The 72,089-nt window shown below is 42.5% G+C and overlaps 1 protein-coding gene and 2 long non-coding RNA genes across 3 annotated transcripts; 2 read left to right on the plus strand and 1 right to left on the minus strand.

The window, feature by feature from the left end:
- The first annotated feature begins 2,031 nt into the window (after positions 1 to 2,031).
- On the plus strand, positions 2,032 to 11,571 carry LOC119850688. The gene is made up of 5 exons (XR_006279442.1): positions 2,032 to 2,062; positions 5,352 to 5,430; positions 6,842 to 6,996; positions 7,864 to 8,024; positions 11,377 to 11,571. It is a non-coding gene; the product is annotated as an uncharacterized LOC119850688 (long non-coding RNA).
- A 1,070-nt stretch (positions 11,572 to 12,641) lies between these two features.
- On the plus strand, positions 12,642 to 18,694 carry LOC122455411. The gene is made up of 2 exons (XR_006279443.1): positions 12,642 to 12,823; positions 13,107 to 18,694. It is a non-coding gene; the product is annotated as an uncharacterized LOC122455411 (long non-coding RNA).
- Positions 18,695 to 26,785: 8,091 nt separating this feature from the next.
- PTCHD3 (patched domain containing 3) lies at positions 26,786 to 29,151 on the minus strand (the record flags this gene model as incomplete). The annotated part of the gene is given in 4 exon segments (XM_038389112.2): positions 26,786 to 27,571; positions 27,573 to 27,676; positions 27,679 to 28,383; positions 29,022 to 29,151. Coding segments are annotated over 4 exon segments (1,446 nt in total), but the record flags the coding sequence as incomplete, so codon positions are not given.
- Between the last annotated feature and the right edge of the window lie 42,938 nt (positions 29,152 to 72,089).

The raw sequence follows: 72,089 nt of genomic DNA on the forward strand, positions 1-72,089 counted from the left end.
AGTGCTTTCAAAATAAAGTTCAGACATGGACACAATCATTGTGTGGTAGAGAAATTAAATACAGTGCCTGAAAAATGCTATATATATGTATATATACATATATATTTTTTCATTTTGAATTTCTTCTCTGTGTCAACAATTGAATGATTTAGATTAGTTGCAGAAACAATCTCTTATGGTTAAATCTTATACCACTGAAGTCCTGTGAGAGCAGGATCAGGCCCTTAGTTGTTATTACTGTAGATTTCATCTGTCTGGTTTAAATGTCCTACTATCTGGAATATTTATTAGCCATTAATCATTATCACTTTTAGTATTCATACACAGATAAGACCATGATAAGCACTGTAAAAATTTAGCCCAAAACAAATATAATCATAGCACACGGATAGCACTGTAAATAGATATCACCATCAGTTTATGCCTAGTTTATGTTACAGTAGTGTTCACAGCCAGGTCAATCCTGTGTTCAATGAATTAAATGACAAAGCTCCCATGGATTTCACTGTAGCATTAATTACTTGTAAATGGTAATTTGCAAGACTATTTAAACTAGTAGCCCCAAATTCTGATCAGTTACATGTTATAAGTCTGTAATAATTCCACTGTTCAGTACAGTGAAGTTACTTAGATTCACACCAGTGTAACTGAGAACAGAATTTTGCTATAGTTTTGTAGGTTTTCAGTGGTAACATGAATTGTTTCTTCAAATATTTGCAGTATTTTTACAATTTTCTCTTCTTGGAGATGGTCTTATTATAAGATCAGGGCCTAAATTAATAATTTCTACAGTTAACAGTATATACATCCAACAACATATTTCCACTTCACATCAAAACAAGGGGCAAAGGTAGGTTTTGGTGGGTGGTATAAAATCAGCTGAGGAAGTGATGAAGAATTATATAGCAGAGAGGAACTGACTGGATCCCTTCATCATTTGCGTCTGGACTTTCCAATACTTGTTGTTTTTCTTTAAAGGTATAGAATTTTTGTAAAGAAATCGTGGTACTGTATTTGGGTGCTAACTGGGCTCTCTTAAAACTTGTCCACTTTTTACTCTTTTAACAAAGTTTTGTATTTGCGTATTTAAAAACAACTGGAATGTAAAGAATAGCAACCTCAAAATCAAACATGAAATATGTCAGTTGATATAGGATTTTTTCTTTAGACATCACAAAATGCTGTGCATATGATAAGTTACGGTATCTTTAAATAATATCTGAGAGTTATAGAGATAATGGGTGGACAGCCTTAATCCATTTACTTTAAAGACAGATGCATTTAATTGATTTCTTAAGTTTAGAGCACATCATGGGTTAGTTTAATGTGACGATAATATCTCCTATTTTAGGACAATGATCACTGCAAAAGAACTATTTGACAGTATATGGACTTTATTTTGCACTCCAGCAATCTGACACTTTAACTAATGTAAAATATACTCAATATTCACACTTCAGCAATATACCACATATAAAAAATAGTTTGAACTTCCATCAGGATCAGTGACTAAGCCAGTCATTCATCTGATTTCTCTTCCTTAAAGGATGTTAACATTTGTTCACCCCATTTTATTGAAGTTAATTGAATTTCATAGAAATGTAGGGATGGAAGGCACCTTGAAAGGTCATCTAGTCCAGTCTTCCATGGTGAAGAAGTGGTGAGACTACCAAGACCATCCCTGACATGAGTTCGTCTAACATAGTCTTAAAAAAACCATCTGGTGATGTGGATTCCATAACCTGCCTTGGTAACCTATTCCAGTGCTTAACTATGCTTATAGTTAGTAAGTTTTTCCTAATAAACATCCTGAATCTGCCTTGTGCAGCCCTAGAGGATATAAAGAACAATGGATCACTGTCCTCTTTGTAGCAGGCTTTAACATAATTGAAGATTGTTATCAGATTCCCGTCAGTCTTTTTTCCCTTCAAGACTAAATGTGCCCAATTCTTTCAACCTTTCCTCATAGGTCATGTCTGAGGAATTTGAAACTCCTCAGAAGACTATATAATAGCTTTAAACAAAATCAGTATTTAGCACCATTCAGGAGGAATGAAACAAGGTAAGAACAACATATCTCCTTAAAGAGAGAAATATGCTATAGTTAGAAATATGTTATTGTTGATTGTAAGGCTGTTATTTTTCCATCACAATTGTTTATACTACTTAGGTTTTAGTTTAACAACAATAATCCATTTTAATGTCTTTTTGCTAGTGTATATACCTGGCTATTTCCAGCTTTAGCTTAAAAATGGTATCACTCAACTGGATCAAAAATTTGAGGCCTGATTTTTATATAATATTCTGTAAGCCAAAACTTTTATTGCTTTGTGATTGTCAAGCTTCCAGGCTTTGTGGGAGTGCATTTCCAGGCTTCATGGAGGCAGGGATGGCAATTTTTCTAAGAATTTGAAGAAAACAATTTTTTAAAGACACAAATAAAAACAGACTTTTACTTCTAGCAGGCCAGATTCTGATCACCTTCCTCAAGTTTGGGTAGCATCTTTATACCACTGTAGTCAATGGATCTATATGTGGAGTAAGATACTACTCAGCATGAGTTAGTATATCAGACTATGACCCCCAAATGAGCAATAGTTTGCGAAAAATCAACTTTGAAATTTGGAGAAAATAATCACTGGAAACTGTAACTGTAAATCACCTAGAAGGATCTAAAACAGTAAAGTCCAGAGTCTGAGCTCAGTTACACGAGTATCAGTTTGGACTAACTCCACTGCAGTCAGTTAAGTTAATCTGGATCTGACCCCAGGAGTTTGAATGTCATCATTACTTAATATTTTTACTAAAAATCCAATGTGAACAGTTAAAACAAATTTACTTTTCTGGATAGATTTTTAAAATCTGCTCCCAGCAGCTCTCATTGAAAATATGACCACTAATGTAAGGACTAAAATGGGTAAGTTTTCTACAGAATACGTTCTACTTTCTGGTGGTGCTTACACTGAACTGGAATAAAGACAACATCAATATTTGCCAGTGCATTATGGGGCATGGACCAGTGGATGCTTCTGAAGGGATGTGTTGCATTCTCATTCTTTCCTGTTTCCCTGGGCATGTCCACTTCTTAGCAAGCACCACCTACTTTTGCAGGAGTAATGGCCCTTTATTGCCTCTACCTGCCTCCTCCAGCATGAATAGAGTTACCACCTGTTATGGTGCATGCTCACCATCCAAGCACCCCTTCACATCAGGGTGCAATGTTGCTGGGAGCAATATTACTGCACTGTTGCTGCTGGTGTATGCCTGGTGAAGACGCTCTATGCTGACAGGAGGGCACTTTCCCATTAGCATCATTATTCCACCTCTGTGAGAGGTATGGCAGCTATGTTGGCGTCATCTCCTGCTGACATAGCACTGGTGAGCAGCACTTAGGTCACTGTAACTTGCGTTGCTCAGGGGGGTGACCTTTTCAAACCCCTGAGTGACATGAATTAGATCGACTTAAGTGATAGTATAGATCTGCCCTCAGTAGCAACCAATTAACATTGATCTCAGGCAAGATAGTAAAGTGGCTGATATGGGACTTGCTCAATAAAGAATTATAGGAAGATAATATAATTAATGCCAATCAACATAGGTTTATGGGGAAAAAAATCCTGTCAGACTAGCTTGATATCTTTTTGATGAGACTACACTTTTGGTTGATAGATAACGGTGTTGCTGTAATATACTTAGACTTCTGTAATGTTTTTGACCCGGAACCACATGACATTTTGATTAAAAAACTAGAACGATATAAAATTAACACAGAACACATCAAACAATGTGACAGGTCTCAAAATATAATTGTAAATGGGGACTCATCATTAAGCAGGTGTGTTTCTAGTAGCATCCTACGGGGGTCAGTTTTTGGCCCTATGCAATTTAATATTTTCATCAATGACCTGGAAGAAAACATAAAATCATCACTGATAAAGTTTGCAGATGACACAAAAATTGGGGGAGTGGTAAATAATGATGTGGAGAGGTCACTGATAAAAAGGATTCTGGATTTAGCACAGCTAAATGTATATGTATTCATATAAGAATGAAGTATATATGCCATACTTAGAAGATTGGGGACTCTATCCTGGGAAGCAGTGACTCTGAAAAAGATTTGTGGGGGGGAGTGGATAATCATCTGAACTTGAGCTCCCAGTGCCTAAACTATGGCAAAAAGGGCTGATGTGATCTATAGATACATAAATAGGGGAATCTTGAGTAGGAGTAGAGAGGCTATTTTACCTCTGTATTTGCCATTGGTGCAACCACTGCTGGAATTCTGCATCCAGTTCTGGTGTCCACAATTCAAGAAGGTTGTGGATAAATTGGAGAAGATTCAGAGAAGACCTGTGAGAATGATTAAAGAATTGGAAAACGTGCCTTATAGTGCTAGACTTAGGGAGCTCAATCTATTGATCTTAATAAACAGAAGGTTAAGGGACGACATGATCACAGGCTAAAGGTACCTAAATGGGGAACAAATATTTGATAATGGATTTTCAGTCTAGCAGAGAAAGCCATAACATGATCCAATGGCTGGAAGTTGAAGCTAGACAAATTCAGACTGGCAATAAATCATACATTTTAAATAGTGAGGGTAATTAACCAGTGGAACAATTAACTAAGGATCGTGTTGGTCATTGGTAAGTTTAAAGTCAAGATTGGAAGTTTTTCTAAATTATATGCTTTAGGAATTATTTTGGGGAAGTTCTGTGGCCTGTGTTACACAAAAGGTCAGACTAGACAATCACAGTGGTCCCTTTTGGCCTCTGAATCTATTAATTACGGCACAAATGCCATAGATGTAACTAATTGGCTATTAATACCTTTCTATCCTGTGATAGGGTTTCACTATGTCACATGACCTCTTTGTAATTTGTCACAACATGATTGGGTTGCTAACACTTTGGAGGACAGGATTAGAATTCAAAGTCATCTTGACAATTTGGGGAATTGGTTTGAAATCAACAAGATGAACATTCAAAAAAGATAACTGCAAAGTATTACACTTGGGAAGAAAAAAATTAAATGCACAACTACAAAATGGGGAATGACTGGCTAGGCAGTAGTACCGCTGAAAAGGATCTGGGGGTTATAATGGCTCACTCACTGAATATGAGTCAACAATGTGATGCCGTTTAAAAAAGGCTAATATCAAAAAGGCTGAGATAGTAGCAATCTGGTCACCATTTAGAAGTGTTAATCTCCCACAATTTACATAGAGTGCTCGAGATTAACTCTGTCTGGATGTGTGTGCTTGTGGGAAGTTCACCTTCTGTAAGAATTTTTTTAATTAGACATATATACTTTCATTTGAATTATGTGACATCTAAAAGTGTATTTTGCAGCTCAAGAAAAAATTTGAAAAAATGACAGTGACTGGGGATGAAATTGCCATAGTGGGAGTAGGATGCAATTTTCCCGGAGGTAAATTGTGGATAAATACAAATCACAATACTGACAGAGTATCAAAGAGTGCTGTCATTCAATCATTTGTTTTACTATGTGATAAGAGATCTATAGGAAGTTTGCGCTAGTGTGCAATATGTAGTAATGTTATAGGGAAGGGACTGCATCATTAGCTCTTTCATTTATGGGTTCAGATTACAAAATCAGAATCAGGCTTAAAAATCTGGTTTTGGGAAACAAAAAGCACTGGGCCAAATTTTACCATGATTGAGGTTGCACATTGGTATAAATCAGGAAAAAAATGTGTCCATTTTATTAGAGTTATGCAAATAAAAAGCATGTTATAAATGACAACTCCAGGTAGATAGCTTTTCCTCCTCCTCCACCACCATCAGATTATTTTCCAATATCTTGTCTTTCACATTCACATATCATCCTGCTGCCTGATCCATCTGCCACTGGAGTCCCATTGACTTCAGTGGGAGCTGAATAGGGCTTTGATGAGTAGGAAGCTTTCTTTCCAACCTCTCCAAGATACAACTCCAATGCATTAATGCTTCCCCCAAAATTGAACAAACGTTCTGAACATTAATATTTATTATTTTATTATTTGTATTGTGGTAGCACCTAGAGGCTCAAGCCCTACTGGAGCCCCTTTGCACTAGCACCCTACATGCATACAGTGACTTGAGGGTCCCTTCCCCAAAGAGTTTACAATCTAAGGACTTGTCTACGCAGCAAGTTACTGTGCAGCTACACTCCAGAAGTTTCACTGCATTCTAGCAGTGTCCACATCAGACATTACCACATGGCAACTGGTGCGCTGTCGATTCATATTCTGGCTTGCATTGCAGTATCTTGCCATATAGACAAACCCTAAGTGAATTCTTTGTATCTCTATTTCCTCTCTTGATTTTATACATATATTAGGGCTGTCAAGCAATTAAAAATTAATCACAATTAATCGCACAATTAAATAAATTAATCATGATGAATTGCATGATTAATCACGCTGTTAAACAATAATAGAATACCATTAATTTAAATTTTCTGGATGTTTTCTAAATTTTCAAATATATTAATTTCATTTGTAGCACAGAATACAAAGTGTACAGTGCTCACTTTATATTTATTTTTTATTACAAATATTTCACTGTAAAAAACAAAAGAAATAGTATTTTTCAATTCCCCCATTACAAGTACTATAGTGCAATCTTTTTATCATGAAAGTGCAACTTACAAATGTAGAATTATGTACAAAAATAACTGCATTCAAAACCAAAACTAATGTAAAACTTTAGAGCCTACAAATGCACTCAGTCCTACTTCTTGTTCAGCCTATCGCTCAGACACACAAGTGTGTTCAATTTCAGTATGTGCTGTTAAAAAAACCCCATTTAATCTGTTTTAAAAAAAATTCATGCAACAGGTGAAGGAGTCGACAATTTCTGGCAAGTACTGGTGGAGGGCAGAAACTGTACCATAGAAATAACCCCAGAAAGATTCAATACCAGAGAATGGTATGATCCAGATGATAACAAACCAGGAAAAAATATGCACGACGCGAGCTGCTCTTATTGATGGGTAAGCCTGTTTCTGTGTTCCAAAACCACTAGCCAAATTTTCTTAAATTATATGTTAAAGCTTAATCCTGTTCCCACTGAAGTAAATAGCTTTGGCTTCACTGGAGCCATCACAATTTACAACATCTGAGAATCTGCCCCTTTTCTCATAAGCAGAGCTGGTCGAAACACAGAATTTCCATTCCACAGGAAATTTCAACATTCAAAATATCTGAAATTTCAAATTTTTTTTGTTTCAGAAAAATCAAACTGTTTCCATTTGCTTTTTTCTAAACAAAACAAGGCAGTTGGCTGCCCCTGATTCCGTGGGGCACACTGGGAATACTCTGCCTGGGTTCCATCAGAACTCTATCGATCTCAGACTGTCTCAGTGAAACATTTTTGATTTTCACAAATCAGCAAATTCCAATTAGAAAAGTATCATTGGCATTTTTTCCAATCAGCTCTACTGTAAAACCTAACAATGCTATATATATATATATATATATATATATCATAGAATTCTATGATTCTATGATATATATAATTTATCTGGGTTACTGGTACAGTATAACTTTAAAAAATACTTTTAATATCTTTTTTTCTTTTCATTCTTTATTTCATTTCTTTATATAGTTGTGTTTTATGAACTCCTCTGTGGCTATTTGGTACCTGTACTCCTGTGAAGATAAATATTTTTGGAGGTGGTGTTTAGAATAGGGAGAAGAGCAAAATTTGTACCTTTACTGGCATGCTGCTTTTTAATAGAGATTTTGGGGAAAGATACAGATGTTTGGCTTATCATGTAATAATAACTGAATATACAAAAAAATCTCTAGTAGTGTATGCTGTATATATATAATATTATTTCCTGGTTTGTATGTCTTAGATTTAACACATTTGACAACAAGCTGTTCAGAATTAATGATCTGGAAGCTGAGCGCATGGATCCTCAATAAAAGTTACTCCTGGAATGCACGTACAGAGCGCTGGAGGATGCAGGAGTCACAATGGAAAATACCAGTGGCACCAAAACAGGGGTTTTTGTTGGTAAGCTCGTAATCTAATGACAAACTATTTCATACATTTAACATCTTGGAAAACAGTACACATTTCCATATACTATAGAAAGTTATCTAACTTTATCTAATGATAGAAAATCTAAAGCTAACATACTAGGAACATACTGTAGGATGTTAGGATGCTGCATACTGTATGTTATAAACAGCTCACATTATCTAATTAGGTTATGGTATTATTCATTGCTACGTAAATGATACTCTAAGGCAGTGGTCTCCAAACTTTTTGGATTGCGCACCCCCCGGGCCAGCTCTAGGGAAGCAAAAAAAAAAAAAAAAAGAGCTGCCACCGGCATGCTGCTGAAGACGGAGCGGGGAGAACCGAGCTGCCACCAGCATGCTGCCGAAGATGGAGTGGGGAGAGCTGAGCTGCTGCCGGTGTGCCACCGAAGACGGAGTGGGGAGAGCCGAGCTGCCGCCGGCATGCCGCCGTAGATGGAGCGGGGAGAGCCGAGCTGTTGCCAGCGTGCTGCCAAAGAATCAAAAGTCCGGGAGTGCCGCTGCCACTGTGGCAGTGGCGCTTCTTCTGTGGCACTCCTCCTGCCGCGTACCTCCAGGAATGGTCTTGCACACCCCCTGGGGTGTGCACACCCCACTTCGGAGACCACTGTTCTAAGGCAGTGGTTTTCAAACTGCAGGTTGTGAGCCGCAGGGTTGCGGAATGTAAGGCTATCAAGGTTCCTTCCCCACTCTGAACTGTAGGGTACAGAGGTGGGGACCTGCATGAAAACCTCCTAAGCTTACTTTTACCAGCTTAGGTTAAAACTTCCCCAAGGTACAAACCATTTTACCCTTTGCCCTTGGACTTCCACTGCCACCACCAAACGTTTGACTGGTTACTGGGAAGAATGTTTGGAAACGTCTTTCCTCCCAAAATCCTCACCAAAACCTTGCACCCCGTTGTCTGGGGAAGGCTTGATAAATATCCTCACCAGTTTGCATAGGTGACCACAGACTCAAACCCTTGGATCTTAAGAACAATGAAAAAACATTCAATTTCTTACAAGAAGAATTTTAATATAAGAAAAGGTAAAAAGAATCACCTCTGTAAAATCAGGATGGTAAATACCTTACAGGGTAATTAAATTTAAAACATAGAGAATCCCTCTAGGCAAAACCTTAAGTTTTTGACAAGAAAGACACAAAGACAAGAATATTCATTCTATTCAGCACAGTCTAATTTCTCAGCCATTTAAAGAAATCATAATCTAATGCATATCTAGCTAGATTACTTACTAAGTTCTAAGATTCCATTCCTGTTCTGTCCCGGCAAAAGCATCACACAGACAACCAAACCTTTTGTTTCTCCCTCTCTCCAGCTTTGAAAGTATCTTGTCTCCTCATTGGTCATTGTGGTCAGGTGCCAGCAAGGTTATCCTGGCTTCTTAACCCTTTACAGATGAAAGGGTTTTTCCTCTGGCCAGGAGGGATTTTAAAGGTGTTTACCCTTCCCTTTATATTTCTGACAAAGGAACTGGGTCGCGGCAGCTCTGGTCCGCACCACCGACCGGGCCTGGTAAAGCAGGCTAGTCCCTACCTGTTCTAACACTGCGCTGTGCCCACGAACTGCCCAGCAGCAGGTCTGGCTCCTAGGCGGGGGGGCCACAGGGCTCCATGCGCTGTCCCCACCCCGAGCATTGGCTCCGCACTCCCATTGGTCAATTCCTGGCCAATGGGAGCTGGGAGGGCAGTGCCCGCGGGCGAGAGCTGTGTGGAGCTGCTTGCATTCCTCTGCCGAGGAGCCAGACCTGCTGCTAGTCGCTGACCGGGAGCTGCCTGAGGTAAGGTAGGGAAGGTAGCAGCCTGAGGTAAGGTGGGAAGCCTGCATGAGCACCCCTGCTGCGCCACTGACCAGGAGCCGCCTGAGGTAAGCCCGCGTCCCAATCCCCTGCCTCAGCCCTGAGCCCCTCCCACACCCCAAACCCCTCATCCCCAGCTCTGTTGGGTCGCGGGCATCAGCAGTTTTCTTCAACTGGGTCACCAGAAAAAAAGTTTGAAAACCACTGCTCTAAGGTTAAGTCTACACTAGAGAGCTTACAGCAGTACAATTGTACTGATGTATCTGCACAGCTGTAAGATCTCTAGTGTAGCCGCTTTAAGACGATGAGAAAGACCGCTCCTGTCGACATAATTAATCCATCCCCACGAGCGGTGGTTGCTACGTTGGTGGGAGAACTTCACGCCCACACCGGCACTTATGTCGTTGTAACTTATGTCGCTCAGGGGCTGGAATATTCAGAGCCTGAGCGACATAAGTTTTGCTGACATAAGTGGTAGTGTAGACATAGCCTAAGTCTAAATCACAAACAGCACTGCCTGGCTAAGGAGTGGGGTGGACACTGTGCTCTCCGGATGGAGGTAGCACTGTGGATGCTTCCCTTGCACTCCTGATGACTCTGGGAGCCTTTGTACCTCCAGCTCCCGGTGCTCCAGCTGGACCGGTCCAGCTCTGCCCTCCTCCCACTGCAGGGCTGCATGCCCACAGATTCAGTAACATGGCCCCTTTCCTGTCACCTGTCTGCTCACAGGGAATCATAGAATCATAGAATATTAGGGTTGGAAGAGACCTCAGAAGGTTATCTAGTCCAACCCCCTGCTGAAAGCAGGATCAACACCTACTAAATCATCCCAGCCAGGGCTTTGTCAAGCCAGGCTTTAAAAACCTCGAAGGACAGAGATTCCACCACCTCCCTAGGCAACCCATTTCAGTCCAGGGAGACTATTGGGAGTGCAGCTCCTGCTCTTGCCTCACCAAACCCAATATCTCATAAGCACACTAAGCCCTGCATGGCCACATGGGATGTTTCTTATACGGCCTTACTGCCCTGCCAGCTGCATAGGGCTGTGTCAATATCGAGCACTAAGCCATGGGCTACACAAGAAAGTTGTGTTGGTTTCACTAAAGGTGTGATTTTAAACCCAGCCCATTAACCAGAGCAAAAGGCTCCGTAGACTCTCTTATTTCCATTTAAACCAGGCTCATTTTGGTTTAGTTTAAGTTACTTAGGAATCCATTTAAGTTAAATCAAAATAGGGGTTTGTCCCAGTGTCACTGAATCAGTTTAGAATCGCACCTTTAGTAAGACTAGTGCAACTTTCTCTTGCAGACAAGCCTTTCATGTCATTTAATACCTTCAGACAGATTTCAAGTCTCAAATATATAGATCAGGAGTGAAATCCAATACAGCCAGGATTTCACCTTAGGTGCTGACATAAAACAGCATAGGATAAAACTAGGAGAGCAAAGAACACCACTAGGTTTAGATCTGATCACCTGTTTTAATCTCTCTTGCTAACATGAAACATGTCTGCTGTTTTTACAGGTCTTATGAATTGAGACTATGAGATCATCGCAAACAGAGCAGTAACTGAAATAAATCATTACGATGGGACTGGGACAGCAATGAGCATAGCTGCTAACAGGATTTCATACACTTTTAATTTGACTGGACCATCACTTGCCATTGATACTGCATGCTCATCATTTCTTTTTGCTTTGCATTACGCAGTTAAACAAGATATTGGGACTAAAAGTAAATAAGCAAATAAATTAGCATTGCTACAGCAATTAAACTGCTAAGGTATATATGTGCAGTACTAGAATTTGACTAATATCACAGCTGGTAAGGACTAAAAGCATTTGCATTTTACCATTACCAAAATGAACAAAATGAAACTTTTGCACTTGCAGTTCCTGTGACAGGCAACAGCAATTGCCAGTCACTTTCACTGATTATCAGCAACCATGAAAGATTTGAGTATGATGTTCTACGGTGCAATCCAGACCAGTGAGGGGTTGTGTCATCTCTTGCCCCATAACCTGGGATGCCTCACAATGCTTTGCTGCTGCAGCTCCCAACCTGGACCCCTCACAAACAGCAAAATAGCATGCAAGTCACACCCTGTGGTAACCCTATCTCTGCCTCTTACTACTTACCTGTAAAGTGAGGTAAACACACATTCCTGTGTTTAAGATTGACTTACCTAATCTGGGCAATGTGTGCTTGAACATGTGCCACCACCAATATTCTTGGGGAATTCATAACTTTACATATAATGTTGCTACCTAAATTTCACCATGATATTGACCCGTGAGTTATTAGTTTTCAAATGATACCTCATATTTTGCACAAAGATTATTACAATAGTGTGTAGGGTGTGAATATAGGGGTGCATTTGGTCACAACAAGCTTTCCATTTTTAGGAACTTGAGAAATTGTTAGTGTCTTCCATTCTGCCCTATCACACTATCATGATACATGACGGGTTGGGTGCTTTTTTTACTTTTATTTTTTTTAGATGAAGAGTATTTACTACCTCAGTGACTTCTAATAATATGTTGCTATCTACTCAGGCCCATTCCAAACACTGAGAATTTTACCATCTATTGGGTTTCAGGGCCTGAAAGTCTGAATATGTCTATGAACTTTCAGTGGGTCAGTTCTGTTTTTATAGTCTCTCTGCAAATTCTTTCATTTTATCAGCAGTGGGCAATGCTGTCAATTCAGTATATTACTACAGTGTATTAATGTAAATCTGTAGAGATGCACAGAAGATGGAAAACAGTCAGACATTTATTTTACTACAGGAGATTGTGAAGCAGCTCTATGTGGAGGAGTGAACTGCATTATAGATCCCCGCACCTTCGTATCTGTGAGTAAAGCAAAAATGATCTCTCCTGAGGGGATGAGAAAGCCCTTTTCTAAAAAGGCAAATGGTTATGGAAGGGGAGAAGGCTGTGGTGTTCTTTTACTGAAGCCACTAAAAAAGGTAGGTTTATTTTTATAGAGCTTCCAAAAATAAGATTTCCAGATAACCAGGACTGTGTAATTCCCATTCTAATATGTCATCCTATAGGACAGCTTTAGATGCAACTCTTCTACTGTGAAGTTAATATCCAGGGCTAAAATATTTAGGCACTTATCCTAGTGTAAGAAAGAAGAGTACACTGAAAAATTAAACAAAATGTTCTGTCTGCTCTTGCTTTTGTGGTCTTCCTTATATTGTAAAAATTCCAAATGATCCCATACATTAATTCCGTCTTCTGAAACAGGCACTAGAAGACCACAACAGAATATGTGGAGTTATAAACATCAGTGCAGTAAATCAGAATGGCAGATCTGTGACTCCAATCACAAGACCATCTCAGACAGCACAGAAAAAGTTACTACGCAGCATTAATCTGACTCATATTGACCCATCAGTTGTGCAGTATGTTGAAGCACATGGCACAGGAACTCCTGCTGGAGATCCTACAGAAGCAGAGAGCCTCGGTAGCATCATTGGTAATAACAGATCTCCTAAAATGCCTGTTTTAAAGATTGGTTCTGTTAAAGGGAATGTTGGCCATGCTGAATCAGCTTCTGGGGCAGCTGCGTTAATTGAAGTTCTTTTAATGATGCACCATGAAACAATTGTTCCATCTTTGCACTACAGAGAGGATATTAGTAGCATAAATACAGAGAAATTAAATCTATCAATTCCAACGAAGAGTTGAGAGAATTTGGAAGAGTAGCTGGTGTCAACTGTTTTGGATTTGGGGAAACCAATGCCCACGTTGTTGTCAGACAGTTCAAGCAAACACAGGTTCTTCCCTCTTTTAAACGACCGATTGAATTATTTGTACTCTCTGTGGCTTCAAGCAAATCCCTCAACTTGACAATGGAAGACACAGCTGAGCAGTTAAACATAAGCAACTCAGTAACTCTCCCAAATTTGGCCTATACATCTGCCTGTAGAAGAAGCCATGTAAATTACAAGTACAGAAAAGCATTTGTTACAAACTCTCTTCGACATTTACAGCAACAAGTTGCATTAGCAGCTAAAACAGAAATAATGCCGTCAAAGACTACTCCACAACTAGTTTTTGTGTTCTGTGCTAATGGAGTAAATTTCAAAGGGATCTGCAAGACGTTATTGAGTTCAGAGGCAGTATTCAGAGACAAATGTAAAGAAATAGAAATGTTATTGCAGCAATATGTACCCATCAGCCTCCTGGAATTAACAGAAAGTGAATGTGAGGATTTCTCAAGGCCAGAAATTGCTCAACCGTTGCTTTTTACTCTCCAAGTTGCCTTAACTTCTCTTCTGAAACACTGGGGAATTAAGCCGATGGCTGCTGTTGGCCATTCAGTTGGAGAAGTTGCTGCTGCCCATTGTGGAGGGTTTCTTTCCCTTGAAGATGCTGTCAAAGTACTTTATCACAGGAGTAGGTTACAGGCGAAGGTTACCGGAGGCAGAATGTTGGTAGCTGGTAACATCCCTGTTCAAGAAGTACCAGAAGCCCTCGGCCCGTATTCTGGGAAGGTGTGCATTGCAGCTTTTAACAGCCCTTCTTCCTGTACTTTGTCTGGAGATGCAGACTCTGTGAGTGCCCTTCAGAAAAAACTAGCTCAACTGTTCAGCAAGAGAGACATATTTTTTCATGTTTTACATGTCCCAGCTGCATACCAGAGCCACATGATGGATCCAATAGTAAAGGAGATGGTGGGTGGAGCATTTACAGTATTTGGAAAAACAGAAACCGGAAATTGAAATGATTTCAAAACTGACTGGGAAGGCTGCTTCCGCAGATGATTTCACTACAAGCAAGTTCTGGGCCCGACATGCTTGAGATCCTGTTGCTTTCACACAGGCCATAGTGACTTCAGCTAGATAAAAAGAAAATATTGTGTTTGTTGAAATAGGCCCTGAAAGAGCATTACAGAGGTTTATAATGGAAATGCTAGGCAAACAAATTAGAGTTTTGTCCTCCTTGCAAACTGATAAAGAATATCAGACGCTTCTTACTCTTGCAGGAAATCTGTTTGAACTGGGATATAATCCTGACTGGCATCACATTTATGAAGGGTATCAAAGTATTCCAGCAGCCTTTCCCAGGTATCAGTTTGATCGTAAGAAGCTAATGACCTATTTGGACATCCATCAACAAGCAAATCGAAGAGCTGTAAACTCAAATTATCCTTTGATTTACAGTTTGAACAAAGACAACACCGAATTCAATTGCCCAGAGTCCCAGGCATTAGCACCCTATTTATATGAGCACAAGAACAATGGTGTTGCTTTAGTTCCAGGTGCATTTTTTATAGAGCTCGCTTTGGCGTCTGTGATGAATAGCTCGAGGCCGAAAGTGCCTTTAAGTACTTGTCAGATTAGTATCAATTTTTTGGCACCATGTGTTTTAATCCAGAAGTCCCATGTTTTAAAGATAGAATTGGCATCACAAAAAACAGTGACAATTTCAAAATACTGTCATCCTCAGCTGCAGTTTATGCATCAGGACAAATTACAAAGAAGAGTGAAGCTGCAGTGGAAGAAAACAGCATCTCCTGTCAAGACATCTTTCAATCAGTAGTTACAGCAGATAAGGTTTATGAAACACTGTCTCAGGTTGGATTTCAATACGGTTCTATGTTCAGACAGTTAAGGGATGTATTTTACTGTGAAGAGCTAAAGGAAGCTATAACCAGCATAAAGGTTAACAAAGCGACCAGAGAAGAGATGTCTGACTATTGTGTCCATCCAGAGCTGTTAGACTGTTTTCTACAGATGACCGCTGTCATGACGACAATAACTTTCCAAACCAGAGCAGGCTTTCCTTCTGGCATAGGCAGCCTTGTAGTTTTCAGACCTTTGGAGGAGGAAATGGTGATATATTTGAAAACAAGCAAATCGACTAGGAACTATTTAGAGGTCTGTGGATGCTTTACAGATAAACGTGGCTCTGTTTTGGCAGAACTGAAACGTGTTGGGATCACTTTTATGAAGCCAACATCCCCCAGAGACAATGACTTGCTGTTTGAAAATAAGTGGAAAGAAATTTTCCGCCCTCGGACCATAGGAAGTTTAGGGGAAGCACCCAGAGTCGTCATGTTTGCTGACAAACTTGGAATAGCTCAGCAACTCAAAAAATACTTACACAATGAGTCACGATACATTATGTATGAAGATTGGGAGACGTTGCTGGAAGCCAAGAGTTCAGAAATGACTACACAACATCAAATGAAAAGGGAGCTTGAAGACTACCAGGAAGTTTTGTTCATGTGGGGAATTCAAAGAAGTTAAATGATGAGTTCCCAAGCAAAGTGGTGGCACATTTAGCTAAGTGTTGTGAGACTTATCGCCAAATTATTGTGGCATTAAGAGAGAAAAAATCCAGTTGTTCAGTTAGAGTAATCACGTATAGAACAACAGATAGAAATGTAGATCATCTTAACCCGGGGTTTGCTTTGTGTGACATGATGAGAACCTGCATAATAGAAGTTTCAGGAATCACATTTCAGATGATTGACATCAGCTCTTCGAGTACACTGGACATCTCAGCCTTAGCGGATGTTATTGTAAAATATAAAGGACAGGATCATCCAGAAATTTGGATCAATCAAGGAAGAATTTACGCTTCAGAAATCAGACGCACACCATTTAAGAATGTGGATTACAGTCAACCTTCAAAGTCTCCTCAGAACTCAGAGATATTCACTTTATACACTACAGATCCTTACCAAGAGAAAGATTTATCTGTTGAAATAGCCAGTAATATCATTACTCAGCTTGAAAATCACAGTGTTGAAGTTCAAATGGATAAAATATGCATCCATTCAGAAGACTATTTTCCTGTTAGAGTTTCAAGCTGTAACTTTGGGAATACGTTGTATTGGAATTCATGTACAATAGACAAACATAAGCTTTTAGCTCTGGACTTCAGTGGCAAAATAACTGCAATAGGCTGTGAATGACAAAAGTTAAGGTGGGAGATCAAGTTGTTTCATGTTATCCTGTTGTTGCATCATCAAGAGTCATGGTTCCAGGGACAGTTTGTTTCAACAGGAAGAAGTTTCCATGCTTTAGAAATGTTCCTTGTGTGTCATACTTTATGGTAGCATGGGAAATTGTAAATCAAACATTACCAAAGGTGAAACACAGTGGACTTTAGGTATTATTTCTACTGAACCAGAATCAGTTTTGTGCAAAGTGCTTACTCTGACAGCACAGGAAACGGGCTGGAGAAAAGTACTTGCAACACCTACATCTGATCAGTGACAACGTGTAAATCAGTGCAATGCCCTTGTTTATCTGCCTCCAGTAGATGGAATGTCTAAGGAATTTCTAGTCCATCTTTCCCACCTCCGAGACCTTGTGATAGTACATGGTAATCAACAGTCTGAATGTTTTCGATACCTACGTGGAAGTGATCAAGGAAATATCTGTGTTCATGTACTGAAACTTATCAGTATCTTTCAGAAAGCATCTCTAAAACAATGGCTAAGGGCTGTCCATGGATGGATCAAATCAATGCAAATGAAACAATTAAAAAACCTGTCATATTCTGTTTTTCAGCAGAATGAGAACTTTGAAAGTACAAACACTGCAGTGACCTCCTATTTTACCTGCAAATCTATCCCACTTGCTGTGCTGAAAGGGGATGTGGAGACCAACAGGATTTCAGACATACCAGTATATGAAGCACAGAAGAAAATGTTTAAGCAGAATGCAGTTTACATAGTGGCAGGGGGACTTACTGGGCTTGGATTTGAAACTGTGAAATTTATAGCCCAGAATGGAGGGGGCTCTATTGCGATACTTTCAAGGAGCAATCCAAGCAGTGAGAAGCAAGAAGAAATCAAGGCTTTGCAAAATCAGTATGAAGGGAGCAGAATAGTCAGTTTGCAATGTAATGTTATTTCTCACTTACAGGTTGAGAAAGCTATCAGTTCAATTGACACAATCTTTCCAAAGAGTCCAATCAAAGGTGTATTCCATAGTGCCGTGGTTTTGATGATGGATGTCTTGAAGCTCTGAACCTGTCTCACTTTGAGAAAGTGTTAAGTCCCAAAGTTGCAGGGGCAATAAATCTCCACCGGGCTACCATAGGGCAGGAACTTGACTATTTTGTGTGTTACTCCTCTGTTACTTCATTTATTGGAAACTCGACACAAGCAAACTATGCTGCTGCTAATTCTTTTCTGGATGTTTTCTGCCACTACAGGAGGAACTGTGGACTTTCAGGACAATCCATTAATTGGGGTGCCTTGAATCTTGGATTATTGCTAAATCAAAATCACATTCAAAATATTGTGGAATTCAAAGGCATAGATATTCTGCAGATACATGAAATGTCTGAATATCTTAAAAAAAGCTTAATTCTGAATAATCCTCAGCAAGATGTAGTAAAATTAAATTTTGGAACTCTAAGCAGTCATGTTCTTTCTCGAATAGTATCACTCAAAAGTCGCTTCTATACACTAATTTCAGAAGAACTGGGCAGTGAGCTTGACCTAGCTGAACAAAGTACATCTCAGAATATATATCACCTCACTGGTGAGTTATCTCAGTAATACAAACTTGAGTGATCTTACAATGAACACATCACTTGCATCACTGGGCATGGACGCTATGTTAGCCATGACACTACAGAATCATATCTTTCATCAGAGAAGGGTGAAATCCCCCTTGTGAAACTACTTGATCCTCACACAACTATGTCGAGTTTAGTACTATTTTTAGAGGAAAGTTCCAAAGAAAGTGGGATACTTGAGAAAACAACTCATGTAGCAGAAAATATCTATTATGGAAACTGATGATAGAAACCGATTCATGTAGCAATTTGGTAATTCTGAAGTTACTTGGACCCTAGTGATATTTTGAAAAGAATCATCATAGATTTGTGATTAGAGTAAAGCTTTCAGTAATAATAAGTTAGCTCTTTTGGCCATTAAATCATCTTAGTTTTGATACTACATTAGCTTTGTTACTCTTTGTTTTATAGGCTGTATCATACCTTGTATATGTAGCACATATTTTTTGTAACTGTGTATTACCAAAAATACAAGTAAATTAATGTATATATTTATTTTGCAGATTTGTATATGAGATAAAATGTAAGGTAAATTGTATATTTTTACAACCATTTTTGGTATTAATCAAGAATAGATTGATTTGACCACATCTTAATTTATGAACATACTAAAATAAAACACAATACTTTAGCCATTATTTTTATTGTTATTTTTATTACTTGTTTATCACATATCTTATTTATGAATAGATATGTCTATTTAAGACATAGATATATCTTTTTGTTCAAGTAAAGAAATGCCTTGCATGACTCTACTGTGTATTGTAAATTAAAAAGTTGTCTCAAAGGCTACACATTTACATTTTTCCTAATGTTTTATTTATAATTTTCACATGTCCACGAAGAATGTCAAAATGAATCAGCATAAAAGCAGGCAATATAACAAGTTGATCTCACTTCTCTATATCCAAATATTATCTATGCTACTAAAGAGCAAACAAATAAGAACAGTAGAAAAGAAAAATCTAGTAAATGTTTCCTTTTTTCTTTATCTTATTTTAATTCTTTTCTTCTCTTTCCCTGTTTTTTCTCCTTCAACCTTTGAAAAAACACAACCTTATTTCACTTAGGTAAAAAAGATAATACATTCTGCAAATCCAGGAGGAGGTAGAAAGCACGATGGAAATGGGGATAATCACTAAGTCACAAAGACCCTGGGTCTCTCCTATTGTAATGGTACCTAAAAATGACAAAATGATGAGATTTTGTGTGGACTACAGAAAACTAAATGCCATCACCCAGCCTGATAGGCATGCTGGATTTGAGTGGGTGGTACTGGCAAATTCCCCTAGATACTGATACCCAGGACAAAAATCTGCTTTTATAGTGGAATCTGGATTATATGAATTTAAGGTTATGACTTTTGGATTAGTAAATTCTGGGGCTACTTTTCAGCAGCTTTTCAATGAGGTGCTGCAGGCATTACCAACATTTGCCAGAGCCGAAATAGCTGACTTCGCTATTTTCAGTAAGACCACCTGGCAAGACCACTTAAATCATATGGGAATTGTGTTACAAAGGCTGAGAGAAGCCAGCCTCACTGTCAAGGTCTCCAAATGCAAAATGAGGGCTGCAGAGATATCCTACCTAGGACACAGAGTGGGCAGTGGGTTGATTCACCCCGATCCTTCGAAGGTAGAAGCCATTTGGAGCTGGCCTGCCCCTCAAACCAAGAAGCAGATCCAATCCTTTACTGGCCTGGCCAACTATTACTGAAGGTTTGTAAAAAGGTCTAGTGGCATTGTGGCCCCCATAACAGACTTTACAAAAATGGGGAAACCAGACCAGGTGGTATGGACAGAGGAGTGTGAACAAGGCTTCCAGAACTTAACAGAAGCTGTGTCTAAAGAGCCAGTTTTGGTCAGCCCTGATTTCAGCAAAACATTTGTGCTGTGTACTGATGCTTCTAACATTAGGTTGGGTGCAGTACTCATGCAAGATGGCATCCTATTGCCTACTTAAGCAAAAAACGCACACCCTTGCATTGAACAAAAATATGGTGTAATCAAGAAAGAATGCCCTGCCATTGTCTGGGCTGTTAAGGAACTTAAATCTTATTTATTTAATAAAAAATGTCCTGTTTTAAGAGATCATGCGCCTTTGACATGGCTGCACCGAGCCAAGGGAACCAATTCTAGATTACTTTGCTGGAATCTAGCCTTACAGGAATTTGACATGGAAATAATTCATATTACAGGAATGGAGAATGTAGTGGCTGATGCCTTATCAAGAATGGGGGAACCCTAAGGTGCATTTAGGAATGTCAGTGACAGCCCTTCATACATCAGTTTTGTATTGAAAATAAAATAGTTTTATTTTCCCCATGTTATTTCTCCCCCCCCCACCCCACCCCCCACTGTTCCTCAGATATTCTTGTTAACTGCTGGAATTAGCCTACCTTGCTTGTCACCATGAAAGGTTTTCCTCCTCCCCCCCCCCCCCCCGCTGCTGGTGATGGCTTATCTTAAGTGATCACTCTCCTTACAGTGTGTATGATAAACCCATTGTTTCATGTTCTCTGTGTGTGTATATAAATCTCCCCTCTGTTTTTTCCACCAAATGCATCCGATGAAGTGAGCTGTAGCTCACGAAAGCTTATGCTCTAATAAATTTGTTAGTCTCTAAGGTGCCACAAGTACTCCTTTTCTTTTTGCGAATACAGACTAACACGGCTGCTACTATGAAATCTTTATGTTTTCAGTAATCCTCATCATATTTGACTTGGCTGTCCGGGTGGGAGCCCAAGGCTGGGTTGCTTTAAGAAAACTGAGTTTTGGATCTGGGTAACCAGTGAGGTATTGTAGAAGCTGTTTTATTGCTGGCTTGGTGAATCTAAGTATTAGAATAACCACCAGTTTGGGGAATTGTCTGCCCTATTCTTTTCCATTTGCCCCAATTGAGCAATCTCAGTGTGGCTCCCTTGGGACCTCATCACAAGGACTTTATCAGAAAAAGTGCTAATTCCAAAGCAAATGGCAAATGTGTGTGATGACTGGAGTTCGGAGACTCAAAGTGCATTCCTCACTCACTGTCATCAAAGGAAAAGCCCACATGGGTAGAGACACTGTCAGCGTGTCTTCTGTCAGAAGAAGGATTCAAGGAAAGAGCCTTCGTCTCTGGTCTGTTTGGACTCTTACAGAGAAGATGTACTAGATGCAAAGTGGATATCCCTAGAGACAATCTGGGTGCCCTGAAAAGACTTTTCTAGGAAACTGTCAGTTTATTATCTCACTGCCACCATTTGGAATTACAAACTGTCATTCACCTGTACATATGTTTTACCTGCTTTAACCTCTCAATCACTCTCATGCCCTTTTCTCAGCTAATAAATATTTAGATAGTTTACTATAGAATTGGCTGCTAACATTGTCTTTGGTGTAAGATCTGGAGTACCAATTAATCTGGGGTAAGTGACTGGTTTCTTGGGACTGGGAGCAATCTGATATAGTGTGATTTTTGCTTTGTGACCTATTATCACAAAGTCTAGTTTATCTGGGTGGCAAGATAGACTGGAGAGTTTAAGGGGACTGTCTGTGAATCCATGGTAAGACTGATATAGAGATCCATGAGTTCACATTTGTTACTGGCTTTGTGAAATCTAATTATAGAACATACCACCAGTCTGGATTGTCTGCCCTGTTTTCTGACAGTTGGCTCTGAGGTAGCACTCACAGTTGTGAGCCATTCCAGACAGTGTGACAAAATAGACTTTAAGTGAGTACAGGTAATGAGGCATAAAAGTCATAAATGGTTACAAGAAAAATACTGATAAAATGCAACTGATGCCTAATTTAACAAACTATGTTAAATTCAAAGCAAAGTTTTCTCACCACATGCTTTCAGCAGTCTTACCGACCAAACTTCTTAGGTTAGTATCCCTTCTTCAGTCCAACAAGTGCTTACTTTTTCCCTTGAGGTGCAGTGAATCAATGGGCAGAGAGTGAAAGTATTTAGATCAGCAATTTTCTCACCCCATTGAATGTTACAGTTCATAATACACCAATTTCCCTCTTAAACCTGGACCAGTCTCCTCAGGTAAAGTTGTCATCTTGTCAGTGGTTGGGAGTGGGAGGGGGGTGGGTGAAAGAGGAGAAAGGCAAAGGCAAGATGCTACTGTTCCTTATTCCATATAACCCTCAGTCCATGTGCTTGGGAAGACACTTGCCCAGACATCTCCCGGTGGGGTTTGTTGAGTCACAGTGACTGAGAAAACCACCATTGTGTGGACTTTGCATCTGAGCTATAGAGTTGATTAATGGTTGGTTAATACCCACCTGGTGTAGAGATTCTCAAATTTACGACATATTTCAGTACCAATCATGCAGGAAAATCTCATACCTTCACATACAATGATAGCACATACTCTCCAAAAGGATATTAGTGTTCGATAGATCAAGACTTTCAAAATGATACATCGCAAGGCATACTTTGTACAAAACATACCATAATTATATGACAGTGGTGAATAAGGGGGTTCCAGGGTGCTGCTTTGAGGTAGAGATTGCCACATCCTTTTTTATACCAGGTTTCTTCCCTTCTGTTTGTGGCTTGTACTCATTGGATGCTCTGGCTTGTATATAGGAATCAGACAGAATTGCTGTTTCCTGTACAGAACCCAGGGATTTATCCCAAATAACTTCTTTAATTTTCTCAGAGCATATGCTGAGGAAACGTTCTTGTGGAAAGAGGTCAAATAACTGATCATAATTCTCAGCCCCTTTCTCCTTTGCACATTTTTTTCATCAAATGACACATCTTTATATATATATATATGCTCCGTGACATTTTATAACCTTTTTTGAGGTTTCTGAATCTTAACATACATACGTTAGGAGTGTCATGGAGTCAGAGGGTCTGGTCTATGCTTCAGCCTCTCACCAGTCTCTGGGGAGCCCTGCAGTGGGCCGGGCACTAAGGATTCAGACAGTTCTGCAGGGGCAGGTCTGTGGCCTCCCCAAGACTCTAAAACTGCGTCTTCGGCACCAGTGAGTCCTCTCTCTCTCCATAGGCAGTGCCAGCCTTGTCACAGTGAGGAGAGAGGGCTGAGATAGGCTACACAGAAAATTGGGGTGGCTGTGCCCCCTTTGCAATGAAGCCCCAACCCTCTATGTGGCCCTGCCCCCTGTTCCTCCTTCTCCTCTCCCATCTGAGGCCCTGTCCCCTGGCCCAGGGCTGTGGCTGCTCCTCAGCTCCCTACCACTGTTTAACATCTCATAGCCGGTAACAGCCGCCAGGGTGGGGGTATCATCCCAGCTGTGCAGGGATGATACAGCTAACAGGGGTAACCCAGACTGAATCTGTGGGTTGGATCTCAATACAGTTTCCTGTAATTTTACAGATTAGTTGGATATTATTGGTATGCATTATTGGATATTATTTCTTAAGGTAGCTGTAAAGTTCTTAGTCCCAAGAAGGAAAGTAAGTATTTATTATAGCAATGGGTTATAATTAAGGAGATAGGTAAGTTTGCTATTTGCCTAAAAGTCTGCTGCCTTCCTCTTGCTATTCTATAACACAAGCTTAGAATTAATATATATTATTGAGACACAAGGCATGGCCCTATGTCCTGACTGGTAGAGCAACAGTGAGATCTAGCCCAGCCCTGCAGGGGGAAGATAGAGCAGTCAAGGATAACCAAAGCTGAATCTGTGGATTGGATCTCTATACAGGTACCTGTAATTTTAAGGAAGTCAGTAGGAAGACTGGGAAAACACTACAAAGAGTGAAATTGCAGACTGCAGGCCAAACGTCTTCAGGTGTACTATACGTGGAATCAAAGACAGTGTGTGAGCCTAACAGCTACAGTAATTGTTGGTTTTCTTTTCTTTCTTCTTTGAAGTTGTATATGTTCTCAGTAGAGTGTATGCTGAAAAAAGTGGTGGAGGAAACATTTCAGTGACCAAACCGGGGGGGACAGAGTCTGCACTCTGAGGAAGTCTTCCTGGCTTTTGAGACAAAGACCATGGACTTAGGAAAATATAAGGGGAGCAAAAAGACATTCTAGATATCCATGACTTAGGGAACAAAGGCGAGCACCCTCTAATTCTGTGAATGTTGGATCCTCTGGCCCGGAGGGTTATTTATGCTGGTAACTTGATATAAGTGAGAAAAATGGGTAGGCAAAGATTGTAACTTGTTAAAATTAAGTTTTAGACCCTAGGAAGTGTTTTTTGTTTTGTTTTGTTGTAACCATACCTGTCTCTCTTTCTCTTGTTTAGTAGCACTTAAATCTATATTCGTTATTAATGATCTTTTTCTTAGTTTTACTAAACTGCCTCAGTGCTATTATATTGAAGTAAAAGGTGAGTCCTCAGCTAACCTAACAGGCTGATGTGTATACTGCCTCTTTGTACTCAGTGAGCTTAATAATTTCTGTGAGGTAAGTCAATTTACTTATCAGTTCTATGCTACTGAGTTCTTCTCTTTGACTTGAAATATTTGCACAGACCATCGATTCCTGTCTTTGCAAGAGACTACAGCTGGATTTTCTGTAGGAACCTTCTAAATACTAAAAATGGAAACTATAATAGGATTCACTTTCTTTTTCTTCTTAGGAATCCAGTACCAGTCTTTACCATAAGACAGTTATGCACACACACAATTAATAATTTAAAATTCCTCTTTATGAACAACATTCCAAAGGTAAATCATTACAGCACAGCAGTTACAATAAATCCTACCTAGACTAACATCACTAACTAGAGATTTGTTATTTTCCTTTTAACTTAAGAATATAACACAGAGCCTAAACCTCCATTCCCTGGGAGGGGTTCAGCTGCCATGTCATCTTGCAGGAGATGCACATCTGCAGCTGTCTGTTCGGTATGATACCAAGAGTTCCATTCTCGTGGCCCACCTGGCAAAATCTTTCTAAATTGCTCCACCACGAATAACTAAATAGGTGTTGCAGAAGAGTGGATCTCAAGTTTAAGCCACCACTACCAGAGATCCCAAAACCATTGCGTGCTGACCTGGGTTGTGTCCCAGGAGAAGATAACTCGCTCTGTAACCAGCATCTGTATGTCCATCCAGTCTGGCTGATTGTAGCCTATTGCTCCTGAAAACTCCAACACCTTGAAAGTGGCCTGTTCTTTACTACATATGGGCTGGGGCAGGCAGATTTCTCACAGGGAAACTCTGGCAACCCTTTCAAATGTCACCAAATCATTTGGTTACATTTGGATCAGAAAGTGGCTATTAAACAGGGTGGCTGCTGGTGAGGCCAGATGGGTCAAAGGTGACAACCCAGTTGCCATCTGCTGCAATAGGTCCCGGGGTGCTTCTGCTGTTATGCAATAACCTGCTGTTGTGCACTGCCAGTTACTGTAGTACTTAAGTGCTGCTGCTGTTCCTAGGCCTGGTTTTCAATCAACCACTTTAACAATTTCTCTGCTTCCATGGTAATATAGGGCGCCCTACATTTAAATTTCATGAGAGAGAACACTATGAGAAAGCCCAAATAATGCTGGCATAATTTAACATGCCCTGGATGATATTTCTTTTGAAATCTTCACTAGTCATTTAACAAAGAGTAGATCAAATCAACAGAATACACCCAACAACATATATCCTGGATAGATTACAAGAGAACTGCAAATGTAAGACTGGTCACTGGATTATGTCAAGTGGGGGTATAATGCGTGACAAAAGATTACACAACAGTATGGAACTAGTTACAGCTCTTAATTATTGATCTCCAGACTATTTTCTGTAGCATTTTGGTACAAGGAAGTGTCATTTGTGAGGGGTTTTAGCTGGTCTCTATTCAAGCATTCTTTTAACTTTAACTGTATTTTTACAAAGTTTTTTTTGTTTGGTAATCTTTTAATATTGTAATATTTTACTTGATCCACATACTTTGTTATGATCAAAGGGCTTATCTGGATAAACAATTTGTGCATGGCAAACTGTGATATTAATCTACAGCACACATGCGTGCTGTGCAGTAACTATCCATGTGGATAAAAGTTCCATAGTGGGCTTCGAGCTACTCACATTAATTGTTAATCCTGAACAGTACAAAACTGTTATTTTCATACAATGCTAATTTAAGTCTGCAGATTAATATTTTGAAACCTTCAACATGTTCTTTTTGGCTGATATGCTGTATTTTACATTGTATGTAAATTTATGGGCAATCTGGATTTATTTTACCTTCAGCATGAAGCTGTTCGAGTTGATTTTTGTAAACCACTTCTTCATTATTCTGATAGAGGTAGGAACTTCTGTTGTGATTTTGTGAAATTGGAAAGAAATAGGAGCGGCAGTAGCCATTGTTTGGCTTTTTCATTCCTATATCATTAGGTAGTCTAATAACATTATCTGGTAGAAAATTGGCTCCTTTACTATCAGTCTGGTTTTCAGAACACCCAACATGATTTGGATTTTGTGTGTTACTAAAAGAGTTGCTGTTTTCTCCTATTGTTTCTTATATTTACTCTTTTGTTTGCTAATCTGCCACAAATTCCAAAAAATGTTTAAAATACTGGAATAAAAACAAGACCATGAACCGCTCCAAACAAGATAACGAGAAACATAATCTTAAAAAATGTTCTGAAGATGTAAGCTTGTGCTGCAGACAGCACAATTACTCCTAATATAGTGGAGATAGCACCTTGTATCACCGGGTAACCAAGAAGATACAGGGCATCAACTGCCTACTCATTCAGAGTTGACTTTTCACTTGAAACAAATGCATAGGATATATGAGCAGAAAAATCTACTGAAAACCCAATGGAAATGACAAGGTTAATCATAGATATGGAATCAAGATTAACATCCCAGTATGTCATGAAACCAGTAACGCCAACAATAACAGAAGCAATAGCAAAAGTTACCCACAAGGAGCAGAGCAGATTGAGAATAAGCAGCAAGGAAACACACAACATGACTCCAGAAGCAATTCCAGCATTCTGAATGGTGTTTGGCACTATTACAATAAACTGATCATAGTATATAAATGCTGGGTGATATACCATTAATGGGATCTTACATTCCTTGGCTAGGTCTCTTAATTGGTGTAAAAGGTTTTTCTCATCAACTGCAGTAGTAACATTCACTGTTTGAATGAAAAAACATGAAGTTGCTATTTCCTTATAGCGAATATCAATATCCCATTCAAACTCTGAAAATAATTTATATAGTTCAGATAGGTTACCCATGAAAAACACCTTTAGTATCTATATTCAGTGAACCAATTCTAGCAACATTCTCATACATTCATAGCCATGACTCTGAGAGACTCTTGTCCACATAGGAGTTATTTGCTAAACACTCATACAGTTCTCAATGTCATTACGAATGGATGGATTCCAATAAGGTACATTTTCTGTTATAGTGACCATAATACTAGGACCGTACTCTGAGAAATATTCATCTTCCCAGTCATAGTACCGAATGACATAAGAATCGTCAGTAGCCAGATTTCGCAGGTCTATACCTTCCTTCATCTGAGTACACCCATAAATACAACTAGCCAGGAACCCTCCATACAGCAACACCACAAACACTTGGGTCCAGATCTTTGTAAGGAAAGGACCATAATATTTACTAAAGAATTTGTTCATTGGATGTTCACCTTCTCCCCCAGAAGATTGATCAGAAAAGCCTCCTACATAGCACGTGTTGTACAAGCAGGAGCGATGAGGCTGAACAGTGTCCTTCACTTCTGTGAAAATTAACCAGTGTCTGTTGCCTTCTTCCCTTTTACCATTTAAAGCAAGAGCAGCTCCAAAGAATGTGATGTTGTTTAAATAGCAGAAGATGAAAGCAGTTTCTGTGTAGAGACAAAAGGACTTCACAGGCTGAAAGGAAGTCATGATCCCTATGTAGAAGGCTAAAACATCAGTGAGAGTGGTGATTGTGATAGACATTGCTGCCTCTGCATAAGTTCCAGCCATCCGCTTTTCAACTTTATTTTTAGGATTAGTCTGTTGCCAGCAGGAGATCATAATGAACATGTCATCAACACCAACCCCTACAAAAGGGAAAAGGTTAATAGCTTATTGTACATACCATCAACATCAGTTTCTGCAAACTAATACCACCTGCAAAACAAGTAAGTTAAGCCAGTAAATGTAATGAAGAAAGCTGAGCAATAAACATTGTGTTGACACAAAGTGAAGTTTTGGACCCAAAGAAAATAAATGCCCCCCCCCGCCACTCATATATGACCTAATGTATTAGATTTCCCCATTCACTTTGGCTTTAGGTGAGATTTCTCTCTCTCATTCGCTCTCTGTCTCTCTCTCACAACATTTCGCTGAAAGAGGAGCATGGCTGGGGCAATAAGGTATATCCCTCATTCATGATATGGAAAATATAGAACAGCTTTCAGGAGCATGGATCCACCTCCAATCTCACACTGAGCTGAATGGCCCTCTGATATTGTACCTTCCTCTATGACCATAGAAAACTGAGCCCCCCCCCCTTTTTTTTTTAACATTCTGCACTGCTGAATACCAGGATGGGCAAACACCTTGAAAATGAGGAACTTACTCAGTGATCTTAACTTTTAATTGTGCTGATTCCTGTTTCATGCTATGTTAAAATGGTCTCCTGCCAGGCATATTCTGCATTTCCACTTTTTCATCAAACCCATTTTTTCCCACTTACCCAGTATAAGAAATGGTGCATTTGCCACAGTCACAACAAATGGTACCCCACAGAACAGTAACAGTCCAAAGCTGCTTAGCACAGCTAACCCAGAAGACAGCACTCCAAATGCTGCAACCCACACTTTATTTCATACTCAATCAATCCTGGAAAATTGTGTAAAAAGCATCTTGTTTAGATTTTTGCATGCTTATATATATATATATATATATATATGTGTGTGTGTGTGCAATAGCATTCAAAATCCTTCTAATATATCAATTATAATTATGTTTTATCAAAGCAACTTTGAAAGCATGATTCTCATTAATACTTTACTGAGAGCATCACGAACAAACATTTTAAAATCACACCATGGGCCAAATCAGTCCTCAGTTTAACCAGCGCAACCATAGTGTAGTTGCATGAGTTTAACTGACAGCAGAATAGTTGTACCTCTCTCTTCCCCCATCATACAAGCATGGGTAAAAGTCAAAGTATTATGTTGCCACCTACTGGGAAACAACGAGTTGTGAACTCTGCCCTGCTTATGTAAACCTCAACCAGATCCTGTTCTTTGAGTTTTCTTTGGGTATGTCTACACTACGAAATTAGGTTGAATTTATAGATGTCGTTTTTTAGAAATCGTTTTTATATAGTCGATTGTGTGTGTCCCCACACAAAATGCTCTAAGTGCATTAAGTGCATTAACTAGGCAGAGTGCTTCCATAGTACCGAGGCTAGCATCGACTTCCGGAGTGTTGCACTGTGGGTAGCTATCCCACAGTATCCGCAGCCTCTGCCGCCCATTGGAATTCGGGATTGAGATCCCAATGCCTAATGGGGCAAAAACATTGTCGCGGGTTGTTCTGAGTACATGTCATCAGGCCCTCCCTCCCTCCATGAAAGCAATGGCAGACAATCGTTTTGCACCTTTTTCCTGAGTTACCTGTGCAGACGCCATACCATGGCAAGCATGAAGCCCACTCAGCTCACTGTCACCGTACGTCTCCTGGGTGCTGGCAGATGTGGTACTGCAATGCTACACAGCAGCAACCCATTGCCTTGTGGCAGCAGATGGTGTAATAGGGCTGATAGCCATCGTTGTCATGTCCAAGGTGCTCCTGGCTGCCTCGGTAAGGTCGATCAGGAGTGCCTGGGCAGACATGGGTGCAGGGACTAAATTAGGAGTGACTCAAGGAAGTCATTCTCTTTACTCCTGCGAGCAGTCCTATTGTACTGTCTTATGGCGAGGAGGCAGGAGATGAGGATGGCTAGTAGTCCTATTGCACCATCTTCTGCCAAGCAGGCAGGAGTTGAGGATGGCTAACAGTCCTACTGCACCGTCTGCTGCCAGCCAAAGATGTAAAAGATAGATGGAGTGGATCAAAACAAGAAATACACCAGATTTGTTTTGTATTCATTTGCTCCCCCTCCCTCCCTCTTTGAAATCAATGGCTGACAATTGCTTTGGTGAGATCTGTCAGGGGCACCTTGAAAAGTTTAATGGAGATTCAGTCCTGCCTGAAATACTGGGGGAAGGAATAGATCGGTGGGTTGAGCACTGGGTTGAGCATTGGCCTACTAAGCCAAGGGTTTTGAGTTCAATTCTTGAGGGGGCCATTCTGTGTGACAGTTGTTTTTGTTTCTTCTTGCTGTAAAGCCACCCCCTTTGTTGATTTTAATTCCCTGTAAGCCAATCCTGTAAGCCATGTCGTCAGTCGCCGCTCCCTCCGTCAGAACAATGGCAGACAATCGTTCCAGCCTTTTTTCTGTGCAGGCGCCATACCATGGCAAGCATGGAACCTGCTCAGATCACTTTGGCAATTAGGAGCATATTAAACACCTTACGCATTATCTAGCAGTTTATGCGGCACCAGAACTGGCAAAGCAAAACCGGGCGAGTAGGCAATGTCAGCACGGTTCCAAGAGTGATGAGGACATGGACACAGACTTCTCTCAAAGCACGGGCCCTGGCAATGTGGGTATCATGGTGCTAATGGGGTAGGTTCATGCAGTGGAATACCGATTCTGGGCTTGGGAAACAAGCACAGATTGGTGGGACCGCATAGCGTTGCAGGTCTGGGACGATTCCCAGTGGCTGCGAAACTTTCACATGCGTAAGAGCACTTTCATGGAACTTTGTGACTTACTTTCCCTTGCCCCGAGGTGCAAGAATACCAAGATGAGAGCAGCCCTCACAGTTGATAATCGAGTGGCAATAGCCCTGTGGAAGCTTGCAATGCGAGACAGGTACTGGTCAGTCGGGAATCAATTTGGAGTGGGCAAATCTACTGTGGGGGCTGCTGTGATGCAAGGAGCCAACACAATCAAAGATCTGCTGATATCAAGGGTAGTGACCCTGGGAAATGTGTAGGTCATAGTGGATGGCTTTGCTGCAATGGGATTCCCTAACTGTGGTGGGGCCTAGACAGAATCCATATCCCTATCTTGGCACCAGAGCACCAAGCCAGTGAGTACATAAACAGCAAGGGGTACTTTTCAATAATGCTGCAAGCACTGGTGGATCACAAGGGACGTTTCACCAACATCAATGTGGGATGGCCGGGAAAGGTACATGACGCTCGCATCTTCAGGAACTCTGGTCTGTTTCAAAAGCTGCAGGAAGGGACTTTATTCCCTTTATTCCCAGACCAAAAAATAACCTGGGGATGTTGAAATGCCTATAGTTATCCTTGGGAACCCAGCCTACCCCTTAATGCCATGACTTATGAAGCCATACACAGGTAGCCTGGACAGTAGTCAGGAGCTGTTCAACTACAGGCTGAGCAAGTGCAGAATGGTGGTAGAATGTGCATTTGGATGTTTAAAAGCACGCTGGTGCAGTTTACTGACTTGGTTAGACCTCAGTGAAACTGATATTCCCACTGTTATTACTTCTTGCTGTGCACTCCACAATATCTGTGAGAGTAAGGGGGAGACGTTTATTGTGGGATGGGAGGTTGAGGCAAATCGCCTGGCTGCTGGTTATGCGCAGCCAGACACCAGGGCGGTTAGAAGAGCACAGGAGGGCGCGGTGCACATCAGAGAAGCTTTGAAAACCAGTTTCATGACTGGCCAGGCTATCATCTGAAAGTTCTGTTTGTTTCTGATGAAACCCCCCCACCCTTGGTTCACTCTACTTCCCTGTAAGCTAACCACCCTCCCCTTCTCCCTTTGATCACCACTTGCAGAGGCAATAAAGTCATTGTTGCTTCACATTCATGCATTCTTTATTATTTCATCACACAAATAAGGGGATAACTGTCAAGGTAGCCCAGGATGGGTGGTGGAGGAGGGAAGGAGAAGGCCACACAGCACTTTAAAAGTTTAAAACTTATTGAATGCCAGCCTTTTGTTGCTTGGGCAATCCTTTGGGGTGGAGTGGCTGGGTAGCTGGAGGCCCCCCACACCGCCTTCTTGGGCATCTGGGTGAGGAGGCTATGGAACTTGGAGAGGAGGGCAGTTGGTTACACATGGGCTGTAGCGGCAGTCTGTGCTCCTGCTGCCTTTCATGCAGCTCAACCATACGCTGGAGCATATTAGTTTGATCCTCCAGCGGCCTCAGCATTGAATCTTGCCTCCTCTCATCACGCTGCCACCACCTTACAGCTTCAGCCCTCTCTTCAGCCTGCCACCTCTCCTCCCGGTCATTTTGTGCTTTCTTGCACTCTGACATTGTCTTCCTCCACACATTAGTCTGTGCTCTGTCAGTGTAGGAGGACAGCATGAGCTCAGAGAACATTTAATCGCAAATGTGTTTTTTTCACCTTCTAATCTTCGCTAGCCTCTGGGAAGGAGAAGATCCTGTGATCCTTGAAACACATGCTGCTGGTGGAGAAAAAAATGGGACAGTGGTATTTAAAAAGACACATTTTATAGAACAATGGGTACACACTTTCACGGTAAACCTTGCTGTTAACATTATATTCATAGCACATGTGCTTTTGTTACAAGGTCGCATTTTACCTCCCCCCACCACGTGGCTAACCCTGCCCCGTGGCTAACAGCAGGGAACATTTCTGTTCAGCCACAGGCAAACAGCAGGAATGGCCACCTCTGAATGTCCCCTTGAGAAAAGCACCCTATTTCAATCAGGTGACCATGAATGATACCACTCTCCTGAGGATAACACAGAGAGATAAAGAACGGATGTTGTTTGAATGCCAGCAAACATACACTGCAATGCTTTGTTCTGCAGTGATTCCCGGCTATGTGCTACTGGCCTGGTGTGGTAAAGTGTCCTGCCATGGTGGACGGAATAAGGCTGCCCTCCCCAGAAGCCTTTTGCAAAGGCTTTGGTAGTACATTCAGGAGAGTTTTATGAAGATGTCCCTGGAGGATTTCCGCTCCATCCCCGGACATGTTAACTGACTTTTCCAGTAGCTGTACTGGCCGTGAATGCCAGGGCAAATTAATCATTAAACACACTTTCTTTTAAAGCATGTATACTATTTAAAAAGGTACACTCACCAGAGGTCCCTTCTCCGCCTGGTGGGTCTGGGAGGCAGCCTTGGGTGGGTTCGGGGGGTACTGGTTCCAGGTCCAGGGTGAGAAACAGTTCTTGGCTGTTGGGAAAACTGGTTTCTCTGCTTGCTTGCTGTGAGCTATCTACAACCTCATCATGATCATCTTCCTCATCCCCAAAACCTGCTGCTGTGTTGCCTCCATCTCCATTGAAGGAGTCAAACAACACGGCTGGGGTAGTTGTGGTTGAATCCCCTAAAATGGCATGCAGCTCATCATAGAAGTGGCATGTTTTGGGCTCTGACCCGGAGCGGCCGTTTACCTCTCTGGTTTTCTGGTAGGCTTGCCTCAGCTCCTTAAATTTCACATGGCACTGCTTTGGGTCCCTGTTATGGCCTCTGTCCTTCATGCCCTGGGAGATTTTCACAAATGTTTTGGCATTTCGAAAACTGGAATGGAGTTCTGATAGCACAGATTCCTCTCCCTATATAACGATCAGATCCTGTACCTCCCGTTCGGTCCATGCTGGAGCTCTTTTGTGATTCTGGGACTCCATCATGGTCACCTCTGCTGATGAGCTCTGCATGGTCACCTCTGCTGATGAGCTCTGCACTCACCTGCAGCTTGCCACGCTGGCCAAACAGGAAATGAAATTCAAAAGTTCGCAGGCCTTTTCCTGTCTACCTGGCCCGTGCATCTGAGTTGAGAGTGCTGTCCAGAGCGGTCAAAATGGAGCACTCTGGGATAGTTCCCGGAGGCCAATACCATCTCCAGCCGTGGGTAGGAGAATGTATATAAGGAGCGAGGGCGGTGTGGATACTAGTCTAATAGGTTATACTGGCTGTATAATGACTGTGCCTAATAGGGTACAAAAGGTGAGTGAGTCCAAACAGCAAAAATTAAGATGTTTGTACACCAATGCGAGGAGTCTAGGTAACAAAATGGAGGAACTAGAGCTACTGGTGCAGGAAGTGAAACCAGATATTATAGGGATAACAGAAACATGGTGGAATAGTAGTCATGACTGGACTACAGGTATTGAAGGGTATGTGCTCTTTAGGAAAGACAGAAACAAAGGTAAGGGGGGTGGAGTAGCATTGTATATCAATGATGAGGTAGAATGTAAAGAAATAAGAAGCGATGCAATGGATAAGACAGAGTCCGTCTGGGCAAAAATTACATTGGGGAAGAAAACTAGTAAAGCCTCTCCTACGATAGTGATTGGGGTGTGCTATAGACCTCCGGGATCTAATTTGGCTATGGATAGAGCCCTTTTTAATGTCTTTAATAAAGTAAATACTAATGGAAACTGCATGATCATGGGAGACTTTAACTTCCCAGATATAGACTGGAGGACCAGTGCTAGTAATAATAATAGGGCTCAGATTTTCCTAGATGCGATAGCTGATGGATTCCTTCATCAAGTAGTTGCAGAACCAACTACAGGGGATGCCATTTTAGATTTAATTTTGGTGAGTAGCGAGGACCTCATAGAAGAAATGGTTGTAGGGGACAATTTTGGCTCAAGTGATCATGAGCTAATTCAGTTCAAACTAAATGGAAGGATTAACAAAAATAAATCTGCAACTAGGGTTTTTGATTTCAAAAGGGCTGACTTTCAAAAATTAAGGAAATTAGTTAGGGAAGTGGATTGGACTGAAGAACTTATGGATCTAAAGGTAGAGGAGGCCTGGGATTACTTTAAATCAAAGCTGCAGAAGCTATCGGAAGCCTGTATCCCAAGAAAGGGGAAAAAATTCATAGGAAGGAGTTGTAGGCCAAGCTGGATGAGCAAGCATCTTAGAGAGGTGATTAAGAAGAAGCAGAAAGCATACAGGGAGTGGAAGATGGGAGGGATCAGCAAGGAAAGCTACCTAATTGAGGTCAGAACATGTAGGGATCAAGTGAGACAGGCTAAAAGTCGAGTAGAGTTGGACCTTGCAAAGGGAATTAAAACCAATAGTAAAAGGTTCTATAGCCATATAAATAAGAAGAAAACTAAGAAGGAAGAAGTGGGGCCGCTTAACACTGATGATGGAGTGGAGGTTAAAGATAATCTAGGCATGGCCCAATATCTAAACAAATACTTTGCCTCAGTCTTCAATAAGGCTAAAGAGGATCTTGGGGATAATGGTAGCATGACAAATGGGAAGGAGGATATAGAGGTAGATATTACCGTATCAGAGGTAGAAGCGAAACTAAAACAGCTTAATGGGACTAAATCGGGGGGCCCAGATAATCTTCATCCAAGAATATTAAAGGAATTGGCACCTGAAATTGCAAGCCCATTAGCAAGAATTTTTAATGAATCTGTAAACTCAGGAGTTGTACCGAATGATTGGAGAATTGCTAATATAGTTCCTATTTTTAAGAAAGGAAAAAAAAGTGATCCGGGTAACTACAGGCCAGTTAGTTTGACATCTGTAGTATGCAAGGTCCTGGAAAAAATTTTGAAGGAGAAATTAGTTAAGGACATTGAAGTCAATGGTAAATGGGACAAAATACAACATGGTTTTACAAAAGGTAGATCGTGCCAAACCAACCTAATCTCCTTTTTTGAAAAAGTAACAGACCTTTTAGATAAAGGAAATGCAGTGGATCTAATTTACCTAGATTTCAGTAAGGCATCTGATACCGTGCCACATGGGGAATTATTAGTTAAATTGGAGAAGATGGGGATCAATATGAACATCGAAAGGTGGATAAGGAATTGGTTAAAGGGGAGACTGCAACGGGTCCTACTGAAAGGCGAACTGTCAGGTTGGAGGGAGGTTACCAGTGGAGTTCCTCAGGGATCGGTTTTGGGACCAATCTTATTTAATCTTTTTGTTACTGACCTTGGCACAAAAAGTGGGAGTGTGCTAATAAAGTTTGCAGATGATACAAAGCTGGGAGGTATTGCCAATTCGGAGAAGGATCGGGATATTATACAGGAGGATCTGGATTACCTTGTAAACTGGAGTAATAGTAATAGGATGAAATTTAATAGTGAGAAGTGTAAGGTTATGCATTTAGGGATTAATAACAAGAATTTTAGCTATAAGTTGGGGACGCATCAATTAGAAGTAACGGAAGAGGAGAAGGACCTTGGAGTATTGGTTGTTCATAGGATGACTATGAGCTGCCAATGTGATATGGCTGTGAAAAAAGCTAATGCGGTTTTTGGATGCATCAGGAGAGGCATTTCCAGTAGGGATAAGGAGGTTTTAGTACCGTTATACAAGGCACTGGTGAGACCTCACCTGGAATACTGTGTGCAGTTCTGGTCTCCCATGTTTAAAAAGGATGAATTCAAACTGGAGCAGGTACAGAGAAGGGCTACTAGGATGATCCGAGGAATGGAAAACTTGTCTTATGAAAGGAGGCTTAAGGAGCTTGGCTTGTTTAGCCTAACTAAAAGAAGGTTGAGGGGAGATATGATTGCTCTCTATAAATATATCAGAGGGATAAATATAGGAGAGGGAGAGGAATTATTTAAGCTCAGCACCAATGTGGACACAAGAACAAATGGGTATCAACTGGCCACCAGGAAGTTTAGACTTGAAATCAGAAGAAGGTTTTTAACCATCAGAGGAGTGAAGTTTTGGAATAGCCTTCCAAGGGAAGCAGTGGGGGCAAAAGATCTATCTGGTTTTAAGATTCTACTCGATAAGTTTATGGAGGAGATGTTATGATGGGATAATGGGATTTTGGTAAGTAATTGATCTCTAAATATTCAGGTTAAATAGGCCAAATCCCCTGAGATGGGATATTAGATGGATGGGATCTGAGTTACTATAGAAAATTCTTTCCTGGGTATCTGGCTGGTGAATCTTGCCCATATGCTCAGGGTTTAGCTGATTGCCATATTTGGGGTTGGGAAGGAATTTTTCTCCAGGGCAGATTGGAGAGGCCCTGGAGGTTTTTTGCCTTCCTCTGTAGCATGGGGCATGGGTGACTTGAGGGAGGCTTCTCTGCTCCATGAAGTCTTTAAACCATGATTTAAGGACTTCAATAGCTCAGACATGGGTGAGGTTTTTCATAGGAGTGGGTGGGTGAGATTCTGTGGCCTGCGCTGTGCAGGAGGTCGGACGAGATGATCAGAATGGTCCCTTCTGACCTTAGTATCTATGAATCTATGAATTGCATCCACAGTACCTCAGATTAGACCCAGCAAGGCCGATTTCAGTGCTAATCCCCTTGTTGGGAGTGGAGTAAGGAAATCGATTTTAAGAGCCCTTTAAGTTGAAAATAGGGCTTTGTTGTGTGGACGGCTGCAAGGTTAAATCGATTTAACACTGTTAAATTCGACCTCAACCCCTAGTGTAGACCAGGGCTTTGCCTCCTTGCCTCAGAAGTGAGGAGTCCTTTCTTCTGCTCTCTTTCTCTCTCACTATCTTGCAGAGATAATAAGGAAAAAAGAGAAGATAAGAAAAAGGAAAGAAAATGGAGAGAGGCAAGAAACCTGAGGGCTCTGTTTTAGTCTGGAGGGAAAGAGTAAAAGGCAGAGGGTCTGAGCTCTGCCACTAAGCTTCTGCCTTTTGCAGGAAGGGAAAGGCTCAACTAGGGCAGCCATTCAATTGGACATTGTCTCCCACTTCTGAGGTAGTTTCCAGGATGTCTAGTCTTTGGCTGTCTTATACAACAAGTTGGCTCCCCGATGAGAGTATGTGGGCCGTAGCATGCTGCCTCTCTGCCAGACCAATATTAGCACCCTGCCTCAGGCTGCAGCCCTATTTTACAGTTTACACAGCTGTGTAATAGCTTCTCTATCCTTCACAGAGTCCAGCGGTCTCCCAGCTGGTCCTAGTGCTGATGAGTCCAAATCTGATGAACATTATCAGGAGCCAATACTTTTTCTTTTGGCCACATTATTTAATACATTGCTTGGAAAAGGAAAGTATGCAGGTTATGTTGGGAATGTATATCTTAGTTTGGTGTGAAATAAATGGTTTTAGTGCATCTTATTCCTTCATAAATGAACACACAGGGCTTGATCTGGCAAGAATCTGAGGACTATCAATCCCCACTGAAGTTAACAGGAGTAAAGAGGACTCCATTTCTGTCTATAGAATGCCTACCAAGGCAGTATCTAAGAATCTTGCAAGAGATGCTCAGTGCCTCACAGAATCAACCTCGTTAGCAGATGCTATGAGACTGTCCTGCTGATCATTCACACATGACTAGTGCATGGCTGTAGGAACTGTTTCTTTAAATTTGTCACAGAAAACCAGTCATGAAAGGGCTGGGGAAAGTTGTAGATTAAAACTTTTCAGTGAAGCAGAGAGGAACAGAATGGCTTTAGTGATAATATTGTTTTAGAGTAGCAGCCGTGTTAGTCTGTATCCGCAAAAAGAAAAGGAGTACTTGTGGCACCTTAGAGACTAACACATTTATTTGAGAATAAGCTTTCATGAGCTACAGCTCACTTTAGTCTCTAAGGTGCCACAGTACTCCTTTTCTTTTTGTGAATACTGTTTCACTTATTTTATAAAGCTTTTCTGCTCTTAGGATACATTATTTCTCTCTGTGATTCTTTACATAGGCCTTATGACGTGGTATCAGAAGTTGACTAATTCTGGACATAAATAAGAGGAAAAGAAAATGCCAAAGTTCCTACTCTCCACAAGTCTTGGTAAGCACATGGAATGGCCTGAGTGGAAGGAGCACATCACAAGATTCTGAGCCATAATGTGGCTTACCACAGGGAACGGCAGTGCCCAGAGAAGTTCATTAGGAGTGAAACTGTAACTGTTTATAAATGAATTAAAAACTAGCTGATTGACAGGTTGCAAATGGGGACTCATCATCAAGCAGGTGTGTGTCTAGTGGGGTCCCACTGCGAACAGCTCTTGGCCTTGCGCTATTTATTAATGGCATGGAAGAAAACATAAAATCATCAGTAAGCCTCAGATTTTGTCTCAGTTATTTTTAGTAAAAGTCACAGACAGGTCATGGGCAATAAACAGAAATTCATGAAAGCCTGAGACCTGTCCCTGATTTTTACTAAAAATGACTGTGACAAAATGGGGGTGGGTGTCCAGCACCCACTGCTGCTGTGGCTCCAGGGTTCCTCACATGCCCATGGTGGCTCAAAGATCCTGGGTCCTCCACCATTGCTCACCCCACCTGTGAACTACCAGGGCCTCCCCTGCTGCCCTTGCTGCTTGGGAGTTGCTGGGTTCCACCCGCACCCCGTCTTCTGTGGTGTTTGGGAGTTGCCCATGAAGGCTGGAGTTCAAGGGTCCCCCCCACCACCTGTGGTAGCTGGGAGATGCCGGGGGTCCACCCCGCCGCCTGTGGTGGCTGGGAGCTGCAGGGTATGCTTGCTGTCTGCGGAGGCTGGGAGCTGCAGGGGCCCCCTGCTGCCACTCAGAACTCCGGGGTTCATGGCTGGTAGTTGTTGGGGGTCTTGCCGCTTTCGACAGCTGAAAGCTCCCCCTGCTGGCTGACAGCTCCAGCCCAGCCACCCTCAGTCTGAAACAGAAAATGTTACAGAGATCTCTGGAAGTCACGGATTCTATCCTCTGTGACATAATCTTAGCCTTAATCATCACTAATGAAGTTCACAGATGACACAAAGATTGGGGGAATGATAAATAATTAAGTGAACAGGTTACTGATACAGAGTTCCGGATCTTTTGGTAAGCTGGGTGCAAGCTAATAATATGTGTTTTAATAAGGTCAAAAGTTAAGGTTAAAGTTATAAAGTTAAAATCAAAAGTAAAGTTATAGACTAGGAACAGGTTTCAGAGTAGCAGCCGTGTTAGTCTGTATTCGCAAAAAGAAAAGCAGTACTTGTGGCACCTTAGAGACTAACAAATTTATTAGAGCATAAGCTTTCGTGAGCTACAGCTCACTTCATCGGATGCATTTGGTGGAATTTTCCACCAAATGCATCCGATGAAGTGAGCTATAGCTCACGAAAGCTTATGCTCTAATAAATTTGTTAGTTTCTAAGGTGCCACAAGTACTGCTTTTCTTTTTGAGACTAGGAACAAAGTCTGTAGCCCGTTCTTCCAGGATGGGAGACTCTATTCTGGGAAGCAGTGACTCTGAAAAATACTTGGGGGTCATAGTGCATAATCAGCTGAACATGAGTTGCCAGTGCAACGCTTTGGCCAATAATGGTAGTGTGCTCCTTCAATATATAAATGGGGATAGCAAGTAGAAGTAGGGAGGTTATATTACCTCTATGTTTGGCACTGGTGTGATTGCTGCTAGAATACTCTGTCCAGTTCTGGTGTTCACATTTCAAGAAGAATGTTGATAAACTGGAAAGAGTTCAGAGAACATCCATAAGAATGATTAAAAGATTGGAAAATATGCTTTATAGGAATAGACTGAAGGAGCTCAATCTGTTTAGCTTTGCAAAGAAAAGGTTAAGGGGGTGCCTGATTGGTCTATACAAATCCAGGGAACAAAAACATGATAATGGGCTCTTTGTATTAGCAGACAAAGGTATAACAAGATCCAATGGCTGGAAGTTGACACTAGACAAATTCACACTAGAAATAAGGCACACATTTTTAACAGTGAGGGTAATCAATCATTGGAACAACATACTAAGGGCTGTAGTGGATTCCCAGTCGGTGGCAATTTTGAAATCAAGATCGGATGTTTTCTAAAAGATACACTCTGCTCAAACAGGAATTAATTCATGGAAATTCTATGGCTTGTTTTATGTAGAAGATCAGACTAGAAAATCACAGTGGTCCCTTCTGGCCTTGTAATCCAATCTATGATTTGGCTTTACTGAGGAAAGAGATAAGAAAAATTATAACATAATTCTTAGAAAGACTGATGAGCAGTCAGTTCAAAAAAGGAATGGATTTTATACAAATGGGCATGCTTTTAACAGGGAGAAAGCATGGAAACCTTCATGAGGGCCCTATATGAATAAGCAGAGAATCGTGACTTTGGTGTAACTAAGGAAGAACACATAAGAGATCATCTAGCAGTTTGGATTTTAGACCATAAACTTTCAGAAAAATACAGTTAATGTTTGAGAAATCTCTGGAACAAATACTGCAAGTGACATGAAATTTTAACCTAGTAAAAATACGAATCATTCAACAAGAGAGTGGTAGAAGTACAAGAAGTTAGCAATGGAATAATTCCTATAGGAAAAAGAGAAGAACCATTTAAAAATGCCTCTTAAAAGCATTGAGTTCTCTGGTTTGAACAGTAGCAGATGTCTCATAGGAGACCACTGGACAGATGAGGTCTGCCCCCAGTGGCTTTCAATCTATTTACCGTTATGGACCGCATACATGGCCCACAATGTGTTATGTGGGCCGCATCCAATACTACCTGTATGGCCTTGAGGATGTCACATGGGCCTCAGCTCTGTGCTGATTGGGCCACAAGCAGCTTCTGGGACCCAGGTTGAGAACCACTGGCCCACACAGTAGAAGCATATGTAGAAAAAGAAATAAGGACATTGAAACATGTCCGTGGAAGAAAAGAAGTCAAAGAAATATCCCAAGCAAGGATGAATGCCTGTTTTCTGGGATCTCTGTTCAATGACAGCATTCATGTACAGGCTTGGATTTCAAGATTTCAATATTATAGTTAAATTTAAAATTGATTCAGGAGCAGAAACAATCTTGATTTGTAAAGAGACTTTTAACAAGATAAGTTCTAGTCTGAAGTTGGACCAGCAGAGAAGGTAGTATGCTCGATAGCCCAGGGCAAAAAATAAGCTGGTGGGTCAGTTCAAAGTCTGTACTATCTACAAGATCAAGGAGCATGTGTTTGATCTGATTCTCATTCATGGATTTACCCCAAGTAACCTCGTGGACCAAATGATAATCTGTGGAGATGGTTCTCAGAAAATGCTGGAAATATCAGTATGGTGGCCCAGCATAGAGCAGGACATAAAACACAAGGTGGAATCATGTTCATTTTACAGAAAAACACTACTAGCTCTTGTCACTGAGACCCTATATGAGTGAGACTGTTCAAGGGACTCATTCAGAAGTAACATGAGCATCCTTAGCTGGTTCCAAACCCAGATGAAGTGTTGTGTGACTGTAATAAGGGTACTCACACCACAGCCTTATTACGGGGAAAGTGTTATAATCCTACTGAGTCCGAATCTATCTTCTGGGATTTGATAATTTAAGCAAATCAACTGGAAAAACCTTCCTCAAGGCCAGAAGATGACCAAATCTGGATGACTAGTGAAGTTGGTGACTCATCTGGATCTATAATTTCTTATTAGATATTAATTTCTGTTAAAGATTATTTATACAGAAAAAGTGAGTATGTGCTGATGGCTCACATGTGAAGATATGTGTGACATTTCTTTAAATTTTAGCAAGAAACCAAGCAGGATGGGGCAGGAAAAGGTCCTGGACTAAAGCTCTAAAGTGAAGGAAAGAGAGAGAGAGGCAGTGTAGCTGCAGAGATAATACTGTTTTCTTTATTCTAATAAAGTTCCTTCTTCAATGTTAAGAAAATGACTGATTCTGTGACTTTATTATGATCACAATACACTCAGTGAGTACATTTTATTCAATAAGAAATGGTAAAACCTCTGAAACAGTAAAGATTAATACTGATAAATGAGCTGCATTTTGCTGTGATTGTATTTGAGGAATATAAATATGGACATGGACTTTCTTTTGTGCTCACAGAAGAACTGATAACATGGTAAATTTTTGCAATTTGTATCTGTTCCAAAATCTTTCATAAATCAAAAAGGCCACACAAAAAATGAAACTGATCAGCCATTAAATACAGGATATAACACAAGAAAAATAGCACTGTAGTAAAAGTTAAGTATTTAACTAATGTAAATAAACAAAAGTCAATTAGGGGTAACATATTCATTCCCTGATAGTTTGTAGAGCACAAATGGAAGTTCTGAACTGGGGACAGAGGCCAAATTAGTCCTAACTGTGTCATATTTAATCTGACTGTTTAAGAAACTAACTTAAAAAAAGATTGATTTGTGTTTTTAAAGGTTTTAGGGATAGTTATGAGATTAAAGAATTAAAGTTATCTTAAATTTGGTTATGATTTGAGGCTAGTAAGGAAAAGGCCCCAATCAACAAGTAAAAGAAGGCTCTGAGAAGGATGAGTTATAAGAATGTAGTGGGGGAAGAATGTATGGTTCAAAAAGTAATTATAAAATAAAGAGTGGCAATAACAAGCAGGGCCGTTCTTAGGCATACGCAGCATAGGTCTTAGTGTCCACCCTCCCACCTCTTCCTATCTCTGTTCTGACACTTCCTGCAAGCTCCCACCACAGCTGGTTGCTGCAGCCTGATGAGTTTTCCTTCAGAGGGGATCTAGTAGTTAAAAGTGAAAAAGCCTTCCAGCCTGCCAGGCCTATTAGCACAACATTGAAACTGATAAAGAGCCATTCGACTGGTAATGAAGCCATTTAACAGACATTTGCCAGCCCCCCAAGTATATACTGTCAGTTTCTGAATTAACTGACAAAAGCAGTTGTGCATTACTGTAATATTTACTCAGAACATGTTAGTCTACAGGACCTTAGTTTAAAATTTGCTTTAAAAATATTTCATTAGAGCATTGCTGAAGATGATAAAATCACATCTCTAAAAAAATCCTTGCATAGATTTTTAGATGCACAGTCTGAGTATTCATCTTTAGCCTTAAATGTTTGGATCATCAGACATATAGTTTTTTAAATAAATCCTTCAAAAGACCACCCTTATCTACAATACACATGTGAGCTCAGGCTGCCATTGGGCTTAGGGGCACCAGTTTAATAATACTGCATAGGGTCTCATAAATCCTAAGGACGGCCCTGATAACAAGACAAAGGGCATGGCTACACTTGCAGATGTAGAGTGCTATGAGTTAAACCAGCCCTTGGAGAGCACAGTAGGGAAAGCGCTGCAGTGTGTTCACAGAGGCAGCTATCCCACAGAGCACCTCTTCCCATTCTGATGCTGTGGCTTGTGAGAAGGGAGCCAGGGGGTGCGGAGAATTCTGGGTCCTGTCCCAAATCCCCGTGATGTATCGGTTCGCAACCCAGCAATCCCTGTGCTTCCGTCTGCATTTGGCACCATCTTTCAACGTTTTTTGTACTGCGCGCTCTGTCTTCCCTTTTGGTCTGTGGGAATGGATCCCGAAGTGCTGAGGAATACGCTGATGGGTCTCACCAGCACATCACAAATGGCAGTTGAGTTACTCCTTAAGCTACAAACTGACAGTGAGGAGTCCGACGATGATGTCGACTAGCATAACGCATATGACACGAGATTGCTTGTGGCATTCATGGACACGCTCACTGCAGTGGAACGCTGCTTTTGGGCTCAGGAAACAAGCACTGAGTGGTGGGATCACATCATCATGCAAGTCTGGGATGAAGAGCAGTGGCCGCAGAACTTTCGGATGAGAAAAGCCACTTTCATGGGATTGTGTGAGGAGCTCGCCCCCATCCTGCGGCGCAAGGACACGAGATTGAGAGCTGCCCTGCTGGTGGAGAAGTGGATGGCTATTGCAATCTGGAAGCTGGCAACTCCAGATAGCTACCGATCGGTCACTAACCAGTTTGGAGTTGGAAAGTCGACAGTTGGAATCGTGTTGATACAAGTTTGCAGGGCCATAAATCGCATCCTGCTCAGAAGAACCGTGACTCTGGGTAACGTGCATGACCTTGTGGATGGCTTTGCAAAAATGGGTTTCCCTAACTGTGGAGGGGCGATAGATGGGACGCAGATTCCAATTCTGGCACCAGCCCACCTAGCCTCCGAGTATGTTAATCGGAAGGGTATTTCTCTATGGTTCTCCAGGTGCTTATGGATCACCATGGGCGTTTCATTGACATTAATGCAGGCTGGTCTGGAAAGGTGCATGATGCACACATCTTTCGGAACACTGGCCTGTTCAGGATGCTGCAAGCCGGGACTTTCTTCCCAGACCAAAAGATCACCATAGGGGAAGTTGAAATGCCCATTGTGATCCTTGGAGACCCCGCTTACCCTTTAATACCGTGGCTCATGAAACGCTACACAGGGAGCCTTGACAGCAGCAAGGAGCGATTCAACAACAGGCTGAGTCGGTGCAGAATGACTGTGGAGTGTACTTTTGGCCATTTAAAGGGCCGCTGGTGCTGTCTGTATGGGAAGCTGGACCTGGCCGATGACAACATCCCCACGGTTATATCCGTGTGCTGTATCCTCCATAACATTTGTGAAGAGAAGGGTGAAAGATCCACTCAGGCATGGACCTCAGAAGTTCAACACCTGGAGGCTGAATTTGAACAGCCAGAGAGCAGGGCAATTAGAGGAGTCCAGCGTGCGGCTGCAAGGTTTAGGGATGCCTTGAGGGAGCAATTTGAGGCTGCAAGCCACCAGTAAGGTTTGGTGCCCTGCACGGGAGTGAAGTGCAGTGGTTCCAATGTTAGTAGGAATCTGTGTTTGCTACACTGATTTGCAGTGCCTGTTGCTTTCCTGGGCTAAGGTATCTTTTACTTAATGCAATAATAAAGAATGGTTTCAGAGTAGCAGCCGTGTTAGTCTGTATTCGCAAAAAGAAAAGGAGTACTTCCTCCTTTCCCCCCTCCTACTGCTGGTGATGGCTCATCTTAAGTGATCACTCTCCTTACAGTGTGTATGATAAAACCCATTGTTTCATGTTCTCTGTGTGTGTATATAAATCTCCCCACTGTATTCCACCAAATGCATCCGATGAAGTGAGCTGTAGCTCACAAAAGCTTTTTAATTAATGCTCAAATAAATTTGTTAGTCTCTAAGGTGCCACAAGTACTCCTTTTCTTTTTATAATAAAGAATGTTTTCAAAGCCAAAAAAATCCATTTATTGAAAAGAACATTCATTTATTGAAAAGAAACACAACTGCTTGGGAAACAAAGGGCAAGGGGGTGAAGTGGGGAATGGTACAATCACAGATTTGCGTATGTCCTGTTATCATACTCAGCTTTCCTGTCTAGAGTGCTGTGCAATGAGTGCTGCACTTCTGGCTGGCTAAAATGCATGGTGATGGGGGTAAGGGTCGTAGTTTGCAGGACTGGGTGGTGAAGCTACAGGCGTTGGAGGCAGTTGGTGGCAATAAGAACCCGGATGTTGGGAAAGTGGGTTGGAGGTGACATGGGGGCAGAAGGGAAAGAATTTACCCTTCTCTTTATTTTTATGACACGCCCCTCAAATCACAGCTAGGGTGAAATGCTCGCTGGGATTTCCTCCTGGAGCTCTAGGAAAAAACAGAGTTAATAAGACACATGCACCTCTAAATATACTACCAAGTATATAAAGACTAAATATTTCCACATCTCAAGGACATTTTTAACCAGTTGATTCTGGGAAACTTTCACGGGAGAGTGCGTCAGCCACTTTGTTAGAAGCTTTGTCGAAATCAAAATCTTGGAGAGCTAAACTCCACCGAATAAGTTTTTTGTTATTTCCTGTGGCGGTATGAAGCCACTGTAGCGCAGCATGGTCGGTTTGCAGGTGGAAACGCCATCCCCAAACATATGGGTGTAGTTTTTCCAGAGCGTAGACAATGGCATAACATTCTTTTTCACTGATTGACCAGTTGCTTTCCCTCTCAGACAGTTTTTTGCTGAGAAACACTACAGGGTGGAATTCTTGATCCGGTCCTTCCTGCATTAAAACTGCTCCCACACCATGCTCAAACGCATCTGTGGTTACTAGGAACGGTTTATCAAAGTCTGGGGCCCTTAGTACAGGGTCAGACATGAGTGTCACTTTAAGTTGGTTAAAGGCATTCTGACACTCTTCGGTCCACTGAATAGCATTTGGCTATTTCTTTTTGGTTAGGTCTGTCAGTTGGGTGGCGATTTGGCTGTATTGCGGTACAAATCGTCTGTAATAACCAGCCAAGCCTAAGAAGGATTGAACCTGTTTCTTTTACTTTGGGACAGGCCACTTTTGGATAGCATCCACTTTGGCCTGTAGGGGGTTGATAGTTCCTTGACCCACCTGGTGTCCAAAGTAAGTCACTCTGTTTAGGCCTATTTGACACTTCTTAGCCTTAACAGTTAGTCCTGCCTCCCTTATGCGCTCCAAGACTTTTTGTAGATGTTCCAGGTGTTCTGCCCAGGAATCCGAAAATATGGCCACATCGTCAAGGTAGGTGACTGCATATTCTCCTAATCCCGCTAGGAGACCATCTACAAGTCTTTGGAAGGTGGCGGGTGCATTCCGCAGCCTGAAAGGGAGTACATTAAATTCATACAGCCCAACATGTGTGGTGAAGGCTGACCTTTCCTTGGCGGATTCATCTAGCGGTACCTGCCAGTACCCCTTGGTTAAGTCCAAGGTAGAGATGAACTGGGCCCATCCCAGTTTCTCTAATAGTTCTTCTGTGTGTGGAATTGGATAGTGGTCTGGTCGAGTTACAACATTTAGCTTACGGTAGTCCATGCAAAAACGTATCTCCCCATCTGGTTTGGGAACTAGAACCACTGGAGAAGCCCATGCACTGCCAGAGGGGCGGATTACGCCCATCTGTAACATATTCTGGATCTCCCGTTCTATAGCAGTTTTAGCTTGAGGAGACACCCAGTAAGGTTGGACTTTAATTGCATGAGCATTACCTGTGTCAATGGAGTGGTATGCCCGTTCAGTCAGTCTTGGGGTGGCTGAGAACATCAGCGCATAGCTAGTGCACAGCTCCTGGATCTGCTGTCGCTGCATACGCCTGAGAGTCATGGAGAGTTTCACCTCTTCCACGCCACCAGCACTTTTCACTTCATAGTAGACACTTTCAGGCCACTCAGTGTCATCTCCTCCCTGGGCTGTAAACTGACAAACTTTTAATTCTCTGGAATAAAAAGGCTTTAGAGAATTAATATCGTATACCTTAGGCTTTCGGTTGGAGGTGGGGAATGCTATGAGGTAATTAACAGCTCCCAGGCGCTCCTGGACTGTGAATGGCCCTTCCCACGACACTTCCATTTTATGGGCCTCGAGTGCCTTTAAGACCATGACCTGGTCTCCTACTTTGAAGGAACGCTCTCTGGCATGTTTATCACACTAGGCTTTTTGCTCTTTTTGAGCATCCTTTAGGTTTTCTTTAGCCAGGGCTAGAGAGGTTCGGAGGGTGTTTTGTAGGTTGGTTACAAAGTCCAGAATGTTAGTTCCTGGAGAAGGTGTAAATCCCTCCCATTGCTGCTTCACCAACTGTAATGGCCCCTTAACCTCGCGGCCATATACAAGTTCAAATGGTGAAAACCCTAAACTGGGATGTGGTACATCTTTGTAGGCAAAGAGCAACTGCTGCAACACTAGGTCCCAATCATTGGAGTGCTCATTTATTAAACTTCTCCACCATGCCATTTGTTTGATGGTGGTAAGGAGTGGCAACCAAGTGATTTACTCCATGAGCTTCCCAAAGGTTTTCCGTAGTTTCTGCCAGGAAATTAGTTCCTGCATCTGTGAGGATGTTGGAGGGCCAACCTACCCTGGCAAAAATGTCTGCTAGTGCCTGGCACACACTTTTAGCCCTGGTATTGCTTAGAGCTACTGCTTCCGGCCATCATGTGGCAAAATCCATGAAAGTCAGTATGTACTGCTTTCCTCTGGGTGTCTTTTTCGGAAAAGGACCCAGAATATCCACAGCTACTCACTGAAAGGGAACTTCAATAATGGGGAGTGGCTGGAGAGGGGCTTTGACCTGGTCTTGGTGTTTTCCCACTTTTTGGCATACCTCACAAGACTGGACATAGGTAGAAACATCCTTGCCCATTCCCTCCCATTGGAATGACCTCCCCAACCGGTCTTTGGTCCTGTTCACCCCAGCATGGCCAATAGGATGATTGTGGGCTAAGCTCAAGAGCTTGACCCGGTACTTAGTTGGAACTACCAACTGTTGGGGAAGATAACTAGTAAAGCCTCTCCTACGATGGTGCTTGGGGTGTGCTATAGACCTCTGGGATCTAATTTGGATATGGATAGAGCCCTTTTTAATGTTTTTAATCAAGTAAATACTAATGGAAACTGCGTGATCATGGGAGACTTTAACTTCCCAGATATAGACTGGAGGACCAGTGCTAGTAATAATAATAGGGCTCAGATTTTCCTAGATGCGATAGCTGATGGATTCCTTCATCAAGTAGTTGCAGAACCGACTAGAGGGGATGCCATTTTAGATTTAATTTTGGTAAGTAGCGAGGACCTCATAGAAGAAATGGTTGTAGGGGACAATCTTGGCTCAAGTGATCATGAGCTAATTCAGTTCAAACTAAATGGAAGGATTAACAAAAATAAATCTGCAACTAGGGTTTTTGATTTCAAAAGGGCTGACTTTCAAAAATTAAGGAAATTAGTTAGGGAAGTGGATTGGACTGAAGAACTTATGGATCTAAAGGTAGAGGAGGCCTGGGATTACTTTAAATCAAAGCTGCAGAAGCTATCGGAAGCCTGTATCCCAAGAAAGGGGAAAAAATTCATAGGAAGGAGTTGTAGGCCAAGCTGGATGAGCAAGCATCTTAGAGAGGTGATTAAGAAGAAGCAGAAAGCATACAGGGCGTGGAAGATGGGAGGGATCAGCAAGGAAAGCTACCTAATTGAGGTCAGAACATGTAGGGATCAAGTGAGACAGGCTAAAAGTCGAGTAGAGTTGGACCTTGCAAAGGGAATTAAAACCAATAGTAAAAGGTTCTATAGCCATATAAATAAGAAGAAAACTAAGAAAGAAGAAGTGGGGCCACTAAACACTGAGGATGGAGTGGAGGTTAAAGATAATCTAGGCATGGCCCAATATCTAAACAAATACTTTGCCTCAGTCTTTAATAAGGCTAAAGAGGATCTTAGGGATAATGGTAGCATGACAAATGGGAATGAGGATATGGAGGTAGATATTACCATATCTGAGGTAGAAGCGAAACTGAAACAGCTTAATGGGACTAAATCGGGGGGCCCAGATAATCTTCATCCAAGAATATTAAAGGAATTGGCACCTGAAATTGCAAGCCCATTAGCAAGAATTTTTAATGAATCTGTAAACTCAGGAGTTGTACCGAATGATTGGAGAATTGCTAATATAGTTCCTATTTTTAAGAAAGGGGAAAAAAAGTGATCCGGGTAACTACAGGCCAGTTAGTTTGACATCTGTAGTATGCAAGGTCCTGGAAAAAATTTTGAAGGAGAAATTAGTTAAGGACGTTGAAGTTAATGGTAAATGGGACAAAATACAACATGGTTTTACAAAAGGTAGATCGTGCCAAAACAACCTAATCTCCTTTTTTGAAAAAGTAACAGATTTTTTAGATAAAGGAAATGCAGTGGATCTAATTTACCTAGATTTCAGTAAGGCATTTGATACTGTGCCACATGGGGAATTATTAGTTAAATTGGAGAAGATGGGGATCAATATGAACATCAAAAGGTGGATAAGGAATTGGTTAAAGGGGAGACTACAATGGGTCCTACTGAAAGGCGAACTGTCAGGTTGGAGGGAGGTTACCAGTGGAGTTCCTCAGGGATCGGTTTTGGGACCAATCTTATTTAATCTTTTTATTAATGACCTTGGCACAAAAAGTGGGTGTGTGCTAATAAAGTTTGCAGATGATACAAAGCTGGGAGGTATTGCCAATTCAGAGAAGGATCGGGATATTATACAGGAGGATCTGGATGACCTTGTAAACTGGAGTAATAGTAATAGGATGAAATTTAATAGTGAGAAGTGAAAGGTTATGCATTTAGGGATTAATAACAAGAATTTTAGTTATAAATTGGGGATGCATCAATTAGAAGGAACAGAAGAGGAGAAGGACCTTTGAGTATTGGATGATCATTAGGATGACTATGAGCTGCCAATGTGATATGGCTGTGAAAAAAGCTAATGCGGTTTTGGGATGCATCAGGAGAGGCATTTCCAGTAGGGATAAAGAGGTTTTAGTACCATTATACAAGGCAATGGTGAGACCTCACCTAGAATATTGTGTGCAGTTCTGGTCTCCCATGTTTAAAAAGGATGAATTCAAACTGGAGAAGGTACAGAGAAGGGCTACTAGGATGATCTGAGGAATGAAAAACTTGTCTTATGAAAGGAGACTTAAGGAGCTTGGCTTGTTTAGTCTAACTAAAAGAAGGTTGAGGGGAGATATGATTGCTCTCTATAAATATATCAGAGGGATAAATACAGGAGAGGGAGAGGAATTATTTAAGCTCAGCACCAATGTGGACACAAGAACAAATGGGTATCAACTGGCCACCAGGAAGTTTAGACTTGAAATTAGACGAAGGTTTCTAACCATCAGAGGAGTGAAGTTTTGGAATAGCCTTCCAAGGGAAGCAGTGGGGGCAAAAGATCTATCTGGTTTTAAGATTCTACTCGATAAGTTTATGGAGGAGATGTTATGATGGGATAATGTGATTTTGGTAAGTAATTGATCTTTAAATATTCAGGGTAAATAGGACTAATCCCCTGAGATGGGATATTAGATGGATAGGATCTGAGTTACCCAGGAAAGAATTTTCTGTAGTATCTGGCTGGTGAATCTTGCCCATATGCTCAGGGTTTAGCTGATTGCTATATTTGGGGTCCGGAAGGAATTTTCCTCCAGGGCAGATTGGAGAGGCCCTGGAGGTTTTTCGCCTTCCTCTGTAGCATGGGGCATGGGTGACTTGAGGGAGGCTTCTCTGCTCCTTGAAGTCTTTAAACCATGATTTGAGGACTTCAATAGCTCAGACATAGGTGAGGTTTTTCGTAGGAGTGGGTGGGTGAGATTCTGTGGCATGCGCTGTGCAGGAGGTCGGACTAGATGATCAGAATGGTCCCTTCTGACCGTAGTATCTATGAATCTATGAGTCTCTGAGGATGACAGTCTTCCTGGTGTCCACCAGAAAGAGTTTCCTTGTATAAGAGTCCTCTTTCTGCAACAAACCTGGATCGATTTGAAGAGCTGAGAGGCGGTGGGTTGCTCCGTGCTACCATCCAAGCTCTCTGGAGGCTTTCATCTACTTCCTGTTCAGCCTGGAACTGTTCCCTTGATGCTGGAGTCATCAGTTCCTCATTGGGTTGTGGATCTATGCTCAGTCCCTCTGGAAGCGATGTAGGGGATGGGGCTGTTTCCTTTGACTGTGAACTGCTCTCTGCTGGGGCACTATGTTGGGGTTCAGGCTCCGTCTGAGCCTCTTGGGTAGGGTTATCGGCTGCAGCCAGTTCAGGTTCAGTGGGGCCCTCTGGGGTTGGGGTTGCAAGTACTGGATTCAGTGCTGGCAATGGGTCTGATGCTGGTTGTTCTGCCAGTTCTGTTTCTGGGACTGGTTCTGTCTGGGTATCTGGGACTGGATCCACTACTGCTGTTGCAGACATTGGCCTGCGGTCCGGGTCCATCACCTCTGACCGGGTCCTGGTAGAAGTTTCCAGAACAGTGCTAGGCATGATGGCTGGTTTAGTCTGGCTGCGGGTGACCATTCCCACCCTCTTGGCTGACTTCACATGATTGGCCAAGTCTTTCCCCAACAGCATGGGGATGGGATAATCATCATAGACTGCAAAAGTTCACGTTCCTGACCAGCCCTTGTACTGGACAGGCAACTTGGCTGTAGGCAAATTGAAAGAGTTGAACTTGAAGGGTTGAATCATCACTTGGATCTCTGGGTTGATTAAACTGGGGTCCACTAAGGAAGCATGGATAGCCGACACCTGTGCTCTGGTGTCCCTCCACGTGGTGACCTTCTTCCCGCCCACACTCACAGTTTCCCTCTACTCCAAGGGTATCTGGGAGGTATCTGGGCCTGAGGACCTCTGGGGTGATTCCGGTGCAATGAACTGTAATCTGTTGGGGTTCTTGGGGCAATTGGCCTTCACGTGTCCCGGCTCGTTACATTTAAAACATTGTCCAGCTGACAGGTCACTGGGGCGAGGTGGGTTGCTGGAGAATGGTGTGGCGGGACGATAAGGTGGCTAGAGGGTTCCTTGGGGGGTAGATGGGGCCTTGGGTGGTCCCTGGTAGTAGGGTGTGGTCTGAGGTTGTCCCTTCTGGTATCCGCTCCAACTGCGACCAGTTTTTTTCTTCTCTGCCACCTCCACCCATTTGCTCCAATCTCCCCCGCCTCAATTACAGTTTTGGGCTTCCCATCTAGGATGTATCTTTCTATTTCCTCAGGAACACCCTCTAAGAATTGCTCCATTTGCATTAGGAAGTGCAAATCTTCTGGAGATTTAACACTTGCTCCTGATATCCAGGCATCCCAATGTTTCACAATGTGGTAGGTATGTCGGGTAAATAACTCGTCTGGTTTCCACCTTAGGGCTCTGAACCACCGATGAGAATGCTCAGGGGTTAGCCCCATTCTGACTCTCATCTTGGTTTTAAACAGTTCATACTGGTTCATTTTGACAGGTTTCAGAGTAGCAGCCGTGTTAGTCTGTATTCACAAAAAGAAAAGGAGTACTTGTGGCACCTTAGAGACTAACAAATTTATTTGAGCATAAGCTTTTGTGAGCTACAGCTCACTTCATCGGAATGCATCTGATGAAGTGAGCTGTAGCTCACGAAAGCTTATGCTCAAATAAATTTGTTAGTCTCTAAGGTGCCACAAGTACTCCTTTTCTTTTTTTATACTGGTTCATGCGTTCCTTAGGCATTTCAGCCGCCACCTCAGCTAAGGGTCCACTGAGCTGTGGCCTCAGCTCTACTATGTATTGGTCTGTAGAGATGCTGTACCCAAGGCAGGCCCTTTCGAAGTTTTCTAAGAAGGCCTCAGTATCATCGCCTGCCTTGTAGGTGGGGAACTTTCTGGGATGGGAAGTGGTACCTGGAGAAGAATTGCTAGGGTTTGTTGGTATATTCTGCTGAGCCTTTGCCTTCTCCATCTCCAGTGTATGCTTCCTCTCTCTTTCCTTCTCCTCCTCCACATGCTTCCTCTCTCTTTCCTTCTCCTCCAGTCCTTTGGCCTTTGCCTCCATTCCCATCCGCATGAGTTCTATCCGTCTTTCATGTTCCTTTTGTTTTTCCTCAGCCTCAAATCTGGCTAATTCCAGCTTTTGTTGAACCGTGGAGTCTGTCATCCTAACCTCTCTGTTTTTAACTAACTTTGCACCCGAGAGTTAAACAGAAAACCAAAACAAACAAAAAAACTTGCCTTGTAAAATGTTGCTGTGCTGAATATGATACCTATATTCTCTGATAGTGATTGTCAACCTTCAGAGAAATCCAAAAAAAAAACAAACTAACACCTTTGGCTCCAGGCAAATAGGCAGAAAACCCCTCTAGTTGCTCTTAGGAAAAAACAAAAACAAAAACAAAAAAACTTCAGGTCTGTGAAGACTGGTTAATTTCCCTGCAGGAGGTTAACTATCCTGCCTTTAGGTAGGGAAAACTCCAGCTCACAAAAGACAATTCCCTTTTGTCTCTGCTCTGGCCCCAAAGCAGAGAGAAAAAAAACCCCTCTAACTGTTTTCAGTTTAACGTGCTTACCAGCAGCCCAAAGGAAAAAAAAATTTCTTTTTCAAATCTCAGGTTTCAGAGTAGCAGCTGTGTTAGTCTGTATTCGCAAAAAAGAAAAGGAGTACTTGTGGCACCTTAGAGACTACCAAATGCTCAAATAAATTTGTTAGTTGCTAAGGTGCCACAAGTACTCCTTTTCTTTTTTCAAATCTGTGCTTCTGGTTCAAAAAAAATCTCAAGATGATTTCAAGTTGATCCTACCGCTCTGCCACCATGTCAAGGTTCCTTCCCCACTGTGAACTCTAGGGTACAGATGTGGGGACCTGCATGAAAACCTCCTAAGCTTACTTTTACTAGCTTGGGTTAAAACTTCCCCAAGGCACAAACTATTTTACCTTTTGCCCTTGGACTTCCACTGCCACCACCAAACGTCTGCGTTTATTTTTGAGAAAGCATTGTTTGGAAACGTCTTTCCTCCCAAAATCCTCACCAAAACCTTGCACCCCCCCGCTTGGAGAAGGCTTGATAAAAATCCTCACCAATTTGCATAGGTGACCACAGACTCAAACCCTTGGATCTTAAGAACAATGAAAAAAAACATTCAATTTCTTACAAGAAGAATTTTAATATAAGAAAAGAAAAAGAATCACCTCTGTAAAATCAGGATGGTAAATACCTTACAGGGTAATTAGATTCAAAACATAGAGAACCCCTCTAGGCAAAACCTTAAGTTACAAGAAAGACACAAAGACAAGAATATTCATTCTATTCAGCACAGTCTAATTTCTCAGCCATTTAAAGAAATCATAATCTAATGCATATCTAGCTAGATTACTTACTAAGTTCTAAGATTCCATTCCTGTTCTGTCCCGGCAAAAGCATCACACAGACAGACCCCTTGTTTCTCCCTCCCTCCAGCTTTGAAAGCATCTTGTCTCCTCATTGATCATTGTGGTCAGGTGCCAGCGAGGTTATCCTAGCTTCTTAACCCTTTAAAGATGAAAGGATTTTTCCTCTGGCCAGGAGGGATTAAAAGTGTTTACCCTTCCCTCTATATTTATGACATACCTCTCCACCCAGTTTAGTGTCATCTGCGAACTTGCTGAGGGTGCAATTAATCCCATCATCCAGATCATTAATAAAGATGTTGAACAAAACCGGCCCCAGGACCGACCCCTCCACACTCCGCTAGAAAGCACTGCCTAGTTTACATACCTGTAATGGATATTTGCACACCTGCTGTCATGGTCAAGACCCTTGTACCCCGTACGTGCTACTGCAGGATTGGTCCCTCTGTGCTAAATTACTTCAGTAATAATGTTTTGATTTAATGTATCTGCTTTTCAGTACCAGTAACATGCAACAAGTCATGTTTCTCTTTAAAATATATGTTTTAGTAGTATTCTTGCAAATCCTCTCATGTGAGTAGTTCTTCTTCAGGCAAGATGTCTCACTTCACTAGAGCTACTCACATGAGTACGACTTGAAGGATCACCCACCATTTTTGTATCAATATTCCACAACATATTTTAACAATGAATAGTTTTGTATTGGGGTAGCATCTAGAGACCACAATCAAGGACTAGGGCCTCGTTGTGCTAGGCAAGAGGGTTCTTTTCTGAAAGAACTAATTATGAACTCTTCTTTTTCCAGTTGGCTTAATCTAAGTTGGTATTTGTTTGGGGGTTGCAACTCTGAAATGTGGACTTAAATAGATGGCAAAAGGAATTTAAATAATTTGAAAAAACAAAAACAAAGAAATCTGTTTGGCATATTTTAAAATTTAGTATTTAGTATGGTTGCTTGGCTAATGTAGTCTTTTTTTCTAATGTAGATACAGGTCATTAGGAATATAAAGTTAATAAAACGTGAAAAATCCGTACAACTCTAAGATGACTTTCCTGTATGGGGGTCAGACTAGATGACCCTTTCGGTCCCTTCTAACCCTATGATTCTATGAATGTTTTGATTCATTATAATAATATGGAAAATATATAAAGGATATTGAAGAGTATAATTAACAGATAATTAACAGAAGAGAAGAGCTTACCTTAAACAAGAAGTAATGGAAAAGGTTTTAATTATAAAGTATGTTATGGAAAACAGGGGGATCACTTTCCTCATATTTCCTTCAAACTCTGCCTGTCTAGATATTGACTTAAAGTAAGCCACCTATCACAAAAAAATATAACAGGTTAAATAACATTTTTATTTAAGTTTTTATACATATAATTAAAATATTACAGAAATAGGATTCAGATTGTTATTTTAGGCACTTTCATTTTAATATCTTAATTATTTTGTTAGCTGTAATTATCTACTGTATATCATAGTTAAAAATCACATATTAAGAATAGAAAGAAATTAACACACAGTTAAGAATTAATTAAAACTAAGCATACAGTCCAAGAGAAGATGAATGACTCTGAGCAAAGCATTTGGTTAAAACATTCTGGGCCTAGGCCTGCAATCTTTATTCAGGCAAAATTCCCATTGAAGTCAGTAGTTGTTTCACCCTCTGCCTTTATGCTCTTCAAGAAAGAAAACAGTGAAATAAAGCCTGTAAAATTTTCAATTTTTTTCTAATGATGTGCAGAGGGATATTGTTCTGGATCCAGTGGAACATCCTTGAACATTACTGAAATCAAGGGAAGTAGTGGGATGCACAAGGAATGTAGGATCAGGTTAGCAAACTGAATTGTAGCTTCTTAGGCTATGTCTTTGTCAGCTTAATTGTAATCTTTTAGTGATAAAAAAACAACGGCTGGCCTGGGTTCACCCTTGCAGGTGGATCCAGGCAAGGTCACCAGGGACTATCCTCGCAGGGTACCAGAGGCGGGGGTCTAGCCCCAACCTGAACCTCTACACAGCAATTGTTCAATCCCAGAGCCCTCTTGGACCTAGTCAGCTGGCTTTTATAAACAAGTTAGTTCAGGTTTTATCAGCCCCCCTGTTCCAAAGGTCTTATCCTGCCTGCTAAGCACTCAGTTTCTGTGGCATCAGAGAGAACTGAAACTTCTTAGCACATTTCAGGAGAAATCCTCACATGAGGGGATTGAGAGAAGAAGGCAGCATCCCTCTTGCACCAAGAACCTCACAGTATCAGGGCCCAGACCCTACGCTTCCTGAAGTCCTTAGGAAAAACTCCCTTTAGCGTCAGTGGGAGTCATAGGAGCTGGAACTAGGGATGCTGGGGGTGCTGCCACATATCCACTGGCTTGAAATGGTTTCCATCAGGTTGGTTCAATGGCTCTCAGCAACCCTACTATATAAATTGTTCCAGCATGTCGGAACAGCATTTGGCCTAGAGGGAAGATTCAAACCTAGCAAAGGGCAGGTGCAGCACAAGTGGCCCCTCCTTTTGGCATTTCAGAGTCTTTCCTCTCATTCCAGATCCGTAACGGTGCGAGATTTGGGAACAGAGCCCGGCGCTCCGGCTCTCCTGCCCCCAGAGTGGGAGGCTACAGCAGGAGGATCCTGCTGCACACACCCAGTACTGGGCTTACCATGGTGCCAGTGGTGCCAGGGGTGGCCCCAGAGTCAGAAGGGGCCCCAGCCAACCCGATTCCCCCAGCTGGCTAGGAAAGCTGCCCTTGCCCCTGTTCTGCCCCTGCCTCTTCCCACCCCTGGTCCGCCCCAGTCCAGCCCTGCCCCCACTCCACCCCTTCCCCTTAGGACTGTGGCAGGGATCAGGCCTGCCTTGACTCACGGGGTGGCAGGAAGTGGAGCAACCCGGCCCTAGCCCGCTCCACTCTGCCGGCTCCCAGCTGTACTGCTGGTGAGTACTGGGGGGCGGTTTCCCCCTGCCTCCCAAGTCCCAAGGCTGAGAGCCAGCGGAGCAGAGTGGAGCGGGTGGGGGCCAGGTCACTCCACTTCCTGCTGCCCCATGAGTGTGGGGTCAGGCCCACCCTGCAATCACCTGGGCAGCACGAAGTGGAGTGACCTGGCCCCAACCCACTCCGCTCCGCCGGCTCATGCCCCCCGAGCCGGCCAAGACGCTGGCTGAGAAACAGGGATAAGTTGTCATGCGGGGGGGATGGTCGGTTCGGGGCCAGGGCCTGGCTCTAGGTCCCACTCAGGGCCCAACTTCCTGCTGCCCTGCCTCTGCTGCTGGGTGCCGGCCTCCGCGCCCAGCTCTTCGGGCCCCAGGTCCTGTCCGCTGACCCCCACTTCTGGCTTCCTGCACCCCCTGGGTGCTCCTGGCCCCGCGCCCTGCCCCGGCTCTAATGATTCAGGAAAGGGGGAGATGGGCGGTGGCTGAGGCTTTCTTGGGCGAGGCGTGTCCCGGTCCTTGTCTTCCGCCCAGGCCCCGCACAGTTTGGGTGTCCCTCCTGTCCTCCCCCCAGCCCGTTCTTGCTGCTGACTTCCTTTTTTTCCATCTCCTCCACCCCCTCACGCAGCGAGCATGGGGCGGGGAAACAGTACAGCTGACAGGGCTGAGACTGCAAGAATCACGTAGAGAAGAATCATGAGGCCAGATCCCTGAGCCTAGTTTTGTTTAAGACTCGGGACCCGGCCGTGGAGGAGACACAAAGGGTTCAAAGAAAGGGAAAGAGGGAGACGAGGCCCAGGTACGTTGTATGTGAGGACGTTCCAGGGGAGTTGGCACGAACTTGATCACACAGTGTGTTTTGGCAAGAATCGTTTGGATCAAGTGTGTGCAGGGACTAATTGTTTTTGTTTATTTAAGCTGCAAGCTGGTGGGGTCTCTTGACATACATTGTTAGAGGTTTTAAAAGCACATTATGAAAAAGTACAAAAAGATGCCTCCCACTTATTTCTTACTGTAAATTTTTCAGCAGCTGAGCAATGGTTCTTCAGAAGACTTAGAGATTCTGGACACAGATGCCTCTGGCTTGGGTTGCCAAGTTTCTAACAACACAAAACGGAACTTGCCCCACTCCCTGCTCCGCCCCTTCTGCAAGACCCCGCCCCCTCTTTCCATCCCCCCTTCCATCTGTCGTTTGCTCTCCCTCACCCTCACACACTTTCAATTGGCTGGGGCGGCAGGTTGGGATGCAGAAGGGGATTCGGGGTGTGGGGTTCCAGAGGCACTTACTGAGACTCCCAGATCCCTGCAGCCCAAGGTGCCTGGGCAGCCAGGGAGGCTCCGTGTGCTGCCCTCATGCCCACAGGCGTCGCCCCTGGAGCTCCCATTGGTTGCGGTCCCAGAGATACTGGACATAGATGCCCCCAGTCAGAGGAGTCACGAGTGCGTGAACTGGTCTGTAGATTATGTGAACTGTAAAATTAAAGAAATTCATGGTAATTTGTGTTTGGAGAGTGTTTAAAATATCATCATTACATTGGGATATGTACTGCAGAGCCTCTGTTTAACCTAGGAACATTCAGTTCTCGGTAGCGTTGCCAACTTCCTAATTGCTGAAAACCAAACACTCTTGTCTCGCCACTTCCCCGAGGCACAGCTCCCCTCACTCCTCTCCCCCGTCCCTCCGTTGTTCACTGTCCACTCCCACCCCGGTCACTTTCCCCTCTCCCAAGACTCATCTGCTGCCTGCAGAGCCAGGCTGGGAAGAGCTGATGCAAAGCCTGTCCATCTGCCCAACTGGGGCACAGCAGTCAGGCTCTGGCTCAGAAGAGAAGCCTAGTTAGCACCAGGGTTAATTAATTATTTTTTGTCAAGGTCCACATTTCTTGGTCAAGGTATAGTCAAGATCTAGATGCCAGAGAAAATAATGAAGATAATAAGTAAATTAAAAGATTTCGGTTCCGTTCAAAAGTGTCTGGTTGTCTGGATTTGGCCCGTAATCTGCTGACTGATTACCCCTGGTTAGTACACTCAGAGCCTTTTACCACTCCCCTTTCTTTCTCTTTCAATATACAACTGTATTGAATTTTTCCTGATTTCACTTAATCTCCCTATTGACTTTTAATTAAATTAGAGCCTGGTAACATAGTACACAGGAAAATGGTGAATTTTTATTGTTTGAGCTGATCTGATCTGTGCAATAGTATTTGCATAAACCCAAGGTGGATGTTTAATTAAATTTTTTCTATTTTCAGTGGAGCTAAAGTTAACATAGGTGTTTTGACCAGCTTGTGTAACATCCATTTCTGCAAGGACATCTCTGTATATTTGCATCAGTTCAATTAGCACTAGCCTGGGAACAGCATTAACTGCCGCAGCTAGCACATCAAACACAAAATTGCATGCTTACAGTTTCACCATTTTTCATGTTTAGTAGAGTATTAAGCCATGGCAAAATGATGTGAAAACTATAAAACAACAATACAATTTACATTTGATACCAGCTACTCTCAAGATTAATAAAACAAGGCACAAACATGTTGATATATTAAGTCAAGTGTATTAAGATAATATATTCTGAATTTTGTTTTAGCTTTTAAGACAATAAAAAACCCACCCAGAAGAGATCAGGCACAAAAATTAGTTCATAATCCAATATCACATCACATCACATAATCCCCATCACAGAAAATATTTATATTTACATATCAGTTATCAGTTGGTGTCAGGGCATTGGTGTGCAGAGAGAGAGTCTGGTCTCTCCTCTGCCGTGCCTGCAGCACAGCCACTCTTCTCAGGGCTCAGACTGCCCTCAGCAGAGTGAGCTGAAGCCAGGGGGGCCTGTAGTAGGCAGTGAGCAAGGTCAAGGGGGGGGGATAAATCGTATTGGGGGAGTAGTGTGTGAATGTGAGAGACTACTCTGTGGAGGCAGAGCCAATTGCTATGGGAATGCACTGCCTTCAGTGGGGCTCAGTGCAGATCCATCAGAGCCTGAGATGGCACCATGAAATGGGAGAAGATGCCAAGTTGAATGGCCCCTTTGTGAAGGAGGCTGATTCCAGAGTATGCTCTTCTACTCATCTCCCACTTATGCTATACTTGGAGAAATCCCGACCAAACACAAAGTTGGTTCAATGTGTAGGCAGGGTCTGAATGAACTCTCCCCTGACAGCTAGTTTTAGAGGGGGGAAAGACTTCAAGAGCAAACTGTATTTATATGAGCGCACCTACTCTGCATAGGTATCTTGCAGACAGGAGCTGTGTAGCTCCAAGTGATCAGCTTTGATTGGTAACTGCCCCACCACAAGTGATTTCAGCTCTCATTTGAGCACTTTAACGTAACAACAGGCTCCTAATGAATCCCATTTAGCTCTATCTTTGAACAGTGGGGAGGAACAGGTTAAACCAGACCAGGGACCCTTAGGAAGAGTCCACACCTCCTGGCTGGGCACCTGTCTTCACCCCTCTTACTTTCACAGAGGGCTGGCATTCGAGCCCCTGGCTTAGCGAGTTCCTTTCAGCTGAGGTTGACCCCTCAATCGGGACAAGCTCAGCACAGTTCTGCTCCCTTTTAGTCATACAATGAAGATAACATTGATAACAACATTTCACTACCCCTGGGTCTGATTTACTGGAAAAACCAACAAAAACTTACAGCCCCAGTGCTTTCTGCTATCCTCTGAGTCCCATGCAAGGGGGAGTGGGAGAAGCAGGTGCTAACAAAAAGGAGATATAAAGTGTCTGAATATTAGTACATCTGGCTGATCTGTGATAAAATCATGAATGCTGTAGAGAAATTGAATAAGGAAATGCTATTTACTCCTCATAACACAAGAACTAGGAGTCACCAAATGAAATTAATTGGCAACAGGTTTAAAACAAACAAAAGGAATTATTTCTTCACAAAACACAGTCAGCCTGTGGAACTCTTTCCAGAGGGTGTTGTGAAGGCCAAGACTATAACAGGGTTCAAACAAGAATAGATGAATTCATGGAGGATAGGTCCATCAATAGCTATTAGCCAGGATGGGCAGGGATGGTGTCCCTAGCCTCCGTTTGCCAGAATCTGGGAATGGGCGGATGGAACATTCCCTGTGAAGCAGCTGGCATTGGCCACTGTCAGAAGACAGGATATTAGGCTAGATGGACCTTTGGTCTGATCCAATGTTGCTGTTCTTATGTTCTTAACCCTTTTTAAAATTATTTTCTTAACAGTGAAATAAAGATGTTCTACTTCTCTCTCGCTCTCAAAAAAACAAACAAAAACAAATGAAACAAAAACAACTGAGCATGCTGTTTAAAGTTTTGCCTAAAGGAAAACAACTAAGCAGATTATGTGAAAAAGTTAACACTTATTTGTTTACCAGAGATAAGAAGTCTCCTTTTTTGCATCACACAGCCTCTTTCTTTCCTAATTTTTTAAATACACCAATCTTTAAAGTTTTGCTCAAAGGCTTTAGATGTATGCAAAAGATGAAAAACAGTGAATATATATTGCCATCATTTACAATAAAGGTTATATGAAACTTCCTTATTTCATTTACTGGAAATTGACTTTAGCTGTAAGCTTTGTAAAGGGAGAAAGTCCTATTCCCAGCATTTACCATAAAGGGCTTGAATAATTGCATGATAGGAATAAAGCTATATTAGCAGGTTTTTATACTGAATGACACCAAGAAAGCAGCTTATACCAAAATTAGCTACTTTTTTTAAATTTAGAAGAAAAACCTGTTGCTCTTTACAAGAACCCCCCACCCCTCTCAGGGTCACCATTTCAGATTTTGGTAGGGGGGAAATTTAACTGTAATTCCAGGGGCTAGTTAGGCACCTGAAAACTCTAGTTTTTTTTGCAGATAACTTAGCAATTAGCTGACAGGAGCACTGTGTCTAATTCCTATATAAAAGAAAGAAATTTTAATAAATATTAGACCCACTCAGCTCTAATACTAATATGACACCAAATGTGTACACAACCAGAAATGGGGCAGGACGGCTGGACATAAACCATAAAAAGAGCATGGAAACTGGTCAGAATTACATGCTGATGAGTCCTGTCAAGTAGTTTACTACTAAGACGCATTTCTGATCTTTTTGCACACACATGCTACTTTGTGGGTGATGGTGAAAGCAGGGAAACCATTTTTATTCTCCTGCCCTTGTGGGGGAGGGGTAATCTTTGCTTTTTAACCCCACCCCAGTTCAGGCTCTGCGCTGTTTCAGGCCGCCTGCTGGAGAGCACATCCTTGCCTCTTTCTCATCTACCTGGGTTTTCCATTTCACTAACCTGGAGACTTTTCCCTTCTGTAGAGTGAGGTACACCCTCATACAACCAATCTTTTACTTGGCCTTCACTATAGCTCAAGTCTTTGTTCTGGGCTGCCTTCTCTCCCGCCAGTAGTTCTACGTCTTCATCATGTGCCTTACTCTTGCTCTGCAGTTGGTCCTGTGCCTTGGAGAGACTATATAGTTGCCTGCAGATCCTGCTGCAACTTCTGGTTACAGACTTGCAAAAGTGTCAGCTCCTCCTCCAGCTTGAGCCTTCATTTGCTCACGGAGCTCTCTCTTCAATGGCTGGGCTTCTTGGGAAGTTAACCATGAATTTCCTCTGATGAATGCTGTCAGGCTCTTCCAGAGTGGCTCATGAACATGGGTGCCAACCTCAGGGCAGACTGTTACAAACAAGGGCACAACTCTCCAATTGGTTGAATGTTCTAACTTAGATTTCACCAGTCAAGTATGAAGTAAACTCCTCAAGTTCTATAACAACCTTAACATGGAGACACTGCCAATCCCCTTGGGCACTCCCGTCTACCTTGCCACCACAGCAAACTCACTCTTATGACAGTTGGTCCCTTACACGAAAAATCACAAGAATATTCAGGTTACTCCGAGTCCCAAAGGACCAGTCACTTACCCCAGGTCAGTTGCAGCTTAAATCAAAGACAATGTTTGTAGCCAGTCCTCTATTTAACTAAGAAAAAGAAACAAGAGAGTTATTTACAAGGTTAAAGCTGGTAAATACATAAACACAAATGAGTTACAGTCTTCGGTTTCAAAAAGTAATAGAAGCTGCTCTATATGTCTTTTCGGGCTAACCCAAGCTAAGCAACTTGGAGATCCCTTGCTTATGCTTAGAAATATTGCCTTCTCCAAATTCCAAGCACCATAGTGATGCTAAGAAACACAGTTTATTCTGGTCAGGGATTTTTATTCCCTTATCCAGAGTTCAAGCTGTGATGGGGCATGTCCACCTGCAGGTTCTCTCTTCAACGGTGTGTAGGGGGAGCAAACCAAGTCTTTATTCTTCAATGTTTCACAAAGGCTAATTTCGTCTCAATGGGCCTTCCTGGTGGGCAGGACCTAACACTTTCTGTAGGAAGCCAGCATTTCTACATTAATTAATGCTCCTTTTCCATTTGATGACTTACACAATTACAGAGGATTACAATGCAAGCACTTAAGATAACCTTATAACATGTCTTTTGACATTCATGACAGGCTGGCTTGTCCAGTTGCTGCTGGGCCCCCGGGCAAGCCTGGGGTTAAGCTTTTATAAGTAAGTTTAATATATGCAGCTTTCTACAAGCATTTCATGAAGTCTTAACACATTCTCGTAAATTTAAAATCTCATTTAACAATACTAACACACAGGTGAGCCAGACTGGTTTCCAGCTTTGCATTTGTCAGTGCTCAATGAGACCTGTCTCCTGCTGTGCTAGTGTCACAAATTCTGGTCTTGTTTTCCAGTCTGGGTACTTGTTCCTCCCTCTTAGCCACAGCCAACTGGCTTCTCTCTTCCTTGATTAGCTCCTTCTGTCTGTCCTTTAAATACTGGATTTGTTTTTGTTGCTCACCCAGACTCAGTAGGAATATCTGCATCTGGGTCTGCAAATTACTTAACTATTCAAGATTATCAGACTCCTTCTCACACTCGCTCCCTGGTGCCTATGAACTCCTCTCAGGCTTTGCTGCAGTTCTTTCAGCCGGGTATCCTGCTGCCTTTTGGAGTAGCTGACTGAGTCTTCATCTGACTCCTGTATCAGATTACTCCAGTTTCCCACACTCTCATGTCCTCAGCTGAGGACTGCCTCAAGGCATCCACAGAGGAGAAGTTTGAAACACATGGCTGCTCTTTGCCTTTATATCTCGTCCCTGATGCTTGCTTCTGGGGCTACCCCAGGTTTGCCCAGTACTACATTGTTACTTCCCCATAACAGCCAGCGGAAAGTTCCTGCGGGGCAACATCTTCTCACATGCCTTCTTCCCAGCACTTAACACGATTTACCCCTAGGGTACAATTCTAACTGGCCCCAAACTGTATCCTCTTAGTTATTTCTTCAGCTCCTGTAGCTGTCTGGGTCTCAATATCCTTAATAGTGCAGACCTCCCCAGGTGTCTTAATGTCCTGTATTGGCCAGTAGACAACATAGGCTCTGGTTCCCCAGGGAAGATCTAATATACATGCCCTTTTGGCAAAAGTCTACACATTCAGTTGGCAAGACCCCATATCTCCTTCCCTTTCGACATTTATGACAGGCTGGCTTGTCCAGTTGCTGCTGTGCCCCCGGCCAAGCCTGGGACTGGAAATTCTGGGGTTCTTGCTGTCACTCTATCCACCAGCCCTGGAGTATTGTACATCTCTCAGCCCTAGTAGCATAGGCACCTCTCTGCATTCTCATCCCTCCTTGGTGTCAGGGGCAGGGCCATCCTTAGGGCATATACAGCTACGTAGGGCACCTAAAAATTGGGGGCACCCCGGATCTTAGTGTCCACCCATCCCGCCTCTTCCTATCCCCTTTCTGACCCTTCTTGCAGGCTCCCACAGCCAGCTGCTGCAGCCTAGTGAGTCTTCCTCCAGAGGGGATCTAGAAACTTAAAAATGAAAAAGCCTTCCAGCCTGCCAGACCTATTAGCACAACACTGAAACTGTTAAAGAGCCATTCAAGTGGTAATGAAGCCATTTAACAGGCATTTGCCAACCCTCATGTATATAGAATCATAGAATATCAGGGTTGGAAGGGACCTCAGGATGTCATCTAGTCCAACCCCCTGTTCAAAGCAGGCCAATCCCCAACTAAATCATCCCAGCCAGGGCTTTGTCAAGCCTGACCTTAAAAAAAAAAAAAAAATTATATATATATATACACACACACACACACACAGTTAGTTTTTGAATTTACTGACAAAAACACTTGTGCATTATTGTAATATTTACTCAGAACAGGTTATTCTACAGGACCTTAATTTAAAATTTGCTTTAAAAATATTTCATTAGAAGATTGCTGAAGATTACAAAATCACATCTCTAAAAAATCCTTGCATAGATTTTTAGATGCACAGTCTGAGTATTCATCTTTAGCCTTAAATGCTTGGATCGTCAGACATAGTTTTTTAAATAAATCCTTCAAAAGACCATCCTTATCTAAAATACACATTTTAATTTTAATTACTATAGTACAAAAAAAACTTGCTTCCAAAGACTTCCTGTCCATCTGTTTCTCCGTTCTCCCCCCTGTTGAAGGGAGGCCTTAAAGGAACAACACCGTTTCCTTCCAGATAGCTGGACAAACGAGTTTCCCTTTCTTTTCTTCTGACTATTTGATGAACTAGTTTTAAGAGAACCCTCCAGCAAAATCAATACTTTAGTAAGATATAAAATCCTTTCTTATGACTAAAATCTTTGGAAACATTTTTTAAAGTTGGTAAAATTTCATAAATATGTCTATTGTGATGAAGATCACATAAAGTAAATTAGTGTTCCCTTTTTCTAAAGGCAATGAACATTGTTATGAACACACTAAACCTCTGTGACTGATGAATTTAAATAATGTCTGTTTCAGTGAGTTAAATATGTAGTAATCTGGAATGATTATGCATCTGATGAAGTGAGCTGTAGCTCATGAAAGCTTATACTCAAATAAATTTGTTAGTCGTTAAGGTGCCACAAGTACTCCTTTTCTTTTTGCGAATACAGACTAACATGGCTGCAACTCTGAAACCTGTCATTTAAAATATGAAATCATCTTAGAAATACTGATTAAGAAAATGTAAAACAGAGAAAAGCTGCATCCTGTATTCCATAATATTTAATTTTGTATTCAGGACAGCTGACTTGCCCTTACTACAAAGTTTTTGCAAATAAATCTTTGACAAATTTCACGGTATATCAAAATACCTATGACTGCCATTTTTTATTCCCAAATTTAGTGCTTTTAATTAAGTACCTTCTGCATGTCCAGTCTTCATCATCTGGCATGCAGTGGAAGACATGCTCCATTTTCTTTAGAAAGAAATTGCAGAAGAGTGTTTTTTTTTCAAATGTCATTTGCTTCATTCGGGTTCAGGGATTTGGCTGGAAGGGGGTGAGCAGGGAGGGAAGAGGAGGAAGGAAATAGTGGAGAGAGGGCGGGGCCTGTGCAGAGTCGGGGCAGGGCCTGGGGCAGAGCAGGGGTGGAGTATGGGCGGGGCCACAGGCGGAAGAGGTGGGTTGGGGAGACAGCCTGCCCAAGCAGCATCTTTACCCACTGTCCACAACAGCGGGTAAGAAGGGGTTGGCTCCCGCACAACCAGTGTGCGCTGGAGTATCCTTAGGCAGGGGCCATATTCACCGAGCCGAATGTGCTGGCGCCGCACATTCTGCGTGAGGGAGAGGGTACGAGGGTCTCTGCAGGGAACTGTGACTCTCTGTCACTGTGAGGCAGGCCGGGCGGATCAGTATTCTTGCTGCCTCATCCTCCAGGCTGCTGTCAGGCATAGGGGCACCAGTTTAATAATACTGCATGGGGCCCTGTAGAGAGGCTAGCCGGGGCTCGTCTCTCGCCGGGGCGCCAGGGAACCACACCGCCTCACTACCTTCGGGAACAGCTCTTGTGGGAAATTAGTCTGGCCGCAGGAGTCTTCCTCTACGGCCTTAGTGAAGGTACAAATTAACACAGTGAGCCCAGGCCCTGGGTCAGGGCAGGGCACTGGTGAGTCAGGCGCTCAGGCAGGGGCTGAGCAACAACAGTACAGAAACAGTAGGCCCAGTCCCTAGGCTCCAGAGGGCCTAGGAGAAGGGGAGATGGCCACCCGTGAGTTGGGTCGCAGGCCCTTCCACTCCTCTGCATCCCAGCCCGGGGCCTTAGCAGTGGCAGAAGACCCACTGCTGTGTCAGTGGGGATCCTGGCCACAATACACCGACATGGGTTCTGGCAGTGCTGCAGCCAGACTAGGGTCGGCTGCCCCGGGTTACTTCCAGACTCCCCCTCTTGAGGTACCTGGGTCAGGGTGGTGTCCTTAGGGGGATCCATCACCATGAGTTTCTTGAGATAGCTGGCCAGGGGTAGACTCGGCAATTCCTTCTGGTAGCTGGCCAGGGGCAGGCTTGGCAACTCCTCCGGGTAGCTGGTACGGGGTGGGTCAGGCCAGTCCTCGGGTTTTCTGCAGGCCGCTGGGCTTTCCCAATTGGGAGCTAGGCTGGAGGCGACTGGCCTCCCCAGTGGCTGCTTCCCCAGTGAACCCCGAGGTCGGGCCTTTATACTTCCAGGGCAACGCCTGACGCTCTGTGGGGCGGGCTCAGAGCTCCCTGGCTCTGCCTGCTCTGGTGTCCAGAGGGGCTCATCTTTCTTCGGGGCAGCAGGGAACCACACCGGCTCACTACAGGCCCCATAAATCCTAAGGAAGGCCCTGGTCAGGGGTATTTCAATCTCTGTTTGGGCACCCTTTGCAATGGTGCAGGCAATCCCAGCATGCCCCCTTCAAGCCCATTGTCATGCTGTAGGCGTATCACACCTTAATGTCCCCCAATTGGGGAAGCCATAGTCACTTTAACAGCCCAGGCAAGAAGAAGCCAGCACACTGTAGTCAAATAACATGTTCCCTTTTTAATCAGGTTTTCAGGACAGGAACCATTGAAACTGCAGTCTGTAATTGCCACTTATCATTGGCAAGGGGGTTGGACCAGCTGCCTCTGCCTATCCCCAGGCTGCACCTTAACAGGGCATCAGCCTGGAGCACCCCAGCTTCTCCTACTCTTCCCAGCATTGCTCTGCTTCAGGTACCCTGCTCCCAGGCAGCTAGGTACTTCCCACTCCAAAGCTGGAGTGAGATTGACCCAGCTCTCCCTTAGCCCTTCTTATACTGGCCCAGCCAGGCCCTGATTGGCTGCCTCAAGCCCGCTCATGATGGGCTCCCCGAGGCAGCCCTTTCCCAGGGCTGTTTTTAACCCGCTCCAAACTGGAGCGGGGTGACTGCCCCGCTACACATGTTGTTTTTTTAATCCCTGTGTAGACATACCCATCGTGCTTGAGAAGTTTATACATAATTGGTTGGTGAAATCAAAATATAGAACTCACAACCAGTTTGGAGTTTGTGCCCTGGTTCCTTACACTCTGCCTGAGGTTTCAGAGTAGCAGCCGTGTTAGTCTGTATTCGCAAAAAGAAAAGGAGTACTTGTGGCACCTTAGAGACTAACAAATTTATTAGAGCATAAGCTTTCGTGAGCTACAGCTCACTTCATCGGATGCAAATGCATCCTATGAAGTGAGCTGTAGCTCACAAAAGCTTATGCTCTAATAAATTTGTTAGTCTCTAAGGTGCCACAAGTACTCCTTTTCTTTTTGCCTGAGGTTGGTATTCATGCTCTTGAATCATTGCAGGCAGCAGGATTCACAAATCACAGGTCATTTAATTTTATAGATTATAACCCGAGCACTGTGAAAATTTAGACTTGATAGTATGAGTTTTGAAGGTTGAAGAATAGACACAATAAGTGAATCACAGTCATATGTTGGCCTTGGGACAAAAGACCTTGAACAATTATGTTTGCAGGAAGGAATATCCTTTAAAGAGAAAACCCCAGATTAGGAGCTGAAAGGTTTGCTCATAAATTTTGGCCAGGTGCCAAGGGAAGGAGAGGAGATGGAGTCCAATCTAGAGGAAGAGAACCGTCCTGTCCCAGACCCTGCAGAGGCAATCATCACAGGGGAACTGGTCCGATTGCAGCAGTGGAGAGCCAAGGAAGAACCCAAGCACCAGAGACTCATGGTGGAATTGTGGATCAGGCAGACCAAACAGCAGAGGCAGGCTGAAGAGAGAGCCCACTGGAGGTTCAAGCAATACAGTTCAAAATACTGTAACGGCAAAAGGAGTTTCATCCCCACAACACAAGAGAGTAGGAAAGTCTGCCCAAGTTATAAAGATACAGAATGTACAGAAGAGTTCCTGTCTACTGTAGAGAGACTATGTAGGATGCTCAATATTCCAGCAGATAAACAGATGGCCATCCTTTTAACTAGATTAACTGGGAAAGCCAGACAAGTTTTTAATCATATGGAGGGAGGTGATGGAAGAAATTTAAAGAAAATGTATTGACAAGATTTGTTTACCCCGAGACCTGTTGACTGAAGTATAGAAACCTCAGAATGTTTGACAGTGTATATAAAAATGTGTAATTTTATGGAAAAAAAGGATAATGGGAGTGGGATCTGAAGGTGATTATGGAAAACTGATGGCCCAGAAGCAATTGCTATGGGTAGTTACAGATGAGGAAAGGCAGTCATCTGTGACAGAAAACCATCCACAATTTTATCAGCTGTGGAAATTGCTGACGAATATGTTGAATCAAGGGCCCATGCAGGGCCAAATCACAGGGGAAGGGAAGTCCCCATGTCTAGTCACCCAGGTTAAGAGAGAAGAGGGAATTGGAAATAAACCTAACTCCAACTTTGTTAAAAAAAACCAAAGGAGCCCCGCATTTAAAAGTCCCTACCCAAATGGTAGGCAAATAATCTGCTATCACTGTGGAGCTGCCAGCCACATAAAACCAAATTGCCCTAAACTTAAGGTAACCATACCCCCACGATCCATACACCTGCCACACTAAATGCCACTTCACTGCTGCAGAGGCAGCAGTAGAGCAGGAGGAAATCATAGTGAACTCTATTAGGTCTGAGTCTTGGGAGGGGGTGACTGGATTCCCGGGGTGCAACCTGGACTGAGGGACCACTGAGTCCTCCAAGCCCACCAACTATCCCACACTGTGATGCTGATGTCAAACTACAAATCTCTGATAGGCACTGCACTTACACAGACATTCCCAGGCAGGGATACACCCAACTGTATTACATGAATGATCTCCCAGCCATTCATGAACCATCAACAGAGAGGCTCCAGCCAATTCCCCCGAGTTCTCCAGTCTGGTCCCCCTGAACTGTATAGTCTTGCATTGGTCAGAAGCCTGCCCAGTGTAAGTTCATTAGTTAATTCACCACTTCTTCATAGGAAAGTGGACATGCACCAGCCTTTGTAATCTGAGCTGAGATTTTCCAAGCACTTCCACCAAAACACAGTTTTAGGTAAAATATAAAACAGATTTATTAGCTACAGAAAGACAAATTTTAAGTGATTATAAGTGGTAGGCATAAAAGTCATAGACAGTTACCTTAGAAAATAGGAAGTAAACAGGCATTCTAAATCCTAAACTTTTAAGCAAGACTTGAATAAAACTGCTTTTCTCACCCTGATAGATGGTA

The sequence above is a fragment of the Dermochelys coriacea genome, chromosome 2 (assembly GCF_009764565.3).
Source record: "Dermochelys coriacea isolate rDerCor1 chromosome 2, rDerCor1.pri.v4, whole genome shotgun sequence".
Classification (NCBI taxonomy): Eukaryota; Metazoa; Chordata; order Testudines; family Dermochelyidae; genus Dermochelys; species Dermochelys coriacea.